The sequence below is a fragment of the Cricetulus griseus genome, chromosome 5 (genome assembly GCF_003668045.3).
Source record: "Cricetulus griseus strain 17A/GY chromosome 5, alternate assembly CriGri-PICRH-1.0, whole genome shotgun sequence".
Taxonomy (NCBI): Eukaryota; Metazoa; Chordata; class Mammalia; order Rodentia; family Cricetidae; genus Cricetulus; species Cricetulus griseus.
In genome coordinates, this window is record NC_048598.1 from 98048578 (window position 1) to 98120666 (window position 72089).

At 41.3% G+C, this 72089-nt stretch overlaps 2 protein-coding genes across 2 annotated transcripts; one reads left to right on the forward strand and one right to left on the reverse strand.

Annotated features, from left to right (window-relative positions):
* Positions 1 to 3908: 3908 nt before the first annotated feature.
* Positions 3909 to 4859, reverse strand: LOC100772655 (olfactory receptor 63). The gene has a single exon (XM_027416928.1). It carries the CDS (start codon positions 4857 to 4859, stop codon positions 3909 to 3911), a length of 951 nt encoding a protein of 316 aa, XP_027272729.1.
* Positions 4860 to 26384: 21525 nt separating this feature from the next.
* On the forward strand, positions 26385 to 44647 carry LOC100772364 (zinc finger protein OZF). Its single transcript, XM_027416925.2, has 4 exons — positions 26385 to 26495; positions 42273 to 42399; positions 42584 to 42641; positions 43408 to 44647. The coding sequence occupies exons 1-4, from the start codon at positions 26385 to 26387 to the stop codon at positions 44645 to 44647; spliced, it is 1536 nt and encodes a 511-aa protein (XP_027272726.1).
* The last annotated feature ends 27442 nt before the right edge of the window (positions 44648 to 72089 follow it).

A 72089-nucleotide genomic window follows, 5' to 3' on the forward strand; every position in this document is an offset into this window, starting at 1 on the left:
AGCATGGAAAGGGGAATTGATGGGGAGTAAATAGATTCAGTGGGTCACTGGGGACCAGGACAGGCCCTCATAACTAGGAACCAGGTCCCTGTATCAGTAGACGACCCACTGTGCACTCTTTCACCTTACTTTTCTGACCCAGAATTCAAAGCTGTTATGTGCTCTATTTTAATCTGTCTTCTACTGTCCAGTCCACACAGCACTTGACCTATCTATCCTGGAAAGGAAGGGCTCTGCTTACCTTAGTGGAGAAATTTGGGGAGGGTCTATAGTGCAGCCCGCAGAGCCCGGTGTACCATTAGAGCTGTAATGGGAGGGTTAGGAGTTTTATCTCTGCAGGTGCCTTCCCCAGTGACAGGTTCCCAGATGCCTTTCCACTGAACCTGATTGGGGATGAGGGATTCGTGGTCCTGTATGTCCAGGTAGGGTGGCTAGGGACCCAGAAATGCACCTCAATGGATCCTATCTATCTATCTATCTATCTATCTATCTATCTATCTATCTATCTATCTATCTATCTTCTATCTACCTACTAATATCTATCATCTATTGATATTTATTATTTTCCTTTGTTCTTGCTTTCTGTATACCTCCCTCCTTCTCTCTTTTCCTTTCTTTGTCTCCTTTTTCCTTCTCTTCTCTCTCCTTCTTTCACTTGGGACACCTCTTCCTCCATGCTCCCTCTAATCTTTCTCTCTCTGTTTTTCCTTTAGCGTGCAACTTAGATTTCCCTCCCCCCCAAAAAAATAATTCTCAGCAGGGGCCTAGGGATATGACTCAGTGGATAAGAGTGCTGCTCTGTAATTACAAGGACCTGAGTTCAAATCCCCAGCACCCACATAAAAATATGGACTTAGTTGCGCATACCTATAGCCCCAGGATTGTCAGGCCAGAAACATGAGTATAGAGGGAGCATACAGGTCAGAAGCATAACACCATGTTCAGTGAAACAATCCTTTTGAGCCAGGGTATTTAATGGAACCTGGCTTATTCAATAAGGGATTAGATAAAATACTCAATGTCCTCTTCTAAAGCATCCACACAAATACATCTACACCATGAGTGCATGTACTCACACCCCCATGCATATATGCATGCATTCATACGTTCATGCATGAATTCATGCACTCATGCATTCACACAGAAAAAAGAAAACTACTATCAACATCCCTTTATCCCACCCCATCAATATTGAGTATCCAGGCATGGTTAGGCTTCTCACTACCTAGAATTTTGAGAAAACTGAATCAGAAGTCTAGATAATGTTTTTCAAAATGCTTTTTACTCTTAATTATGCATCAACAAATGAGTCTGGAGTTGTACAAAAAGTTTTAGAATAGGCCCCTTTTGGTTTGTTGGTCAGGCTCTTCTACAAGACTCCTAAAACATAAGATATTGTTATTGTCCTTGGTTGTATCACACAGGCAGAAGATACACCTCAAATGCTGAATACACCATGTCTTTGGTCACAAGATCTGGAGGATCTAAGCTGGCTGTGAAAGCCTCCTCCCTGAAGACTAAAACAGCCAGCACTGTACAATATCCCTAAGGGTGAAATCATGGCACACATACTTTGCCAGTAACCATCACCTCTCTAATTGGACTTAGGGCCCACTCAGCAAGAGAGAAATTACATCTGATACAAAAGCCATATGAAAACCTACTGGTGTAGAAGCTTCCATAAATATATTCTAGTGATGACATCATTCCAATCTGCCTTTATGGAATTCTGTTAAGGTTTATTTTTATCTCTTATTTCGTGTGTGTGTGTGTGTGTGTGTGTGTGTGTGTGTGTGTGTGTTTACTGATGAGTCTGTGTGAGTTATGTCATATGTGTGAAGGTGCCTGAGGAAGTCAGAAGAGGACATCAGATACTCTGGAGCTGGAGTTACAAGTAGTTGTGAGACTAATGTGAGTGCCAGAATCAGACCAGGTCCTCTGCAAGAGCAGCACATACTCTTAACCACTGAGCCATCTCTGCAGCCTTTTAGCAAGTTCTTGACAATGACAGAAGTTTTATGGGTAGTTGTGGAAGAAGTTGTACACAGCTTCTTTCATGGATATTTTGTGGTATCTCTTCTATAATCTTTTTCAGGAAAATTGTTTGCTATATTGTAATTGTCCATTTCTATGGAGTATAGTGTGCTGTTTTAGAGTTTTTAGAATCTTCTCTTATATTTTTGTGTGTTTGTGTATGTGTGTTTGTGTATGTGCATGCGTATGTGTTAGCACATGTGCCACACAGCCCACAAGAATCAGGAATCAGGGGTCAACTCTTTTTTTTCACCATGTGTTACCTACTCAGGCATCTTAGCAGCCCTAATGTGATGTTTTGGTACATGTAGTCTTTGGGCAGTGTTGAAATCAACATATTATTTTTTAGATGCCTAATTATGTAATCCAATAGGTTCAAATGCACAATCCCCTCAGCCTCCTTTGGAATGACTGATACACCTGCAAAAAATGTAGTCTTTTGGTCATGCAAATGTTATTTACAAAACATCACCAATGGGATGAGACAGCCACTGCAGCAACACTGGGCTTGTACAAAGTTAGCATGGCGAACAATCCATTATGAATTTGCGAGGAACTCATGGAATCCTTTCCTTCCTGATGAGTTATCTGCTACTGATATATTCTGGGTGAAGAGGAATCAGTTGTGTACTCACTAATAACCCACCAAGCTCTAGTGTATATTTCCAGACCTATGGTCACAGAGATAGCCTTGGTTAAACTCAGGGGGTCACAAAACAAAGACATAAATGTGGGAAAGGATTTGTAGGGAGGAAGTGAAATTTACAGAGGTTGGAAGTATGAGTCATTAAAACACATTTTACACATAGATGAAAATAAAATGTTAAAAAACAAATTTAACTAATAAAATTAATGAATTATTGGGAGGTGGTCTGGTGAGGGGTATCAGCGGGAAAAGTTGCTTGCTGCACAAGCCTGCTGACTTTAATATGTCCCCAGGATTTCATGCAATGTGGAAGGAAAAACGTATCTGACCTCTGTAAAGGTACTATGGCATATGCACCCCCTACATCATGTACACACACATAAATGAATTTTAACAAACAAAAGAAATGAAACTAAGACTATTTACCCGTTTTTTAAAAGGGAGGACACAACTAGAAGGCACTGGGTATAAGTCAAAAAGGTAGTTTTCATTGCACATTTAATCTGCTGTTTGCATAGCCCTGGATTTCCTAACTTTCTGAACTATATGAAGCAAATGGGGTCTATAAGCCACCTACTTAAATGTATTGCTGTTATAAGAACTGGAAAGAGCTAATACAGTAGCTTTAAGCACTTTCTTTTATTTTTTGCTATTGCTGTGTTAGAAGTGAGGTAGCCATTGATTATATTTACATTTTCTCATTTAATGTGAATCAAGCATGACCAACTGTGTGGCTATTATATTTCCTTGTCCCTATGAATTTATACATCGCAGGCTTAAGTGTCAGACACAAATTCCCATACAAGAACTGCTCTTTGTCAGTCATTGTCAATTTGTGAATCTGAAGGATGAAATAAAATGTTGTAGTAGAAAAGTTAAGAACTCGTGCTTACAAACAGGGACAACAGACAGAGAGGGGCAGATATATTGCATGTTGAGAATATCAGCTAAAAATTATAGAACTAAACAGAAGTGCACAATATACCAAAAAATGAAAATGTTTTGTGTTCATAAAATGTAGGAAACACCATGCATCCATGGCACTGTCATGGATGAAGATCGTGGGAGGGAGGTGGTGACACCAGATTGCAAGAGTGCACAGCTTCTTGAGACTAAGGCAGAAGTGTGGAAACAAACCACTGGTGTACATCAAACACAGACTTAGACAAATCATTTCAAGAGTTTTAGGGAAACCTGCACCCTTCTCAATTTAAAACAGAACTGACCCTTAGGAACTTCGTTGACAGAAATTCCTGTGGAAGCTTTTGTTTATAGCATTCTTCAGCTCCTTATTCCTGAGGCTGAAAATAATTGGACTAAGGAAGGGGGTGAAGACCGTATAGGTGGTGGACATGAGAGTGTCGGTGTATAGTGAATGTGGTCCCCTGGACTTGAGGTAGATGATGGAGGCAAAGCCATAGTGCACAACCACCACCGTGAGATGGGATGCACATGTGGAGAATGTCTTGTGCCGGCCCTCAGTAGAGGAGATTCTCAGTATGGCAGCCACAATGAAGATATAGGAGAGGACAATAAGGACTAGGCATCCTATGAGGGGTGTGACACACACCAGGATCACAACAATGGTGACAGAAGTTGCCCTTTCCCCACAGGCCAACTTTAAGAGGGAAAACACATGACAGAGAAAGTGATGGATCACATTAGATTCACAGAAGGTGAGATGGAAAATTATTAATGTCACTGTCATCCCAATGAGTGAGCCCCCAACCCAAGACCAGGCCACAAGACGAGCACAGCCTTGGAGGTTCATGAGCACATGGTAATGCAGGGGGCGGCAGATGGCCACATAGCGGTCATAACCCATGACCATGAGCAAGAAGGAATGAGTGTAGCCAAATGTGAAGGAAAAAAATAATTGGTTAGCACAAGCTATAAATGTGATGGATCGATGAGTGGACATCAGGTCGGCCAGCATGCGGGGAGTAATGACCACAGTGAAGAGGATCTCGGAGATGGAGAGGGCACACAGGAAGAGGTACATGGGTGTGTGGAGTCTGTGTTCTGTCCAGACAGCAGCCATGATGAGCAGGTTCCCCAGGAGTGTGAACAGATACATCAGCAGATACAGCAGGAAGAGGGCGGGTAGCATCTGCTGCGGGAAGGCTGAGAAGCCAAAGAGGATGAATTCGGAAATGGAGCTGTAGTTCTCACCGGGCATGGCTTCTGAGGCTGATGAGATCAGAAACACATTGATAAAAACCCTGCTCTGGCACAGAGAAACAGCAGTTTAAAAGGTCTGTGTTTGAAAAACTTATTGAACATTTCTGGGTCTCATTCTCCCTAAAGTGGTGACCCCGGTGAGTTTAAAAATGAGTCCGACTGATATTTGAAAAATCAGTCACTTAGTATTACTCAAAAATATAGAAAAGATGAGAAAACTTCTTAGATAACTTCAGCATGTTAATTCAATCTTCATCCAAAGCCAGGTAAGGATATTCATGGGCTTATGGTTGTGGTGGTGCACGCCTTTATTCCTGGGACTCTGGAGACAGAGGCAGGTGGATCTCTGAATTTGAGGCCAGCCTGTCTACAGAGTGAGTTCCAGGACAGCCAAGGGACACATATGAACCCTGTCTCAAAAGAACAAACCAACAAACAAACAGACAAGAATGTTCATGCATTGGAGCTGCTTTTGTAGAGAACCAGAGTTCAGTTCTGAACACCTACATTGGGCAGCTCACAACTGCAGCTCCAGGGGATCTGACACCTCTCTGGCCACTGTGGGTAGCTGCACTCATATACACATCCACACAAATACACACACACACACACACACACACACACACACACACACACACACAATTAAAATAATGAAATGACTGTAAGCAAAGAAAAAGAGAAGTATGTGTTCATTTCACCAGGCATGCCAATTTTAAATTCCACAGTAAAATATTACTTAGTTAATGAAAAGGGCATACTTAAAGTTTTTGTGGTCAAGTGGTTTGGTTTGTCTCCTAAATAACAAGGATAATTCAGTGTCAAAATCATGTCTTGGCACTCATCACATTGACCAATTAAACAAAAATATCATGTGATTATTTCAATCCTGATATAAATGCATTTTCTAAAATATATTGGGATATTCCTCTCTTGAATCTCCTCCTACTCTGGGGAATTCATTCTCACTTTTTACACTCAATAAAAACTAAAGCCCTAAAGAGGCTTCTAAGTTGGTTTAACAATAACTTTTTATCAGATTAGGAGTTAAAATGCGGTCTGGGAGGCTGGAGAGATGGCTCAGTGGTTAAGAGCACTGACTGCTCTTCCAAAGGTCCTGAGTTCAATTCCCAGCAACCACTTGGTGGCTCACAACCTTCCATAACGAGATCTGGTGTCTGCCTCTGGTCTGCAGAGATACATGTAGGCAGAACATTGTATATATAATAAATAAAAAGATCCTCTAAAAAAGATGTTAAAATGGAGTATGTTTTAAATTATTTAATGTTTTTACAAATATATAAAATGTTTGGGTTACATGCAACATCTATATGCTTCTGTCTGCTTTTATTCTATCTTGGAAATACATTGATTAATTGGGAAAAAAAAAACCTCCTCTTGTGTCACTAGAAAGAGCTCATGCAGACACTGAAATGTTGTCAAAGATATTCAGTAGACATCCTATGATATTTTAAAACCTCTTCTATACAATATAGACAGGTTTACAAAAATACATAGTGTTTACCAAAAGGAAAAATTTCAGTGTTAATGAAAGTGTAAAAGGTAATATAAATGCCCAAGTCTACAGTCACGGGTTGATGACCTTATATGACATCACCTTTGCAAGTCACCTCCACAGTGAAATTTTGTTTGAAAGTTCAGTGAATCAGGTGTAAATATTATTTTAAAAGGTCTCTCAAAATTCCTCAAGGAAAAAGAAAGTGTAATACTAAACGAATCTTCTTATATTTTTGGTTGTGAGCCTAGCCTTTAATGGCTGAGCCATCTCTCCAGTCCCTAACCTAATCTTCTACAAAAAGAAAAGGACCAGAGCTGTCCTCTCCCAGTTTCAGGGACAATTAAACAGTGTTTTTCCCTTTTGTTAACAATAGATTTTTTCTCCTGCCATAATGTCCTTATCACATAGTAATTTCTAAAATACAATATTTGTATTAAATCTTTGAGAATTTTATATATATATACATGTATATATTATTATTATTATTATTATTATTATTATTATTATTATTATTATTATATTCCACTCTCACCTCTTCCTCTAACTCCTCCTTGATCCACTCCTTACCTCCTTGCCACCCAAATCCATGTGTAAGGATTCAGGCATTATGCTGGCCTGCCCCTGCCACCTGGCAGAATGCACTCAGGCAGTACCCTGGTCAGCCCAGGGTTCCATGATTGAGTAGTCTTCACGCAGGTGCAAAGGACCCTTTAAAAGAAAGAACCCCCTCCCACTTAAGCTCTCTTTCTGTCTCTCTTCCCTGAAGTTCCCCTGTGCAGACAGGACTTTTCCTGACTCCCTCTTGTCTTCGGCGCCCCCCACCCCTCAGTCACCCTCACCTGCCATGGAATCCACCAAGGTCTCCCACGCAAGAGTCCCCTCAAGCTTTATCATAACACCATGTCCTTATTTTTTTTTTATAACCCACCAATTTCAGGTTGTGCTCCCCACATACTCATGGGTTGGGGCCATCCACTGAATGTTGTTGGTCAACCAGGGGCCTCATTCACAAAACCCCCTCGCTAGCAACACTCACTAACTTTTTATCTAGGGGTTAGGGCCCTTGAGCCTTTCCTATACCATGCCATAGTCATTATTATTATTATTATTATTATTATTATTATTATTATTATTATTATGGTTTTTTGAGACGGTTTCTCTGCCTTTGGAGGCTGTCTTGTCGACCAGGCTGGTCTTGAACTCACAGATATCCACCTGCCTCTGCCTCCTGAGTGCTGGGATTAAAGGCGTGCTCCACCAACGCCCAGCTTAAATGGCTGAGAAACATCTTTTATTTTTTTAATGTGCAATGGTGTTTTGCCTGCATGTATGTCTGTGTGAGATTGTCAGATCTTGGAGTTACAGACAGTTGTGAGCTGTTATGTGGGTGCTGGGATTTGAACCTGGGTCCTCTAAGAACAGCAGTAGTGCTCTTAACTACTGAGTCATCTCTCTAGCCCCTGCCACAGTCATTTTTTAAAGTGCAATATTGAAACAACCTGGAGACATATTAAACTTATTAGAAGACTCAAAAGTACTGAATTATTCAAAATCAAACATAAGACTAACACCCTCCCCCCAAATCCTGGCAATACATATCAAGAGAAAGAGAGTGTTTACTCGTATGTGGTAAGAAAATGCCTTCAATGAAACTACAATTCTTATTTGCTTCTAATTTCACTTTAAGTTGGAATCCAGACAGATTGAAGGTATGAAAAATAAACACCAAGCTATAGAGAATAAAGTGTAGGAGAATACATTTGCTGTCTTGGACTAAGCTAGAGTAAATATGTAAAATACCAACATCAGACAACCATCAAGTTATAGGCCTCTCTGGTCAACAAGATAGCTCAGGTAATGTTAGCAAGCAGATGGAAAACTGGTAGAAGACAATTACATTGTCTAAAACTGACCAGAAAATATAACTACAACAAAGGAGAAACAGGTTAAACCAATGAGTATTAATTTTGATGCAAAAGATTGGGAAGGATATGAACAGAAAGGGGTTACTAAGACACTAGAGGAATAATCAGAAGAAAGGGACTATAGGAAGGAAACAAAAAGGAAGGAAATGAAGCCAGCTGCTGAATTCACTGTTTTTAGTAAAAGTCCTTAAAGCAGAAAGTGTTTGCTGGGCTGGGAGGTGTAAGGGACCCTCAGCAATGCTGCTAGGAGTGTAGAAAGTGGAAATTAAGGATTTATAGGCTCAGCCCTCAGGGGTAAAGTCACTTTCAACAAAGCCTGATAGCCCGAGTTTGATCTCTGGGACCCACATGGTAGAGTGGGAATCCTTTGACCACCGGATACACCCCCATGGCTTGCACTGCCCCTGACCCTGCATACACAAAATAAACAAGCACTTAGGTGGAAAGCTAAAATAATTTTTTTTAATGTACTCAGGCTCATGATATACAGTCTAGTAAACTTCCTCCCCGGTGTCTACAACAGTTTTCAAACCTGTTTGTGAGCCATCATGTATCAGAATGTTTCCTGTAGCATTAATTTTAGTTAGGGGGCTTGTTTTTGTGTCTGCTACAGAGAAGGGAGGCAAGATGGAGTAGAAGGAGACAACGAACCCATTGCTAGGAATTAGAAATACACACAACAATGTAAGTGGTTCTTGCAAATAATACTGAATGAATAAAGCAAAACCATGGTGAACTCTAGAACATCGTTGTACTTGGTAACACTGGAATCATTTGTATGATCCAGTGTTGATGAAGCAGGGCACAATTGCGGAAGCCAGATACCTGTAGCAGGGATCCTCAGCCTCAGCATTAGGGTATCAGCAAAGGCTGGTACTTTCTTGTAGTGGATGTTGTCTTATGCACCGTAGGAGGTATAACAGCATCTTGGCTTTCACCCACAGTATGCCAATAAATCCTAGTCTGTCTGTTTCTGTCTCTCCCTCCCTCTCTCTGTTTCTATCTGTCTCTGTCTCTCCCTCCCTCTCGTGGATCAGTATCAGCACTTATCAAAGGCCTTTATCATAGTACTGGAAGTGGGCGTCTGGGATGCTAAAAGACAAGGCATTCCGCATAAACACCCCAGGCAGCTGTAAGACTCTCTTGTTTCTAGCCCTACATCCCTACACCAGGCTAAGCCAGTCTACAAGTTACTGCTGTTGTGTCTTTTTAATCCTCTGCCTCCTGGATCCTTGTTACCTGGGCTGGTGCCTCTGTGAGGTGCCCAGAGTATGACAGTAGAGTTGCTTCTCCTGCCTGGAACTTGAATGTGAACCCCACAGGATGGTTTAGGGGCAAGCACACAGAGTGTTTTGAAGTGATTCTTTGTCCCTTATCTATACCATGCCCTCCTACCAGCCATTCCCATGGGCCTCTTCAGAAACCCAGCCCAGAAAAGTTTCACTCAGCCTATGGGAATATAAAAGGACCTCAATGGGCCTTCAGAGACCAGAAGTCTTGACTCTTTCCAACACATAACAAACACTCCCTGCCACCTCTCCCTCCCCAGAGAATCTTCAGTCTCTGCCAAGGATGAATCACTCCCAATCTGAAGAGAGACAAACTGGAGAGAGCTGTCTTTGGTCCTTCCAGGTCAAGATAGTGTCACAGGGAAGACAGGAGCTGGGGGAGACCAGAGTGGAAGGCAGGACTATATTCTACGGTAAAGGCAGTTTGCAGGCATCTGCAGTTCAGAGCCTTGTGTGGGAGCATGCCTGCCTTTTCTTGGGCGCTGTATGCATTCACTTGGTCACACTGGACAGCCTGACCTCTCTGATTTGTCACTTTCACTCCATTTTCTTAGTGATAAAGTCAGTCTGACACAAGGGATGTGCCTCTACAATATAATAAATAATTAAAAATAAATAGAGTAGTACCCATGTTGGTTGAAGAGAGTATCTTTTAATATTCAGGTCAAACGTTTGAAAAACCATGTATACTATGTCCTGACAAATTTTAATTTATAAATGTAGCAAATAAGATTAACAATATTTAATTTAAAAAACCAGAACAATTTACCATATGCTATAATAACAGCCCTCTAAACATGGTCTCACTCTCTATATACCACATCACTCATTTTTCTTATTTTAATGATTTTTATTAATTTATTTTTGCATTTTAAAAATTAAAATATAATTACATCTTCTACCCCATCCCTCCATTTAAACATTCCCATATCCCCCTCTATCTCTCTCTCAAACTTATAACCTCTAATTATTATTGCATATATAGTGTGCATAAATATATAAATAAAACTTGCTGAGTTCATTCAGTGTTTTTTTGGGGGGGTTGTTTTGTTTGTTTTTCTTTTTTCTTTCTTTCTTTTTGGTTTTTTGAGACAGGGTTTCGCTGTATTGCTTTGGAGGCTATCCTGGAATTGTCTCTGTAGACCAGGCTGGCCTTGAACTCACAGAGATCCACCTGCCTCTGCCTCCCAAGTGCTGGGATTAAAGGCATGTGCCGCCACCACCGGATCCGACTCAGTGTTGTTTGTATGTATGGGATTTCAGGACTGACCAATTGGTATTTGATACTGTCTATGGAATTCATTCCTGGGGAACTCTCTCTCTCTCTCTCTCTCTCTCTCTCTCTCTCTCTCTCTCTGAAGTCATTAGTTGCCTACAGTTCTTTGTCTATGGTGGAATCACTTGAAATATCCTCCTTTCATGTTAGCATGTGTCTTGGTATTGCAATTATTCAGATTTTATTTAGATAGCCATATTATTGGCATGTCATAAATGTAGCTTCTTGTCATTTCTAGTAGATACAATCCCACAGCCAACTTCCTGATTTTCTGTTATATTATTTCCATGCCTCTTCTAAGGTGCTGATTTTCTGTTATATTATTTCCAGGCCTCTTCTGTGGTGCTCTTGAGCCTTAGGTGTTTAGGAAATGTTGTAGATGTTTCAGAATATCCTGTAATCCATTGATCTCTGTAGTTTGAACAGCTGTTGCTTTCTGAAATTGTCTCCATCTCTCTGTAGAGAGACTTCCTTGATGAGGGGTGAGAGCTATGCTTATCTGTATAAGGCATAAGTATAAGTATTTAGAATAAAATTATAAATTATGCTCATTTATACAGTACTCCTCTAAGATCCATGACGTCAATGACCCTGGATAGTTGGCTAGCTTTCCATTGCCATGCCTGATTTTTCTCCTGTTGGGCACACAAGTCCAAGTATTGAGACGTTGGTTACTGCCAAGATATAAGCACCACTATTGCATCTGTAGGCATATCTTGCCATGGTAGTCATCATTGTGATTTGTCGGCATCACATTTGGGTAGGACCATTGATTGCTTCCCTTTTGGGCAGCTTGAATAATACCTTCCAATACTATGAAAGCCAGGCCTCATGGAGGTTTTCAGGTCAGATGTAGCTTAAATCCCCCAAGTCCTGTGTCTGAAGTGTTTGGTGTCCCCAACAGTAGGGACTTACCTTCTACTTCTAGGAGACATCCAGGTGCAACAGCTAGACCAGGCTGGCCTTGAACTCACAGAATCCGCCTGCCTCTGCCTCCTGAGTGCTGGGATTAAAGGCGTGTGCCACCACCGCCTGGCTGGGGAGTCTTTTAAACTCTCCCGAAAAGTAACTAGAAAGAGGGGGGTCTATGCCTGGTGCTGGAGTTTCTTGCAGATAGTCTATGGCTCTTATAGGGAGTATTGTTTACCTACTTGTCAGTTGTTGGTCTTAATTCCTGGTGAAATGGAGTCTGATTTGGAAAATACTTTCCTAAATCTAAATCCAGTGGAGGACCGCCTACATTTTCTTCTAGCACTTTAAACATTTCAGGTTTCATACTGAACTTTCATTGATCCATTTGGAGATAACTTTCCTGCACAGTGATAGATGGGTCTAATTTCATTCTTCTACATCTCAACACCCAGTTTCCCAAGCACTATTGGTTGAGCATGCTCTTTTTTTTCTGGTATTTTTGTTTCTTTGTCAAATATCAGATGGCTATAGTTATGTGTAATCTATGTGTCTTCTATAGTTATGTGTAATCTATGTGTCTTCTGTTTTACTCCCTTGCTCTACATGTCTCTTTCTTGCCAGCGATTAACACATAGTTTTTATTACTATAACTATGGAATTTATCTTAAAATCTGGAATTAATACCCACATCTCTATTTTTTTCTGTCGGGATAGCTTTCTCTATCTGGGTTCTTTTATGGTCCCATATAAGTTCTAGGATTTTTTCCTATTTCTGTGAAAAATGTTGTGGGTATTTTGATTTGGATTACATTAAATCTGTAAATGGCATTTGGTACAATGGTCATTTTGATAGTATTAATTAAAGTAATCCATTAGAATGGAAGATCTTTCCACTTTCTAGTGTCTTCTTCAACCTGTTTATTGAGATAATAAAAGTTGTATTATAGAGGTCTTTCACCTCCTTCCTAAGGTTTATTCCTAGGTATTTTGAGGCTATTATGAATGAGAGTGCATCCATGATTTCTTTCTCAGCATGTTTGTTGTTGGTGTATTTAAAGGCTTTTTGTAAGTTCATTTAATATCATACTACATTGCTGAATTTGTTCATCCTTTCTAGACGATTCCCATATAATTTTTTCAGGATCTTTTATGTATAATATCATTATCTACATATAGGGATATGTCGAGGGCCAAAAGGGGCCTCATACTGAGTCAAGAGTTAATCATTGTTAGATGTCCTGACCAGATCCGCTGCGACTACAAGATGTTCTTCCGGATAAGCTGCACAATACATGTTGCAAAATGTTCTCCCTTTTCTCAGAAATAGCTGCGGTTCGCTAACCATGGGACCATGGGCTAAGATTTACCTTGCCTCTATTTCCTCTTGAAAATTTTCCATTCCTCCTGCTCCCTTACCCCACCCTGAGCAAAAATCCCCTGCATGTAAGCAAGCTTTACCTTTCAATAAACGAGACCTTGACATTGCACAGACGGACTCTTGTCCTTTCTTGCCGCTTGGTCTCCTTTCTCTCTCGCCCCCATTGACCCCCTAGGGGATACCCCCTCGAGACCCACAAATAACCTGGCCTGCTGGACGGGTCAGGGATAGTTTGAATTCTTTTCCTATTTGTGTCCCTTTAATTTCCTTCTCTTGCCGTATTGCTCTAGCAAGTGTTTTGAGCACCATACTGAAAAAAGGGTGGGGATAGAGCAACCCTTGTGTTGTTCCTGATTCTAATGGGATTCATTCTAGGTTTTCTCTATTTTGGATGGTGGTGACAGCATGTTTGTTGTATATAGTCTTCATTGTGCTATGTTTCCTTGTATCTTACTTCCTCTAGAACTTTTTAAAAAGGATTTATTTATTTATGTATTCGAGTACTCTGTCTGCATAGATGCCTACACACCAGGAGAGGACATCAGGTCTCATTACAGATGGTTGTGAGACACCATGCAGTTGCTGGGACTTGCACTCAGGACTTCTGGAAGAGCAGTGGGAACTTTTAACAACTGAGCCATCTCTCTAGCCCCCTAGAACTTTTCATCAAGGAGGCATGTTAGCCTTTTTCTCCCTCTATTGAGATGATGATGAATTTTTGTCTTTAAGCCCATTTATATGATCTATTACATTTAGTAACTATAGAGGACCCTGAATGAAGATGGCATAATAAATGCCATCTTATGCCTTCTTTTACTATTTTAGGACTAACACCCAGTTAAGTTTCTGGTTCCTCACATCTGCTTATCTTCTTGTAAAGCACATGTCCATGTCTGCAGTCGAGAGAACCCCAGCCTCAGACTTCATCTCCTTGCAACACATCCTGCCTGGAGGGACAAGAGCCTCCCCCGCCTCCTGACCTTTCACCCTACTTAAGCCCTACTGATGTGTCTAATAAATGAGACTTGATCAGAATACTCTCTCGTCTCTTGCCCCTTTATTCTCCCTCCCTCCCTCAGGGTCCCGGTTGACTGACCCCACAGGCCGGGGCAAGTAACTTGTGTATATTGAACCATCCCTGAATCTTGAGCACAAATCCAACTTGATCATCGTGGATAATCTTTTGACATACGCATACATTGGGATCCATCAAATAACTTATTGAAGATATTTGACTGTATGTTCAATGGGGATATTGGCCCATAGTTTTCTCTCTTTATTTTGTCATTATCTGGTTTTGGTATTAGAACAAGACTGTCTTCATGGAGGGTATTTGAAAGTGTTTCTTGTGTTTCAATATTTTAAAAAAATGATTAAAAAGTATTGGTTGCATGATCCCCCATGGAAGGTCTCAGCCTCCCTGGGAAGTGGATGGGGGTGGATGGCGAGGCTGCTGGGGGACATGAGAGGATGGAAGGGAGAGGGAACTGGGATTGATATGTAAAATAAGATTGTTTCTAATTTAAATAAAAAGTTTTAAAAAGTATTAGTTGCAAGTCTTCTTTGAAAGTGTGGTAATCTTCTACGAATCAATCTTTCCCTGTTTTCATTTGTTTGCTTTTGTTTTTGACTGAAAAACTGATAACGGAAGCTAGCAACTGAATGACTCCTGATAACACACAGCTCTAGTGAGTGCCTCCTCCACCTTCATCAGAGAAACATCTTCTTGTAATAGATGAGAAATTACACAGAGACCCACAACTAGACAGTATGCAGAGACTTTGGCGCATTCAGTGCTGAATGGAATGCTTTCTTCAACCCTTGTCCCATAAGGCCCAGGCATCTACGGAGAAGATGAGTCAGAAAGATTGTAAGAGGCAGAGGGTGATGCCAAGGAAACTGTTTTTCAGACTCCACAGGACTGATACATGTATAAGCTCACAGAGATTATGGCAGCAAATACAAGACCTGGACAAGTTCAGCGCAGATGCGAACCTGGCACTAAGAGGGGGAAATAGACACTGGTTCCCACCTCTAACCAAGAAGCTGTCTGCAACTGGTACCCATTTGCAAAGGAGAAATCAGTTTTTTCCAATGTGTTATAACCCGTCTTTGTGGAGGAGTGTGGCTTGTGAAAGGGCAGGTAAAGATACTAAGGAAAAGACCGAGACACAGAATAGAATCAGGAAGGCAATCCAGTGAATACTGAATGCCCCAAGTTTATTCTTCAAACCAAAAGGGGAGTAATGGCAAAAGACTTCTTTATCATGATACAAAGAACAAAAAGACTTTCTTCCCCCACAATTCCGCAAACATTTACTAACTACACCTTAGACTAAACCTCTTGTTATCTGGCTTTGAAGATTAAGAGTAACCACACCTTAGACCAAGTCTGTTGTTATTTAGATAAGACATCTACACCTAAAACCAAACATCCTACAGTAACCATGCCTTAGACCTTTAGATTTTATGACTTTAATCTTGGAAGAGTAAGGATAGATGTGAACACTCTGACCTTAAGCCAAGATGAAGCAAAGCCATTTTTATGGATCCTGACACCAATGGAGTCTCACTGGGTATATCAAGCAGACTTCAGGGAAGGTCCCATGCCCAGGAGTAGATAGCAAACACAAAATGAATTAATGTACTTTTGTTCCATTTTGTTTTGTTTTGTCTTTTTTTTCTTATTGGTCTTTCTCTTGTTTCTTTTGATTGTCATTGTGTGTGTGTGTGGGGGGGGTTGTTTCTTAGTTTTGTTTTTATTGAAAGAGAGAGTACATAAAGTTGAGTTGTGGGGGGAGTGAGGAGGATCTGGAAGGAATTGAAGAGAGGGAAAAATGATCAGAAGTTATTGTATGAAAAGTATATTTTCAATAAAAAATAAAAAGAAACTGGGAAAGGATGAGGAGAAAAAGGAACATTCCTCCATTGCTGGTGGGAGTGCAAACTTGTAAGACCACTTTGGAAATCACTATCTCGGTTGCTCAGAAAAATTGGAATCAGTCTACCTCAAGATCCAGCAATTCCCCTCTTAGGCATATACCCAAAGGATGCACGTTCATACAACAAGGACATATGTTCAGCCATGTTCATAGAAGCATTGTTTGTAATAACCAGAACCTGGAAGCAACCTAGATGCCCCTCAACTGAAGAACGGATAGAGAAAATGTGATACATTTATACGATGGAGTACTAGTCAGCAGAAAAAAGCAATGGAATCTTGAAGTTCGCAGGCAAATGGATGGAACTAGAAGAAACCATCCTGAGTGAGGTAACCCAGTCACAAAAAGACAAACATGGTATGTACTCACTCATATATGAATTTTAGACATAGAGCAAAGTATTACCAGCCTATAATCCTCTTCATCAAACTAGGAAACAAGAAGGACTCTAAGGGAAAAATGCATGGTCCCCAGGAATGGGAAGGGGCAGGAACTCCTGAGCTAATTGGGAGCATGAGGGTAGCAGAGAGGGAGCTGCCAGAATGAGAGGAGGAGAAGAGGGGAGAGGAGGAAATGGAGGAGCAGAAATGTTGAGTTGGGGGAAGAATAGAGGAGAGCAGAGATACCATATCAAAGGGAGCCATTATAGGTCCAAGGAGAGATCTGGCACTAGGGAGATTTCCAGAGATCTACACGAACTGACAATCTAGGCAATGGTGGAGAAGATACCCTAAATGCCCTTCCCCTATAATGAGACTGATGACTACTTTATATGCCATTGTAGAGCCCTCATCCAGTGACTGATGGAAGCAGAGACAGACACCCACAGATATACACTGAACTGAATTCTGGAACCCAGTTGCAGAGAGGAGGAATGAAGATCAAAGGGTACCAGGCTGGTGAAATCCACAGAAACAGTTGGCATGAACTAGGGGGAGCACATCGACCCCAGACCGCTGTGGCCAGCACAGGACTGATCCAGACCCCTCAACATGGATGAAAATGAGGAGGCTCCGCACTCAATGAGGACCTTGGTAGTGAGTGGATCGGTATTTTTCCCTGGTGTAGGGACTTTGAGAGCCCATCCCACGTGAAGAGATGCTCTCTCGGCCTGGACACATGGGGGAGGGCCTAGGCCGGGCCCAGCATGATGTGGTGGACTTTGGGGAACCCCCCATCGAGGGCCCTACCCTGCTTGGGGAGTGGAGGGGGGATGGGATGGGGAGCAGCTGAGGGATTGGGGGGAGGGCTGGGGGGGACGGGAGAGAGAGGGAGAAGGGATTGACATGTGAAGCAAGCTTGTTCCTAATTTGAACTAATAAAAACAATAAAAAATAAAAAATGAAGAAAAAAGAAACTAGGAAAAACAGAAATCAGTGTAATGAGAAATAAAGCTCAACCCACAACTTACAGTCTTTTGTAGACATGATAATGATGATAGTTATACTTATGCACACAGAATCAGCATGTGAGGAAAATCAGTGAAAGAAAGACAACAAACCCTCTTAAAATGTTTGTGTACTTGCTCTCATCTATAGAACGGATATAATCAAAAATATGGTTGAAACTTTGTGATCTTGAGGTATATGTACCTTCATATGTTACATTCTGTATAAATCATGTATCTGGAAATTGTATTGTATAAGAGAAATATCTTAATCTTTCCTAGTAAGAACAAACTTTTCTACCTTGTAAATTCATTTACTTTCTTTTATTATTTTATAACATATTAATCATTCTTGACAGATCACTATTCTCTTATATGTAGCAGACAAGCCAGAGAGTAAAAGCTGATGTAACTGTAAATATATTTTCTTCAGGCCTAGTGTTACTGCAGCACAATCTGCACACACACACACACACACACACACACACACACACACACACACACACACACACACACACACACACACACACACACACACACACACACACACACAATAGTGCCTGAGCTGACATAAATAGCAGAGGAAGGGGAATTACAGAGAGTCTCATCTGTTGTGAAGTAAAGAAGTCTCTGTCCAGCACCCAAGGTTCTTGAGTCTGTTAGGTCAAGTGAGACAACTGTGAATCTTATTTGGATTGACAAATGGTATCTGTCTTAGTCACCATTCTATTGCTGTAAAGAGACATCATGACCATGACCATGGCACCTCTTATAAAAGAAGGCATTTAATTGGTGCTTACTGACAGTTTCAGCCGTTTGGTACATTATCGTCATGGTGAGGAGCATGGAGGCACATAGGCAGACATGGTGCTGGGGAAGTAGCTCAGAGTTCTACATCCAGATCCATAGGCAACAGGGAAAGCCCCACACTATGTGTGACTTGGATTTGTGAAACCTCAAAGCCCATTCCCAGTGGCACACTTCATCCAATACGGTCACATCACACCTATTCCAACAAAGCCACAACTCCTCATCCTTTCCAAGTATTGCTGCTCTGTGATGACTAAGAATTCAAATATATGAGGCTATGCAGGCCATTCTTATTCAAACCATCACAAATAGCGTTCCACATAAAAATTTCATCTAATGGTCAACTTGTGGGTTTCTCTGGCCATGTTTTCTATGCCTTTTTCAAGCAAAATCTGTCAAGATGTCCTTACTAAGTGGCTTTTCATATCTGAGCACTTTCTTCCCTCACTCTTCTTGGCCTGTTAATTCAGTTGGTATAATTCAGTTATAACAAATGATTAGCAAAAGCACAGCAGTGCCACCTTCAATGAATCCACCACATTTCTGTGTTTTCTTCAGCAATTTTCATCCATTGATCCAAGCACAGATCTTGCTTCTCCATGTTGTGTTCAGAATTGAGTACAAGGTATTATTCCATCACACAACCTTGTTACATGGGTTCTGTATAGGTATGGGAATGTCTGCATGAAATTAAAAAAAACATTCTTTTATAAAGAAATAAACATGATTATTTTTCTTTAGCTTGACCACGGAAACTGAAGCAGATTATGTCATATTGTCTCTTAATCTTGCAGACTTGAAAGTGGCTAATAACAGCTCTCAGCAGACACCATTGCAGCCCATATGTGTGTGAATGCCATAATGACTCATGAGGAAACATGGCGGAAACATGCAGAAAACATTGAAAATGCTTATATTGTCTGAGAATCAAACCCTGAAGCAGACAGATATTTATATGCAATTATCTGAAACAAGTAAAGGCTTTACCGTAACAGAAGACATCTAAATTCTAATTCTGACATTCCTGATCCAAAATAAGTGTCAGGTGACACAGACAATACTTGCCACGTTAGAATCTGAGGAGGGATTCTGAAGTCACTGCTTTCAATGGCATCATCTCTTGTCACGAAAGCACAGCCTAACATCAAGAATTCCCTGAAGGGCTTTGCCAGCCTCGTATAATAAACTTTCTGCTGTAGAGCTAGCATGGAATGTATTCAGGTGTTGAGGAATACATGGCAGAGAAAGGTGGATAAAATGTAAACATCAAAGACAAGAGCAGAAAAAGAAAATTCTGTTTCCATTTGAGAGAAGAAATTGAGTCAACCAGAAGATAAAATTAGAGAGAGAGAGAGAGAGAGAGAGAGAGAGAGAGAGAGAGAGAGAGATCTGAGAAGGGAGGAAAAGGAATTCCTAATAGAAAACAAAGGGGCCAAATATGGTTGAATCCATGCTGACCTGAGACCATGTGGATCCTAAATACTGATAAGGAATAAATGTGAAAAGTCACTTACTTCAGTTGAGGTTTTAAATTAGAGGGTGGTATTCTCAGATGAATAAAACAAGTAAATCTAGTAATCAATGGATTCCCATCACAGTGTAATGATATTCTTGATTATACAGAAAGAGCTGTCAGAGGTGCAGACAAGAGTTGCAGTCTGCACACTGAGATCAACAATTAATAAATGGGCCCTCCTGAAACTGAGAAGCTTCTGTAAGGCAAAGGAGACAGTCAGCAAGACAAAACGCAGCCCACAGACTGGGAAAAGATATTCACCAACCCCACATCTGACAGAGGGCTGATTTCCAAAATATACAAAGAACTCAAGATGCTAGTCTCCAAAACACCAAACAATCCAATTAAAAAGTGGGGTACAGAACTAAATAGATAATTCTCAATAGAGGAATCTAAAATGGCGGAAAGACACATAAGAAAGTGTTCAACATGCTTAGCCATCAGGGAAATGCAAATCAAAACAACTCTGGGATACCATCTTACTCCTGTCAGAATGGCTAAAATCAAAAACACCAATGACAGTTTATGCTAGAGAGGTTGTGGAGAAAGAGGAACACTCCTTCACTGCTGGTGGGAGTGCCAACTTGTACAGCCACTTTGGAAATCAGTATGGCGACTCCTCAAGAAAATGGGAATCAGTCTACCACAAGACCCAGCAATTCCACTCCTAGGCATACACCCAAAAGAAGCACATTCATACAACAAGGACATCTGTTCAACAATGTTCATAGCAGCACTATTTGTAATAGCCAGAAACTTGAAGCAGCCTAGATGCCCCTCAACCGAAGAATGGATAGAAAAAATGTGGTACATTTACACAATAGAGTACTACTCAGCAGAAAAAAAAAATGGCATCTTGAAATTTGCAGAAAAATGGATGGATCTAGAAGAAACCATTCTGAGCGAGGTAACCCAATCACAAAAAGACAGACATGATATGTACTCACTCATATGTGGTAAAATCCATAGACATAGAGTAAAAGATTACCAGCCTACAATCCATACTGCCAGAGAAGCTAGTAAACAAGGAGGACCCTAAAAGAGACAAACATTGTCCCCTGGAGAAGGGGAAAGGGTCTTGATCCCCTGAGCAAATTGAGAGCATGGGAAGAGGGGGAGGGAGCTGTGAGAATGAGAAGGGAAGAAGAGGAAGGATGCAGAGGTCATGAGGGAGCAGAAAGGTTGAGGCAGGTATAGATTAGAAGAAAGGATATGCGATAGGGTTTTAGTTGGGGGGTGGTAGGGGAGGAAAGGAGGGAGAAGGGAACTGGGATTGTCATGTAATTCAATCTTGTTTCTAATTCAAATAAAAAAATGATAAAAAAAAAGTTGGAGTCTGCAGAAAGCTGGAGATAAGATTCCAAGAGAAGAGTATATTAACAAGTGTATGCCATGTGCTGTAAGTCTTAGGGAGATGGAACCGCAGTGTTAAATGTCTACCCATATATAAACAACTCATGTGTCTTGTGTATGTGTGTTTATCATATTGTTATTGACTGAAGTGGTCGTTCTATTCACCCTGAGAACTTCCTGATGAGCTTCTCCTCTCCCCTGGAGAAATCTGGATCATTTTCTCTCTGTAGGGTAAAAAGTCCGAGTTTACCTCCTGGTTGGAGAAAGCAACAAAACCCACCTGGTGTAGAATATTTCTTTACACTATGTGAATATATGTCACTGTGCTTGGTTTAATAAGGAAGCTGACTGGCCAGTAGCTGGACAAGTAGAGGTTAGTTGGGACTTGCACCCAAAAAGAGAGCATAAAGAGGAAGAAGGGGGGAGTCTCGAAGTTAAGAGAAGCAAGATGAACTTTCCATGTTGAAAAAAGGTACCGCCATGTGACAGTGTTTAAGAAATACGGGTTAATTTCAAATGTAAGAGCTAGTTAGCAACAAGCCTGGGCTATCAACTGAGCATTTATAATTAATACAAGTCTCTGTTTGATTATTTGGGAACTGACTGGAGGGACAGAAAAGTCTGCCTACAACCAGTTCTTGAGCCCCCAAATTTACCAATCTCTGATCTTGAAAATCCACTAATCCCTAAACTCAAAATCCCACTAAGCCCCCGGCTTGCCCCAAGCTCAGGACATGAAATCCCCCCAATGCCTATCCTGGAAATCTCCACCCTGGAAAACTCCTCCCCTAAGAAACCCCATACAAGCCTGTTTCTTCTTCAGTTCCCTGTTGCTTCTTGCTGGAGCAGAGGCAACTGTCCTCTTGTGCCTTTCCCAATAAATCTCCTGTGTGAGGTTTTGTTGTGCAGTGTTACTTTGGGGCATTCTTTGGCTCCTGACTATCAGGATACTGTTCCCTTTAGAGCTGTAACACTTCCATTGGGAAAATCTTTTCCGTCAGAGCTATAACACTACAGGCTCTACAAAATAAATGCTACAGAATATATTTGCATATTTCCTTCTCCTGACAGTCACAGTGATTTCATTCAAGAAAGTAAAACCCCAGGGGTAGTCTTCCCTTGGGTAAATTTGGCCACCAGTGTTTATCAGGAAGCAGTTCATGTCAAAGTCACTAAGGATGGGCAAACATGTTATATCAGATGATGCATTGCTAGGTGAGGTGAAAGAGACAGAAAGACTCAGAATGAGTGAAAAAATTCCAATCTTTCTTTCTTTCGTTCTTTCTTTCTTTCTTTCTTTCTTTCTTTCTTTGTTCCCTTCTTTCTATGAGAAGTTTTATTAGAAAGGGAAGGGGGAAGGAAAGAAAATAGAGGTAAAGAAACACAGAGACACAGAGGGAGGACAGAAGAGAAGAGGGAGACAGGGGCAGAAAGAGAGGAGAGCAGAGAGAGACAAGAGCCAGAAAGAGAGCAGAAAGAGAGCAAGAGCCCAACATTTCTTATGTTTAAATCTACAGCTAAACACTGAGCCGAACTGCAATCCAGTTGTAGAGAGGGAGGAGTGTTGAGCAGAGGGGTCAAGACCATCCTGGGGAAACCCACAGAAACAGCTGACCTGAGCAAGTGGCAGCTCAGAGACCCCAGTCTGACAGCTGGGGAAATAGCATAGGACCGAGCCAGGCCTCCTGAATGTGGGTGCCAGTTGGGGTGCTTGAGCAGTCTATGGGGCCTCTGGCAGTGGAACCAGTATTTTCCCCTAGTATATGGACTTTGGGAGCCCATTCCCAATGGAGGGATACTCTCTCAGCCTAGGTACATGGAGGAGGGCCTAGGCCCTGCCCCAAATGATGTGACAGACTTTGACATCACCCTCCCTGGGGAGTGGATGGGGGAGTTGGTGGGAGACATGGGAGGGAGAGGAAACTGGAATTGGTATGTAAAATAATATTTTTTTAAATTTAAATAAAAATGAATAAATAAAAAATAAATCCCTTTCCACATCTTCTGATTCAGTTTCCCTTCATGTTTGCCTCTGGAGTGCGTATCTGAGGGTGAGTGGGCAATGGTCTCTTATACAAATGATCTCTTACACAATGATCTCTTATACAAACTGCTTTCACACACTGCTACTGCAGGAGACATGTCTTCATTAACAATGCCTTATAGACTGTCTTGCTGGGCTTCTGCACACTGATTACCGTGTTCATATTCACAGTCTCTCTTAATTATCAAGTTCTACAAAAAAATTGAGAAGATCATTACAGCACTTTGGTGATTAGGGTGTAGAATTAGAGACTTGTTGGGGGTCAGTGTAGTGACTCTGGAATGTTACAGTATTCCAAAGGCAGTGCCAGGAGGCTGTACTTGAGGCTGTCAACTTGACTGCATAGAAAGACATGGACCCAAGGGAAAATACAGAAATTGTTGACCTTTGTTCTTTAAGAATTTGTGAACAGTAAGTAAAGCAGTGACTATTCATCTAGAGGTCTCAAGGACAACATACAAAATCATAAGTTTCTGCAACACTGTTGCTTTTAGGCTTTTGAAAAACATTGTCTGTGCCACAATGAACAAAACTGAACATCAGATGTTGTAGAATTTGAAATAGTTGAATATCTTTAATGTAATTTATTGAAGACTGAGTTCAAGTTTTGTAGAAAAGTAGTAGAGCCAAAAGGTGACTTGATAAAATAATCCAAATATACTGCATGAAAATAATTTTCAATAAAATACTTTAAATAATTTTGTGCATAAAGGAAAGTTTATGCATAATGAATTACTGTAAAAAGGTCTCTTATAGCTGAATATTTCATCAATTTTGAATTACAGAGCTGAGATCCTTCAATTTTGAATGCCCAAGCTTCCTGTCTTCCTTTCTCATCTTCCTAGACACTGTTATTATGGTAATACACAATCATACTTAGACTAATTATTCACTATGGTAGGGTATGTTAGCCAATTTATTTTAAAATGTCAGTTGTCCTTTTCATTGTCATGTACAAACCCTCCTGAACAATGCATTCCCTTGAGAGGTTTTTCACACATCATATTACAGACTTTGATACTCAATTTTTTTTTCCTTCTGTAAGTAGCATGTCAGCAACTATTTAGGTTTGAAACACTTTCAAAAGTTTGTTCTCTTAATCATGCACAGGAAACCTTAAAAATTGTGATTATAATTTCTTCTTTTCCTTGACTTTCTGGAGTAATTCAGAAAACTTGCTTTCAGGATTTGATATTCTGTCCTTTCCTTGGTGTGGTACATGAGTGGCATATTTTAAGATTGCTGTCGTGTGTGTGTGTGTGTGTGTGTGTGTGTGTTTAGACACCTTGAGTGTCTAAATATTGGGACAATTTGTAGGACACAGTTCTCTCTTTTGTTTCTGATGAGCTGTGTACTCCAGGCTATATGGTACCACATACCTATAACACAGTCTCTTGGGATTTGAGACGGTTTTCACAAGTTTGAAAACAGTCTGGTCCACATACCAAATTCAAGTCTAGGTATGGTGCACACACAGTAGTACCTTGTCTCACAAATAAAATATTAAAAATCTAATTAGCAAATTATTAGACCATATTTTTAAACATATTAATGGCTTTCCTTGTGACTTATCATGAATTGATCATATGTGACCTCTCAACAACTATTCTTCCCTCTCTCATGCCTAGCCTCCTATATCCTCCTGTCTTTCCCTAATAGTCCCTCTACTGTAGTAGCTTTTGGGGGTTTAAATATTAGCATGAATGGGGATTACATTGTTCTTATGAATACTAAGGTGTTGAAGAAAGATTTCATAATGGAGGAATTGAGACATGTCCTGGTGAGCTCCCAGAGTTAACCTGTTAGAACAAGGTCTCTCAGTCATCAGTAGTGAATGACCACTCTGGTAATCTCTGTCACCAGCTCATGCGGTGCGGGGTCTTGGGAATGTTTGCACTTGTGAATGCAGGCTTTTATATGAATCTGCACATAGAAACCTCTCCTTTTGAAGACTTTTAAGGGTTCCCTTACATACCTCTTGAATCCTTTATATACTATTGCTACAATGTAACTACAGAGAGACACACTCACATACTTCAGTTGAGTAATTGTATCCTTCTTGGTGTGTTTTAATTTTCTTGCCTGCAAATGGCTGGATTGAAAGACAAGGTGTGAGAAAGCCTTGGGCACCAGCCTGTCAACCCAAAAGCAATATTCATTTCAAAGGGAATTTGTTTACTCTGAGGCTAAATATAAGTGGCCGCAGCACAGAAACACAGAATTTAGATTACCCTACTTTTTATATTCCAATATGAATATGAAGTTTTATGGCAATAGAATAAAGAAATCATAAAAATCAAGACACTTTTAAAAATTCACCTCTGGAAACATTAGGTAGACAGGTTAGACAGCAAAGGGGGGAAACCTCTGGAGTAGACTTCAGATGTTGTCTGATCTTGTGTTCTGGCCTTTTGGTTGAATAGAAAATTAGTGCTCTGTACATTCCAAAGGAGAGTGCTGTTCTATTGTACATTCCAAACGATTGACATAATAGTCAGAACGTTGTTAGGTTAGGTACACAAGGTGACCACAGATGGCTGTTCGGAGGGCTAAGAAGGGCCCAAGGTAATGGGCTGTGACACTCCAAACTCTCTCCCATGCCTGATGCTCTGATCCGTGAATCGGCCTTACAGAAGGTTCAGCTGTAGCTCACATGCATCATCCCGGAGCCTGCAAACCAGGCCGTTCTTCCCGACACTGTGTCTAGACTGAGCTAGGGACCTCTCCTCGCCTGACATCTTGCCTTGTGTTCCTAAGGTACTGAGTGTGGTTGCTGCCCCATCAAACTCGTGGCACTATGTCTAAGTGGAAGAACCCATCGTGGCCCACTAAATACACCCGGGAAGCGGCTCTAAAAACCCGAACATGTTTTCCTTAAATGCAAGGTTACCCCAGGTTGGACCAGGTTTATTCCAGGAGGGAAACAGAGGTAAAAAGAGGTCACTGGGGAAACCTGTGGTTACAGCTGTAACCCTGCAGGGAAGGCTAATTTCCAGTTTATAAAATGCTTCCCACCCACAACCTACAATCTCCCAACCCTCCCAAATTCCCATCGTCCCCACCCCATCCCCTTCACCTTGTTTGTCATTCCCCAACCAGGGACGATGCTGTTATGACTTCGCGTTAACTGTCCAATGAGAAGCACGGATATTCGGGAGGTGTGGCCGTTAACGCCATGTTTGAGTCCCGGAAGCCGTTGAAAGGTCCCCCGACCTTGGTGACCATGCCTCCTGCTGATGGTAGGCCCTTTGCCGGAGACACCTGGTTGCATCAGAAGCAGGAAATGGTGAGTGCGCCCCGGGCCCCTGGAGTCGTTAGCGGCGGGGTTGTGGCACTGCTGCGGCTTTGGTGTAACATGTCACCGCCGCCCTGACGCTGTGCAGCTGAGTTTGCGTTGAAGGAGCTGCACCGTCTCACCTCCTGCTCTTAAAGTGTGAGCAGAGCAAGAGGCAGGGAGGCTGCTATCCTGCCTGTTCTTGTGAAGCTGCTTCACTCCAGTCCAGGTCCGGTCGGGATGCTTCGGGGTCTTGAATTTCAGCCTCCGCAGACATTGCCGCCGGCGGGTTAGTGCTGCTCAGACGCCAGGCTGTGCTGTGAAGGGCGTGGATGCTGAGCGCTGCTTTTCTCTTGCAATCCTGCTTTAGCTTACCCCTATGATCCCTCTGGGTTCTTTTAATTTTTTTCTGTGTATTGTTGGAATTTTTATGCACATATACAATGAAATATCATATCCACCCCTATTCCTCCTTCCAGCAACTCTTCTATACTCGAGCACACCCTTCCAAATTTATGCTACTAATAATAATGTTATTATATAATTCAGCAGTTAGTTCTGCCAGTATGTGCATGCGTGTTTGGAAAGAGAATCCTATCAGTGGCTATTTCCTCAAAACAGAATGATTCTCCAGAAAACTGTTAATTGCCAATAACTACTCAGTAAGTGGTGTGCCTGTACAGTACTTCCCCATCTATGCCAGATATTGTGCAGGCGACCGGAGCTGGTCCAAGATCATGGGTACAATAATTCTGTCATGTCTGGAAGACAGCATTCCCCGTCCTCTGACTCTTATATTTCTTCTGCCCCCTCTTCTGAGATGTTCCTTGAATAGTGGTGGAGGGGGCTGGGGGAAGGTATAGGTACCCCATTTAGGATGGAGCACTTGGCCTTTTACTGTCATCTCTTTGTTGATTGCTGCCTGAATGAAAAAAAGAGATAAAAAGGAAAGGACACGAGTGTCCCTGTGGTGGAGGAGAAAGCTTATTGTAGATAAAAAGGAAAGCATAGCCAGGGTCAGAGACATCTGAGAGAGTCCAAAGTGGATATAACCATGTGCCCTGGTAGGAGAGGGGAACCAGTTGCAGCAGCCAGGAGACAAAAGTACAAAAAGGTTAGGGAGCCATAATGGTTAGATCTTATAGGGAAGAGCAGCCTCCCCTCCTCAAACCCCCCCCCCCCCAGAGTTCAGGGTAGGGATTGGCTGTGTGCTAGCCCAGAGGACCTTGTTACAGGTAGGGGCTGAGGAATGCAGGAAGACCCTGCCTGCAAGGTTTGCTTTGATATGTTAAATAGGCCCCTCCAACATTTGTCCCAGGGTTTGAGACAGCACTACAGAAAAAAGCTTCTTTAACTGGGGTTGAGGGCCAGCGGCCAGGTCTGCAAGTTTAAACATAAATATTTATAAGGCACTTGGACAGCATGACCATTTCACAAAATAACAAAATCAGGTTCTACCCTAGGGCCCATGACCTCCTCAACATGAGCTTTTAACAGTTATTGCAGTACCAGGCATGACATTTCATCCTGTGGAGTGGGCCTCAAATACGGTTTGAAAGTAGTTAGTTACCCTTGTAACTCTTGTGGTACTATTGCTCCAGTGGGCATGTCTTGTGTGGCAGGTTGGTATTGCCACATGAGGGCCCAGTATTAGAAGTAAAACTATTGATGTCTTTTCTCACCCAGCACCCTTAATAGCACCTTCTGAATCTTGAAAGCTAGATAGCAGCAAGATTTCTATTACTTTCTTTTTTTTAATTTTTATTCAAATCAGTAACAATCTTATTTTATATATCAATCCCAATTCCCTCTCCCTCGCATCCTCCCATGCCCTTCACTGACCCCACCCCATCCCTCTTCTGTTCCATAGAAAGGCTGAGGCCTTCCATGGTGATCTTCAAAGTCTGTCACATCATTTGGGGCAGGGCCTACACCCTCCCCTGTGTGTCTAGGCTGAGTTTCCCTCTGTGGGTCATAGGTTCCCAATGTCCATTCATACACTAGGGATAAATACTGTTCCACTACCAGAGGCCCCATAGACTGCTCAGGCCTCATAACTGACACCCACATGCAGGGGGCCTGGTTCTGTTCTATGCTGGTTTCCGAGCCTGTCAGTCTGGGGTCCAGGAGCTCCCGTTGTTCAGGTCAGCTGTTTCTGTGGGTTTCCCCAGCCTGGTCTTGACCCCTTTGGTCATCACTCCTTCCTCTCTACAACTGGATTCCAGGAATTCGGCTCAGTGCTTAGCTGTGAATCTCTGCTTCTGCTTCCATCAGCTGCTGGATGAAGGCTCTAGGATGGCATGTAAAGTAGTCATCAATCTCATTATAGGGGAAGGGCATTTAAGGTAACCTCTGCACTATTGCTTAGAGTCTTAGTTGGGGTCATCCTGTATATATCTGGATATTTCCCTAGTGCCAAATTTCTCTTTAAACCTATGATGGCTCCCTCTATTAAGGTATCTGTTTTCTTATTCTCCCCTATTCTTCTCCTGACTCAATCTTCCTGCTCCCTCATGTCTTCCTCCCCGCCTCCTCTTCTCCCCTTCTCTTTCTCCTAACTCCCTCACCTCAACCCCAGCTATCAATTTGCTCAGGAGATCTTATCCCTTTCCCCTTCTCCGGGGGACCATATATGTCTCTCTTAGGGTTCTCCTTGTTTCCTAGCTTCTCTGGAGGTGTGGATTGTAGGCTGGTAATGTAGACTCTATGTCTAATTTCCATATATGAGTGAGTACATACTGTTGGCTTTTGCTTAGTTAGAAGTAAAGAAGAGGCCCAGAATGAGACATGAGACTAAGAGAATACATTAACCAGTTTATTATATCACGGAGAGTGAGTTAGAGCCTGAACGTTTCACATACCATGTTTGTATTTTTGTGACTGGGTTACCTCACTCAGGATGGTTTCTTCCAGTTCCATCCATTTGCCTGTGAATTTCAAGATTCCATTGTTTTTCTTGGCTGAGTAACCTTCCATTGTGTGAATTTACCACATTTTCTTTGTCCATTCTTCATTTGAGGGGCATCTAGGTTGCTTCCAGGTTCTGGCTATTACAAATAATGCTGCTATAAACGTAGTTGAACAGATGTCCTTGTTGTATGAATGTGCATCTTTTGGGTATATGCCTAAGAGTGGAGTTGCTGAATCCTGAAGTAGACTGATTCCCATTTTCCTGAGGAACTGATTTCCAAAGTAGCTGTACAAGTAGCAGCAAGATTTCTTATGTCCTGTAGCCAAAGTGTGGTTTGTTTAGCACTGTTGTTTTACAGCATAGTTGTGATTGGTAACCAAAAGCAATGGTAGTAGTCTGTTACTTTGGAAAGCCCTGGGTCTTTCTGACCCTAATTCCTGAGGAGGTATCTCTGCAATTTTCATTTAATAAACTCCTGTTTTCTAGAAACAACATTGTCCACCCACACTGGGTAATTGTGTTTGAACTTTTTTTTTATTTTTTAAGTTGTGGTTTGAATTTAGTTTTCTAAATGTTTACACAGACTCTAAATATGCTTTTCATATCCTCCTGTCCCATGCAGCTATTTGGAAGGAACGTGAGCTACTTGCTACAAGAGGAGGATCCATAATATAACTCAGGTTATATTATGGCCATGCTAAAGGCCTCTCGCCTCCCCAAAGCTATAGGAATTATTCACTGCCGGTCACATCAGACTGACAGCTCTTTTATCTCCAGGGGCAACAACCGGGCTGATGAAGCAGCTAGGGCTGCAGCCCTCCAAGGCCCAGATCTACCTCACCTACCACAGGGAATCCATACACTACAACCCACATCCTCACAGCCACCTCCTGACATTAGACAAATTCTGTCCTACTTACACCAGCTCTTCCACCCTAACAGTAAGGCTTTCTCTGTCAAGGCTCACCTCCAACCTACCTCTGAGGACTTAAATTTCTTAAAAACTATCACTGCCTCTTGTAAAACCTGTCAGATGTCAAACCCTGACTCCAGATATCATAACTCCCCTTTTCCCACCCACCAGGCTAGGGGCCTCTCTCCCAGGGACTGACTGGCAACTTGACTTTACCCACATGCCCACAGTTAGGCGAGTTAAATACCGCCTGGTACTAGTAGATACTTTCTCAGGGTGGGTAGAGGCGTTTCCTACTACTAACAAGAAAGCTCAGACAGTCTCTGACATTTTTCTCAGGGAAATTATTTCCCAGTTTGAGATTCCAGCCTCTCTTCAGTCAGACAATGGTCCTGAGTTTGCCTCCCAGATCTCTCAAACCCTATCCCAAGTTCTCAATATTCCTTGGCATTTTCATATTCCATATCACCCCCAGTCCTCAGGGAAGGTAGAGGGAACTAACCGTTCTTTAAAGACTGTTCTTGTTAAAATGTCACAGGAACTTCACCTTGACTGGGTAAAGCTTCTGCCTCTGGCCCTTTTTCAGGCCTAGGGCTCTCCCTAAACAACCGCTTTTCATTTCACCCTTTGAACTCATGTATGGGTTCATGAGTTCTCTAACACCTGGCCTCTTACCTAAACTCTCACCTCTCCCTGACCACCTGCTTACACCTTTACTTCATCATCTCCGTTCCCTCCTATGGGAATTTGCTGACCACGCTCTACCTTGACCATGTGTTACCCCCTGTACCTCCCCAATTAATATCAGGGATCAAGTACTTCTTTCTCCTCCAGACCAGAGCCCCTCCCCCCCTAAATGGAAGGGCCCCTTCAAAGTGATGCTTGTTACTCCAACAGCAGCTAAGCTTAAGGGCCTTCTCCACTGGATTCACTTATCCTACCTCAAGCCCTTTACTTCTCCACCTGAGACTCACCCTTCATACACAGCTTCTACAACAGGACCCTGTTCCCTTAAGTTTCAGAGGACACTGAAATCATCTACTTTGTCTCCCATTTCAGAAGAATAAGGCTCCATTTCTACAAGGCTGATTTAAACTCTCTCTGCTTCTGCTTCGCACTCTCTTCTCCCATGTACGCGCTTTCTCTGCCTCTCTATGGTGACCAGCCATGGCAGTCGGCTGTTTACCCTGTTTCTCTTCTCCTTTATTCTCCCTACTCTGGGAGACTAGGGCCTTATAATAAACTAGTCAATATGTCTCATCTTGCAGCTCTTTTTTCTTTTACTTTATATCTAATTGAAACAAAAACATAACAAGTTTACTAGCTAGTGGGTTACCAAAAGTGGGTTCGTGCATTCTCAGTTTGGGTTCGCATACTGACTGCTCCCTCCTTTTCATCCCCTCACCAGATCACCACTTAACCCTTTAGTTATCAGTACGCCCACACTCATGCACACACACTTCTGCATGTATTCTGTTATCCTTCACTTAGTTTTTAAAGTTAGGCTTCCCTATGGGTTAGCCCTCATCTCTATTCCTGGATTCTCCCATATTCCATGCCCTTAAGTTCCTAAGCCTTTTCACCACCGTATCCCTCCATGACTTTCATTTTACTTACTATACTTGCCCCTTCAGCTTACCCCTCCCAAATAAAAGGGCCTCTTTCTAGTTTCCTGCCTTTTACTTGTTCTCTAAGTAAAACAAAAGACTTGGAGTTAGGATCTGCATAAAAGAGAGAACATAGAGTATTTTTCTTTTTTTTTTTTTCGAGACAGGGTTTCTCTTGTGTAGCTTTGGAGGTTGTCCTGGCACTCGCTCTGGAGACCAGGCTGGCCTCGAACTCACAGAGATCCGCCTGCGGCTGCCTCCCAAGTGCTGGGATTAAAGGCGTGCGCCACCAACGCCAGGCTGAGTATTTTTCTTGCTAACATCACATCATCACTCACTATAATTTTGTCCCAGTTCAGTTTACCTGCAGATGCCATTTTTTCTTTATATCTGAATTCATTTATCTACTGATGGACATCTGGGCTGATTCCATTTTCTAGCTATTGTTAATAGAGCTGCAATGAACATGGATGTTCACACATCTTCATATTAGGATATATGCTGAGTATAAGCCCAGGAGTGGCTATAGCTGGATCATGTGGCAGTTCCATCTGTAATTATTTTGAGAAACCATCTGATTGATTGCCGAAGTGACTGCATTAGTTTACACCCCCATGAACAATATGGGTTCCCCCTCTGTCACATCCACACCAGCACTTACTGATGTTTGTAGTCCTGATAGTGTTAGACCCCCGAAAACTCAAGTATCCGGGGTCCCAGGCCACGTTCGAGGTCACCCCAATCACCAGGCGGATTCGAGAGCTTGATGCAAACTGCACGAGGCTTTATTGTAATTTAACGAGCTAACCCCATGTTAGCTCAGGTCTTTCACCCACCCGCCATGGCAGATGGCTAGCAAAAGACGGCTCCTAGGGTCTCCCAAGAGATCTTATAGGACAGTGTAAGGGGAGTGTCTAGGGGTACGCACAGACTCAGGATTGGTGTGTCTCCAGGCTTGGAGGGCTTGCCCTGTGTTGATTGGTCAACTGGTTGTGATGGCCCATAGGCCCTCCCAGTGTGGTTGCTATGCTTTGTGCGTCATTGCTGTGCGCTTGTCCATAAAGCACACCCAGGGTCGTAAAGCATAGCGCCACCAGCTAACTTCTGATTGGTTCCCCGTCACGAGGCAGGCATCCGACCTTCTAGTGTCTAGGACAAGGTCATAGAAGCACGTGTTCGGCCGTTATGGCTGCCAAAAGGGAAGCTGGTCCCTTCAATAGTGTGGCCTGTCTGACTGAGGCGAAGCAGCTATAATCTCCATGTCCCTGATGCCTAAGATGTTGAGCGCCCTTTAAAGTACTTTGTAGCCATGTGTCTCTTCTTTTGAGAATTTTGAGAATTTGCAGTTGGAGTCTATTTTTTTGATTGGGATTTTCTTTTTCCAAAGTGTTTTGTTTTAATTGGGTGGCTGGGTGTGGGGTTATGGGTCAGATGCCCACGGGGGTCCAAGGTTTGTATCCTCCTGGAGCTGAGTTACAGGTGCTTAGTCAATTGCCCAACTGGGAAGAGACCTCGGGTCCTCTGGGAGATGGGAAGGTGCTCTTGTAACTGCTCAGTCATCTTTCCAGCCTTTTGGTTCATCTTATTAAGGAAGCAAGAGGACAGGACGTCCACAGAATGTTAGAACACCTTTTCCAGCTCCCATCTGTCAGGATTACTGTCTGTGACTTCTTTAAGTACTTGGGATTGAAACCTGGATCTCCTCATAAAGAACCTTTACCTTTGAGCTCATGGCCATTACTCAAACCTTAAATTTCTCCTGCTGAGAGAAATTTAGATTTCCTTCATAGTTGTGTGAGCCCATGTTTTTGTGGGCATACAGTTAAGAGAAAGACAGAGAGATGGGATAGAGTCAGGAAGGCAATTTGGTGAACACTGAATGACCCTGGTTTATTCTTCAACATTCTTAACCAGAAGGACTTCTATTATCATGTAATAAGGAGCAAACAGACGTAACTTCCTTTAATCCTCCAGGTATTTGGTAGCCACACCTGTTACCCGACCTTCAGGGTCAAGAGTGAACACACCTGATCCCACGTCTGTTGTTATTTAGATAAGACATGAGCTACCAAGGCCTAAACATCCTGTAGTAGCCAAGCTGTAGACTTTATTCCTTTTGACTTTCTAAGAACAGTTTTGAACTCTCTGACCTTGAGGCAAGATGGAGAACAGCCATCTTTATGGGCCCTGACACATAGTTTATTTATTTTTTGGTTCTGTCTGTTCAGTTTATTATTTCTGAGGGAAAACTGGAATATTTGGAAAGCTTTTCCAGCCTTGCTTAGTGTGAAAAAGGCTGTGGGTTGAGGAAGGGTGATGATGTAATTGGATGGACTTTTATTAATTGTTTTATTCCTTGCTGTTCCTTGAAACAGAAGAGACTATGAGCCGGGTTTTTATTATTACTATTATTATAGTAATAAGTAAACATTACTATTACTGCTTCCGTCTGTTGCTTATTGTGCATGTGTTTAAGTTGATTGTATTCTTTTTATTTAATTCTGGCAGGTTTTAACCATTTTTCTACATTTTCCAGGGTTTTTTGCTAGGTTTTCAAGCAAACTTCCTGTTTGCCTGTACTTCACTGGAATTTGTTACAATTTCCTCTACTTCATTCCTCCTTTTATTAAATTGTGTCTCTTTGTTTGCCTGGGGTTTGCTAGTCTTATTTTTGTTTTCTTGGTTTTCTTTTTTAACTTCATTGTATAAACAAGCAATCCTTCGATTGACAAGGTGTATCATCCTCTGTATCCCCATCTATTATTTTCTTCCATGATCTTTGAGTTTTGAAATAGGCTTGTTTTTGTTTTTCTAAGATACTGTGTTTGTATCATTAGGATATATATTTAAAATCTCTCTTAAATTATTTCAAAATTTTATCGATGCAAGAGCGTCTGTGTGTGTGTGTGTGTGTGTGTGTGTGTGTGTGTGTGTGTGAGTGAGTGTATGTGTGTGGTATGATGAGCATATACATGCCACAGTGTGAGGTGGGGGTGAAAGGACAAGTTGGTGGAGTCTGTTCACTCCTCACTTTTCATGGCTTCTGGGAATAGAAACTGGACATCAGATTTGCAAAGGTACTGAGTTCCAGGTTAGCCAGAACTATATAGTAGTCAGATCCTATCTCCAAACAGAGAAACAAGAAAAGAAGAATGGATTCTTTTTTCTATTGAGTAGTGTTGAAAGATCCTCTGACCCCTAAGGGCCTCAGGATCCCGAGGAGCCCCCGAGACTCAAAAACCAAACCAAGAGCTGCAAAAGCAAGAGAGAGTGTATTGAACGAATGCGCATTCGGGTGTCAGCAATATCGGGAAAGCTGCACACCCAGCAAAGGTTATAGGCTCTTTTTATAGGGAAAAACCGCAAATCATCATGCATGCTTGGGGTACAAAGCATTTGATTGCGAAGTGATTGATTACAAAGTATGATTTCATAATAACGAGGTCACCTAGGTATGACCTGGTTTTCTATAAAGGAAAAAACCACAGAATGTACTCTGGAAAGTCCTTGATTGTTTGCTGGCCAGCCAGGTGTGACCCAAAGAGAGTTGCCTTGGCTATTGCCCCCGTCTAAACCATAGAATGTGCCCAGGGTTGGGGCCAATTTCCTTGTAATGGGCCAAGGCCTGTGGGAAACTTTTTCTTTTGTGAACTAAAATCTTAAAACTTTTTCTCTCAGCAAACTAAAATCTTTCAGTATAAGTCCATTTTATCTATGTTATGGTTTAACTCTCAAGTTTTTGTAATGTTAATTTAGAACTAGAACTGAATGTGGAATGTTATGTTATGGATAGAGATGTATCTTGACATTTCATGCCCATTACTGTTTCATAAATGAAATTGAGAGCTTCCGAATTTGCTGCATAGATATGTATACTTAATACATTTTGGTTAGATTCTTTCTTTTTTTATGTAATGTTTTCTAATTAATTTTGGTTTGGTGATAGACCAGACGATTTTAACTTCCTTGTGTTTTTATTAGCTAATTTTGGTTCTAATTTTAGTCTGGTGACAGGACAAACTTGTGTGCAGTAGTTACTTTGGAATATTTGTTCTCCACCTAGGCCAGAGATTTCACCCTCTTATTCAGAAAGAACTAGTTTTAGTTTGTCTTATATAACACAACACACACACACACACACACACACACACACACACACACACACACACAAAAAACCCACCACCAATCCTCTCATCTCCCCCCCCCCAAAAAAAAAAACCTCCAGGTTTCACCTCAAAAGGAGTAAGAGATGATTTTATTCTAGAGCAAAACATGAGTAATCAAAACCTGGAAACAGGTTTTCAGCAGAACAAAAGTCATCAGTCACAGTTTTTTTTAATATTTTATTTATTGATTATGTATACAACATTCTGCTTCCATGTATGGATGCACATGAGAAGAGGGCACCAGATCTCATAATGGATGGTTGTGAACCACCATGTGGTTGTTGGGAATCGAACTCAGGACCTCTGGAGGAACAGTCAGTGCTCTTAACCTCTGAGCCATCTCTCCAGCCCCTGAGTCACAGCTTTTTAAAATACTTAGATGGATACATTTGAGAGGTGGCTTTAGCAAAATAGGAAATCTCTCATGTAGGCCTCAGATGCTGCCTGATGATATTCTTAGTTTGGGGACTGGAAGAAGCTAGTGATTTGCTAAGTTAATAAATTCCAAAAGGTTGTTATCTATTAGTCACAGGATGTTAGTTCTGATATAGAGATGGATGAGGAATGGCCATTTCCAAGGTATGGTATAGACTCTGGCTCTCCGAATCATTTTAGTTCTAATCAATCAATCAATCAATCAGTCTTTGTAGACTGAGCTTCTTTGTAGGAATTCTCAGTCATACCTAAATGGTCCTTTACTGAGTTGCAGTGTTTTAGATGTTGTTGTGTTTGTATATCCATCTGTCTAGATTTGCTATCCAGCTCCATTATGTCTTTACTTTTTATCTTCTTTTGTCCAGTGGATTTCCAGGATTATTGATTTTTAATCTCCATCCAGGTATGCTTTTTTCTACTTAGTTCTATCTTTGAATGATACTTTATCCTGCTTTTGATTCATTGACTTTTTCATTTCTAATGTTCTACTCCCTCCCCTTTTTTCCCTAACAATCTCAGTTTCCTTTGACTTTCCCTTCAATGTCATTGACATTTTTATTTATTTGTCTTGATGGTTTTGTTGTCTATTTTGGTCAGCTGTTTCTTGAAAGGCATTCTGGGTATCACCTTGTTTGTATGCTTTTTGAAGTCCTTGATCTTTTTGGTTTTTCGAGACAGGTTTTCTCTGGCTTTGGAGGCTGTCCTGGAACTAGCTCTTGTAGACCAGGCTGGTCTCGAACTCACAGAGATCCCCCTGCCTCTGCCTCCAGAGCGCGGGGATTAAAGGCATGCTCCACCACCGCCTGGCTATTCTTGATCATTTCTTTTTTTTCTTTTTTTTCTTTTATTTTATTATGAATACAGTGTTCTGCCTGAATGTATCCCTGCAGGCCAGAAGAGGGCACCAGATCTCATTACAGATGGCCGTGAACCACCATGTGGTTTCTGGGAATTGAACTTAGGACCTCTGGAAGAGTAGTCAGTGCTCCTGACCTCTGAGCCATCTCTCCAGCCCCTCCTTGATCGTTTCCACTAGTAACGTTGACTTCTTCTTCTTCTTCTTCTTCTTCTTCTTCTTCTTCTTCTTCTTCTTCTTCTTCTTCTTCTTCCTCCTCCTCCTCCTCCTCCTCCTCCTCCTCCTCCTCCTCCTCCTCCTCCTTCTTCTTGATACCTTAGAATTAGAATTCAGTAGCTGAGTAATTTTGATTGTAGCAGCAGCTGGGGCAAGAAAAACACCACAAATGTAGGGTGATGGAAAGAAGGGTAGAGAACTGAAACTGAAGATGCTTCAAGATTTTATGACACACCACAGGGGGTAGATAAAAAACAAAACAAAAACCTTAAAGCTACATACAGTTGGAGGAAGAGGTCCAGAGAGGAAGCAAGTGTTTAGGTCCTTGGGTTGAGGAATTCCAGCTTCCTGAACCCACAGTAGAACTTGAAAAGATGCCCAGCAAAAGTCCTGACACTCGAGTCCTGCCGCACTTGAGGGTGACGCCTGTGTTACTGCCACCTGACTACTGCCGCCACTCCTTGACACCAACCACCAGGGATGGAAGAATGCCAAAGACAAGTGGTTAAAGACCTTCTTGCCTGTTTATAATTCCTATTTAGTTGTAACAAAAAAAACCCACCCCATGGGATTATAATCAAAAGCATCCTATCTTCTTTTCTTTGGCATGACTCACATGTGCTAATGCCTGAGGTTATGATTAGTTTATCTCCCAATTTGAGTTAGTTGACATGTTGTTAGGACATTTTCAACATAACTCTAGAGATGTTTAAAAAAATAGTACTCATGATACTAAGTATAAACACAAAATACCTTCTCTGTTATTAGAGAAATGTGACGGGATATATATTGCATTAAGGTTTATTGAAAGGATCTGAATTGGCTCAAGACCAAGTTCTCAACACCAAGAAGATTTATTTGCCCCAGAGAGACAAAGGACAGGGAGTAAGAGACAAAGACAAGGTATAGAGAATGAGGGAGAAGGGAAAGAAACAAGGGAGAGGAGGCAGGGGTATTTGTCCCAGTGTTGTTGGTTGTTTTTATTTTTTACTCTTTGGTGGCCCCACCACCCAGCTCTCAAATACATGGTGGCTTATTCTTTCTTATAAATGCCCAGACTTAGCTTGGCTTACTTTAGCCTGCTTTTCTTAAATTTTCTTATGCCTCTGGGCTTTTACCTTTTTTCATTTCTGTATACCTTCTCTTACTTCTTACTCCATGGCTTGCTGTGTAGCTGGGTGGAAGGCCCCTGATGCCCTCCTCTCCTTTTCCTTTTTCTCTCTCCCCAATCTCTCTTCCCAGATTTCTCTTCCTGTTTATTCTCTCTGCCTGCCAAGCCCTACCAACCTTTCTCCTACCTTTCTATTGGCCATTCAGCTCTTTATTAGACCAATCAGGTGTTTTAGACAGGCAAAGTAACACAGCTTCACAGAATTAAACAAATGTAACATGTAACATATCTAGCTTCTCTGGGCTTGTGGACTGTAGGCTGGTTATCCTTTGCTCTATGTCTAATATCCACTTATGAGTGAGCATGGAAGATCCTAAGAGAGACATACATGGTCCCCCGAGAAGGGGAAAGGGACAAGAACTCCTGAGTAAATTGGGAGCATGGGGGGTGGGGAGAGAAGGAGGGAGGAGAACATGAGAGTTCAGGAAGGTTGAGTTAGGGGAAGAACAGAGGAGAGCAAGGAAAGAGAACCTTAATAGAAGGAACAGTTATGAGCTTAATGAGAAACCTGGCACTAGGGAAATCTCCAGGGATCCAAAGGATGACCCCAACTAAGAATCTAAGATTAGTAGAGTTTACCTTTAATGGCCTTCCCCTATAATGAGATTGATGACTACCTTACATGTCATCCTAGAGCCTTCATCCAGTAGCTGATAGAAGCGGAAACAGATTCACAGCTAAGTCTGGGGAAACCCACAGAAACAGCTGACCTGAGCAAGTGGGAGCTCACGGAACCCAGTCTGACAGCTGTGGGGAACTAGCATAAGACTGAACCAGGCTCCTGAATGTGGGTGTCAGTTGGGAGTTCCTGGCAGTCTATGGGCCCTCTGGCAGTAGAAGCAGTATTTATCCCTAGTGCATGAATGGACATTGGGAGCCCATTCCCTATGGAGGGAAATTCTCTCAGTCTAGATACATGAGGGAGGGCCTAAGCCCTGCCCCAAATGATGTGACAGATTTTTGATGATCCCCTATGGGAGGCCTCACTCTTCCTGAGGCATGGATGGGGTGTGGGGTGGGGGTTTGGTCAGGAGGAATGGGAGGGCAGGAGGGAGAGGGAACTGGGATTGGTATGTAAAATAAGATTATTTTTAATTTAAATGAAAATTTAAAAAAGAATGCAATACATCTTTGTGTCATTAAACAAATATTGTACAGCATGAATGAATGTAGTACATCTTTAACTAATATTCTTTACAATAGTCTCAGAGGACAAAGAACTGCCTCTCAATAGAGAGGAGACAGACATGGCCATAGGCAGATTGCAGTTTATAAAGCTAAATGGGAGATCCCATGTTAGGATGGGATGTTTAGTTTTGATTGGGCATATTAATTAGGTGAGCCAAAGGGGGCTTTTGATTGCTGAATGACAATACATTAATAGCTGGACCTTTGCAGTCAGACTCAGGAGGAGGAAGTGGGCAAATAAGGGAACAGAACTTGGTGGCTGGCTTCAGGAGTGTAACCAAATGGTTTTTAACCTGACAAAGGGAATGGGGCAGAAGAGCAAGGCCTTGCAGACCCATGTTTGCCGAGCTTTGGCTGGTTAGAATACACCTTCATTTCTAGCGTAGGAAATGGGAGTGGTATGAAATGGGTGATCCTTTGTTCACAATGAAACTATTGGTATTTGAGAACAATGGTTCTCAAAACTACACAGTGATTTGACAAATTCCTCACTCAAGGCTACGGTTCTTATTTCCTCTGTTTTGTTTTCAGTGGATATTTTAAGCCATGTGTTCACTTATTCATGTGTTTGCACATTACATGTACTGCAGATACTGTTGTATTATTGCCTTTCACTTGCCTTCCTTTTTGTGTATTGTATTTTCATACATTCTATAGAAATAACATTCCCCCCTCTTGCAAAAGGAAGTTCATTGTTTACATCCAAAGGTTGTAAGGTAACTTTCAAAGTGCTGAGGGGGTTGGGTTTTTTGTTTTTTTTTTTTCATCTTTTAAAAAGAATTTTTTTTTTTTAGACAAAGTCTAGCTATGAGACAAGGGTGGCATGAAGCTGGTTATACACAAAGTCTAGAATACATTTCATTGTCCTTTCTGTCTGTCAGCCTCACTATTTTGTAATTACCTTGAAACTACTGCATCCACCACAGGCTTCTATTTTCATCTTCCCCATTTCTTATGAAACTTGATTGTTGTCCATGGAATAGAGAAGATTATAGCACACGCTTCCAAGTAGATTCCAAGTTGTTACCACTGTATACAGCAAGCAGAGTCACTGCTGGTCAAGATCTCCTCTCTTGTTAGAGTTTTCTGTTTCTATTTCATGTTGCTAAAGTCTATGGTACTCTCCTCTGTTCTGTTCGTCTTGTCTTTATGGTGTAGTTCCCTTAGTAATGCATTTCCAAAGTCTATCTCAGATTCTTTTTTATTCTTGGTTTTGTTATCTAGTCTAGACAGGCTTTGAATTCAAGATCCTCCTTCCTCCTCCTTGTAAATCTGGTAATATAGGTATGTGCCTCCATGTCTCGGTCTTGCTATCATTTTCTTATTCCTAATACCTTTATGGTACCAAACATTTATTACTGCATACAGATTTTGGTAAGTAATTCTTGTTAATGTAAAAGTTTTGTGGGAATTACAGAATTTGATGAAGCCATACTAGCATATGTTTTGTGATATTAATTGCTTCCTAAGAACAGTACCATTGCTCCTATGGTGTCATTGTCCATTGACATTATTAAAAATAATATGTAGTGTTTATATTTGAGCACAGAGAATTGCCCTTTGTCTTATTTAGTGTTAAGTCAAGGTTGGTCTATGAGAAACTACCTGTTTTGAAATAAGAAACTTTGTGTTTCTTTTATAAGAAACTTTTCTAAAAGCAGTCTTCCCAATGATGCCACTCATAATGAGAACATCATGAATGGATGCTCTCAGTGACCTCTAGGTAAGAAAATTAGTCAGGATGTTTCCTATTACCTGTGAGACTAGTGAGAAGAAATTTTTTCATGTACACTTTCAGGTTTTGATTTTATAAATACTATGTTTCAGTATTTAAGAAATATGCTAAGAATGGCAATGATAATAACTTACAGAATACTATTTTATGTTGTCATAAACTGCTGAGCAGCAGTTAGCACCTCCTTATAGTTAAGCTTGTTACACCCATTTTGTGTGAAATCCCCTGGCTTTAGAAGTGGATGAATTATCTAACAGACATTTATAACTGTACATGCGCAGCTGAGCTGATGTTCACTGAGGGTTCTAAGTTGTTGAAACTTGTGGTGTATGGAACAAAGAGTAATTGAAAGAGCATCACAACAAAACACTGTCATCTATATTTCCTTTATTATATAGGCATACACTCCCCTTAGAACTGTGAGACAAGATGAGAGGTTAATTAATAAGTTTGTGCTAGCCATGATATAAAGTGAATATATTAAGAAAGCATGGAGGGAACTTACCAAGTAACTAATGTATCTCCAGTGTTTTTTTTTTTTAAATCTTTCTTCTAATAAATGCATTTTAATAATGCTGTGAATTATTTTAGGAGCCAGTGAGCTTTGATGATGTGGTTGTGAACTTCACCTCAGGAGAGTGGGCTTTGTTGGATTCCAGTCAGAAGAAGCTCTACAGAGATGTGATGAAGGAGACATTTATGAACCTGATCTCCATAGGTAACAACAACAAAACAGTATCATTTTTTTTTCCTTATTCAATTGGAGAAAAACTGTTATATGGCTTGAAATATTGAAAGGGAATATGCCAGTAAATATAGCATGCCTGGTCATACTATGTAAGAGAAAGAGCTGGAAAGTTAGGTTGAATAACATAATGATTTCTTGCTTTTTTAATTTTTAGGGAGAATAGTGGAAGAAAATATTGATGTGGACTATGACAAACTCCAGAGAAATCTGAGGTAATTTACACTTACAGAAAAGGGAATTTGCATCAGATATTTGAGAGAGAGAATCTGAGAAATAAGGAAGCCATCCTAATCTATCAAAATGTAAATTGATTTAATCTCAAATTTTCTGTAAAACTTCTCCAAGCTGCAGAATTCATAAATGGATGAATACTGTAATGTAGTACTCCTTGAGATTTTGAGGCCTACACTGCACTATTGAAGGAGCAGTAAAACCATGTGGTGTAGCCTTTAGCTAAGACATTTTCTAGTGGTTCCTTACGTAAAACTGCCTGTTGTCTTCAAAAATATTTGATGTATTTTTAGCAAGTTACTTTTGGACCTTACAGTGTTTGTGTGTGAACAAAAGGTGAGTTTGGGATTTAGGCTGAGACCCATTTTCGATTAATTGCCTGAAGGATATTCAGCTATTTAAAATTTGAGAATGTCTGATTCGCATTATATTGTATTATGAATATTCAGCTTTGGTAGCAGTGTCATAGACAATGTTTATCAAAACGGCACTACAGAACTTTTGTAGTTACATGCTGTCCTTGCTGAATGCTCAGTTCTTTTATGTTCATAAGTTCTAATGGAAATACACTCAGTACATTTGTTTCCTTCTCAGGACAGGGTCTTTCTCTGTGGCCTAGTTTGCCCTCAGCATGTTCACTTCCTGCCACTGCCTTCTGAATGCTGCACTAACAGGCAGAGACCACAAAATCCATCATTTAGTACTTACCTAGTTATAAAACAGGAATAATGCCCCCCTTTTTTTCAGAATTCAGGTCACTGAGCAATTCTGTGATTATGAATATGGTATTCAGTGTGGAAAACCCCACCAGGAGACGCCAGAGAATATTGTTAATGTGGACAGTTATTCTGCAAGTGCCGTTTATGGAAGCAGCAGGATGGATGTAAAAGATGTCAATGGTCACTTGTCCTCCGCTCTGCTCATTAGAAGTCAAACTGAGGAGAAACCAGATGGGTGTCAGGAACACATGGAGAAGGCTATTAAACGTGAAAAATATTGGAAAGATTTCACTTATTCTGAGTCCTTTCAGACACTTGAGAGCACTCCTGCTACAGAGAACGTCTTAGAATCCAAACAATGTAATGAATCTTACAGTAATCTCACTTACCAGAGAACTCGCCCTGGAGATGAACTGCGTGGATGTAAGCAATTTGAGAAAACCTTGAAGGAAGAAAGTTATGTTCAAATATGTGAAGGGATCCATACTAGAGAAAAGCCATTTGCGTGTAAGCAGTGTGGAGAAACCTTCATTAAGTCCAGTCACTTGGCCCACCATCAGAGAATTCACTCAAGAGAGAAAACTTACAAATGTAGACATTGCGGTGAAACTTTCATGTATTCCATGGCCCGTCAGAATCATGAAAAAACTCACAAAAGAGAGCGTAGTTACATATGCAAACATTGTGGGAAAGTATGTATTCATTCTTACCAACTTCTCCAGCATGAAAGACGTCACACTCGAGAGAAACGTTACACATGTAATCAATGTGGCAAAGCATTCAGGCGGTCCTCAAACCTTCACAAACATGAAAGGATTCACAGCGAAGAGAAACTTTATTCATGTAAGCAATGTGGAAAAGCCTTCATTAGTGCGGGCAACTGTTACAACCATGAAAGAATCCACACTGCAGAGAAGGCCTATGTTTGCAAGCAGTGTGGGAAAGCATTTACATTTTCCTCATACCTTCGAAAACATGCAAGAATTCACACTGGTGAGAAACCCTATGCATGCAAATATTGTGGAAAAGCCTTCACCCATTCTAGTGCTTATTGTAGGCATGAGAAAATTCACACTAGAGAGAAACCATATGTGTGTGTAGAGTGTGGCCAAGCATTCTCTTTCTCCAGATCCCTCCAAATACATGAAAAAACTCACACTGCTAGAGAGAAATTCCACAAGTGTAATCAGTGTGGGAAAGAATTTGCATATTTCTCATACCTTCAAAGACATGAAAAATCTCACAATGAAAAGAAACCCAGTGGGTAGATCTTATGCCTGTGTAAGCCATGTGTAATTGTAATCAACATGCTTTTGAAAATATTTATCATTTACTTAAATTTGTTTGTTTATCTATTTATTTATTTACATGGGGTGCCAGGCAAGAATACACCCATGCCCTAGTGTACATGTGGAGATCAGCAGACAACTTTCTGGAGTCAGTTCTCCCGTTGTGTGATTTTTCAGGGATGGACCTCAGGCCCTCAAGCTTGGTTACAGTTCCTTTCCCTTCCAGCCATTCCACCAGCCTTTGTCTTGCCTTTCTTTCTTTCTTTCTTTCTTTCTTTCTTTCTTTCTTTCTTTCTTTCTTTCTTTCTTTTTCTTTCTTTCTTCTCAAAAAAGTCCATGTTTAATGGATACAACACTCCTGAATGGCCTTCCAGTCCACCAGAGAGGAGATGGGAAAGGGAGTCTGTTTTCTGGGGGGCAGTTTAAACACCCTGCATGAGTGGTCTTGAGCATCTCTGGGGGAGGAGTCATCATTTGGCAGGCTTTCTGAGATGTAGCAGGGTTTGGAGAGAGATAGGGGAGGGGGTTTGGGTGGAACTTCCACCATAGCATCCCATTCTTTGGGTATATGGATACCAGTTCATGTCTGGCTTTTCCCTGCTGACAAGGTATGATGTGGGGAGGGGGAGAGTCAGGAGTTGTTGGGTTCACACTCAGCGGGAGGTGTGAGTAAAGAAGCATTCCATTAGCTGCCATCCTGTAGACCTCAGGCACCTGTTCCTTGAGGGGTAGAAGACAGGTTGCTAGGAGAGAAAATAGATTATCATTGGCCTTGTGAAGGGGGCTAGCCGTGGGAAGGGTGATAACTGCCACAGTAAGGGGAATGGAGAAGTGTCCTGGTTGTACAGAAGAGGAAGGGTGAGTGAGACAGGAGAGCAGATGGGTCCTTCACTGGGACATTTTGGAAAACCAGAGGGTGGAGGGTCCCAGCTGCTGGACAGACCAAGTATCCTGAAGAGGTGCCCACTTAAGACTTGAGAGGTGGTACATCATGGATGTCCCAGGAGCCGATGCAGGTGTTGGCATTATCTGGAGGACACTCTGTGGGTTGACGTTGGCCCAGGCAGGTGGAGTGAACCTGCAAGATATGCTTGAAAATGAGTGGGTCAAAATGGGCTCTGGAGACTGTTAGTTTTCACTAACAGTCCAGATTTCTTGATACAGAAGCAGGGTTTCTCCCAGGGAATTGCAGGTGTGAGTAAGACAGCTGGAACAGATTTACATCTTGGTGTCATAGCAAAAGGCTATGGCTTTAGGTTAAAAGGCATGAACATTTTTAGAGAACAACCAGAGGAAATTTCAAACTGGAAAGTTACATCTGAAATCTGTTAATCCCTGACTATGAAGCCTGTAAAAGAAGCATGCCTGTCTGTATTTTTAGCAGAAAACTTAACTAATGAGTTACAGGTAACCTAGTCATCAAAGATCTGAGGGTTAAGTAGATGAGCAGGAGACAGCTTTTTTCAGCTTAAGCTTTCCCAGGTTTTACTGAAATGGGAAGGAGGGGGTCCCATCCAGTTCCATGACAGGAACTGGAGAGGGAACTGTGAGACCCGAGTGAGAGGTCAAAACAGAGTAGGCAGGTCCCGTGACCACAAGAAAAGTAATGGACTTAACCGCTGCCTGCAGTGTTACCCTAGGTTGGGAAGCAATGGGAGTCACCAAGTCTGAGCTGCATCAGTCCTCCACAAAGCTGAGTCGATCGAAGGCTGCCACCGCCTCAGCTGCCAGTGTTGGTGAGGCTGGACCCCCGTGGCCTGGCATAGAGGACGAGCCTGCATGGGGGCATTCTGATTTCCAGTGTCCAGGCTGATGGCAGGCAAGGCAGAGCCTTGTGGTGGCTGAGAGTCCGGGCAGTACCTTGACCATCCTGCCCACATTTGTAGCAGGGTCCTGGTGCAGTTCACTTGTTGAGCTCCAGCAGGGTGGAGCCTCCTGGTGGTCAACTTCCCTTGCATCCATTGTGACCTCAGGGCAACTGCTAAGACTTAGAGGCTCAGAGCATGACCTTATCTGATGGGAGGACTGGGCTTCCTCCTTTTGGGCATTGAAAACTTTAAAAGACATTTTCACCAATTTCTGTGTGGGAGTTTGGGGACCCCTCCCCAACGTTTTTAATTGGTTTCTAATATCTGGAGCTGACTGAGAAATGAAGCAGGTGGCTAAGATGGTGGCTCCTGCTAGGGAAGCTAGGTCAAGTATAGGTCAGTGTGTAGAGGGGGACAAGGAGATGACGTGGAAGGCTAGGGAGGGGTAGTAGGGGGAAGGGGAAAAGAGGAAGGTGGGTAAGGAGGAGGAAGTTGTTACTTTTGACCTTTATCTTGGAGGGGAAGGAAGGGGAAGAGGTGGATGGGGGAGGAATGAGAGGAATGTGGGCCACTGAATGCAACTGGTGGCCCTGGAGGAGCCGGTTGGGGGCAGGGGAGGGGCCAGTGTCTCGGGCAGCAAGGTCAGGGCAGAATTTTCAGGGTCCCAGTTCCCAGATAGGTGGGAATCTGGAGGCGTCGTCATGATGCTGTGAGACACTGGCTACTGAGGGAAGGGTGGGAGCATAGCCTCCAGAAACTGTGGACATAAGGGGATTCTGTTCACTTGCCCCCACCCCAGGAAAAAATTTCAAGGTCACGGAGGATGAAAAGTTTAAAAGTTACCCCCAGTGGCCATCATGTCCCATTGCTGAGGGCATATTGAGACCAGGCCTCAGTGCACAGAGAAATCAGGCACTCAAGACATATGGTGTCAGATAGCCCCAATTTAAAAAGAATGTGTAAAAGGCAGCCCGAGAGTGTTTGGGGATCTGGCTTTGAATGGCAGGTGCCCATTTCACAAGTCTATGCTGGAACCCAAAGCCTGACGCAATGCATCCACTGTGCTAGGCCTTGGGTCAAAATGGAGAGTGTGGGAGAATCCCTTCAACAGAGCGTCTTGTGAAGAAGAGTTCCCACTGGACAAGGCAGGGCCTTGTCACAGTAACAGGTAGGGACCTGGCACGGCCACATCTTTGGCAGGATATCCTGGGAATCGCACGAGACCTCTAAGACAATGACTTAGAACAACTTACCCAGTCAAAAGCAGATCTTAGCCTAGCAGAGAGCAGGCGTGGGGGAGAAGGGTGTTTTCCCACCATGTGGCCTTGGGATAGTGAGGGAAAAATTCAGCCCCCTCAGTGGAACCTCCAGATAAAAAGTTTCTACACCCTAATAAGCTTCTCTGTCAATGCAGCAATCCAAATCAGACCAAATGAAACTGAATTAGAAAAAGCCCATGTTTAATGGATACAATGCTCCTGGATGGCCTTCCAGCCCCTCAGAGAGGAGTTGGGAAAGGGAGTGTAGGGAAAAGGGACCAGCTAAAGAAACACACTCTGAGCAGAGCCAAAGAAACACACTTTGGCCCTGCAACCCGAACCAAAGAAATGTAGCCTGACCCTGAAACTAGTACCAAAGATACACACTTTGTCCCTGGAATCAGTCAGTGAAAGAAATACACCCTGGCCCTAAAACTAGAGCCAAAAGGCTAAAAAGGACCAGTGAAAGAAACACACTTTGGCCCTGAAACCAGAGCCCAATCTGATCCTAAACTAGGCTATGCAGAAAACTAGCCAATCCCTGAACAGGAGATCTAGCCAGTCGGAGCCCAGGGATTGAAATCTGACCAGTCCCCGCCCCCCTCCTAGAAAAACTCTGCCCCCCCTAAGAATCCCTTTATAAACCCTGTGTCTGTTCAGCCGCCACTCTCCTGGATTCTTCCAATAAAACCCTTGAATGAGCTTTTGCGGTGGAAATGCAGAGAGGAACAGCGGCAGAACAAAGTGAGCAAAGTTGTAACACTTCAGTTAGGGGAAACATTCCTTTGACAGAGTAGAGTTGTTACATTCGGCTCTGCAGGGGGACTGGAGCTGAACTGTAGCAACTTCGTGGAGGAGGCCCTCTCCTGCTGGAGCAGGGGAAGCCTCCCCTTGAAACAGGGCTGTAAGCTGCTGCGCTCACTGTGAACTGTGGTCTTCCTTGGCTCCCGGATAACTTTCCAATTGAGCTGTTTAACACTCAGTATTCTGTGACTCCCGAGTTCCAGAATACCTGCCCCATCTGATTCACCGAAATACTTTCAAGGAGACAAGAAAATCCACCTTGTCTTGCTTTTCTCATGACTAGAGTTTCTTATGTACTTTTCTGTGGATACTTTCTCCAAAAATAAACGGAGAGTTTGGGCTTGAGAGATAGCTCAGTGATTAAGAGTACTTGCTGTGCTTTCAGAAGACCTGGGTTCAATCTACAACACCCACATTGTGGCTCCCAGCTATCTTAACTCCGGCTGCAGGTGACCCAATGCTTCTGACCTCTGAATGTTGCACACACATGGTGCACACACACACACATATATATTTAGGATACATACATGTACATATATATATGTATATATATGCATATACATATATATGCAAAATACAAACAGACCTTTAAATAAGATGGGGACAATATAAAATCTGCAAAAGTGTACTTGCAAAAATGTGCAAGTGTACATAGGATGAAAACCTACTCTTGCATCAGGCATCATAATGTATGCTCTTTATTCAAACACTGGGGCTAATAGAGTCTAGAAAATTGCAACATTGAATACAGGGTGTACAAATACAATTTGAAACTTAAGAAAAACAAGTTTCAACCAAATTAAGTTGTCATTTAGGAGAGATCCAGGTGTGGTGGCACACATCTTCAATCCCAACACTTGGGAGGCAGAGGCAGAGGCAGAGGCAGAGGCAGGCAGATGTGTCTGAGATTCAAGGTCAGCCTGGGCTACACAAAACTCAGAAAAGAAAAAGAACGTGATTTTTTTAAAAAAAGATTGTACACAACATTCTGCCTGAATGTATTCTTGCAGGCCAGAAGAGGGCACCAGATCTCATTATGGATGGTTGTGAATCACAGTGTGGTTGCTTGGAATTGAACTCAGGACCTCTGGAAGAGCAGTCAGTGCTCTTAACCTGTGAGCCATCTCTCCAGCCCAGTGATTTTCTTATGTAATTGAATCTTATAAGAGTTTGAAATGTGAATATCTTGAGGCAATTAAATATGTAAATAAAATATTCCTGAAAATAACCTGAAAGAAATTAAGTAAAAGTTATGCATGTTTACAATATTTGCCTATTCTTACTGAAGACTTCTTGACTTTACATTTCTTCTTTTTTCATTGAAAGAATAATTTAGTGAGTAATTCTTATACGATTGTACATGCCTGTCATCACTGCTGCTCAAAGAGCTGAATAAACTTGAGCTTACATTTGAAGACCATGAAGACAACAACTTAAGGAGCTTAAACTCTGAATTGTAGTGATGGAACTTTGCCAAATCAAATGCATTTATGTCAGCTAATGAGTATTTATGGGTATTGTTTTTAAAGCATGAGGTGACGCTTTGCCCTTTACTGTAGAGCTGCATTGGACTCATTGAACTGAAATACATTTATTATCTGGTAGACTATATTTGTAGATACTTTTTAAAAATGAAGTTATATGTTGTGCACATGTGTGTTTGGGCATGAGTGTTCCGGGTGTACATTTGGATGTCAGAGGACAACTCTCCTTACTACATGGGTCTAGAAGATGGAACTCATATTGTCAGGCTTAAGAGGCATGCTGTTGAATCATCTTACCAACCCTTTTACTAGGTTTTTATTGTATTTGATGTGAAATTGAAACTGTATCAGTGTTAATTAGTATTTTCTGACCATCGTTACATAGTAGGTTCTTCAAAACAAAACAAAACGAAAAAACTGTTCTTTGCCCGGTAGTGGTGGTTCATGCCTTTAATCCCATAACTGGGGAGGCAGAGGCAGGAGGATCTCTGTGAGTTCGAGACCAGCCTGGTCCACAAAAGCTAGTTCCAGGACAGCCACCAAAGCCACACCTGTCTTGAAAAACAAACAAACAACAACAACAACAACAACAAAGCTGTTCTTCTCATTGTTAATTCCTTGACAGTTTCCATATGATTGAATGGGCACTCCAGGTCTGTCTCCAAATAAGAATTTTCTTGTGTGTCTTGTTATTTGTTTGTTTGTGTGTGTGTGTGTGTGTGTGTGAGAGAGAGAGAGAGAGAGAGAGAGAGAGAGAGAGAGAGAGACAGAGAGAGAGAGAGACAGAAAGAGAGAGAGAGAGAGAGAGAGGTGTTTATTGCAGATGTACAGAAGTGGAGGTCAGAAGACAGCCTTCAAGAGTTAGTACTTTGACAGGCTACAGTGTCAAGACATTTACCTCCTGAGCCCTGTACCAACCTAAATAAGACTTTTTAATGTTTTTATGTGCTGTAACTAATTATAACTATAATTAAGCACTGTAATTATTTCTAGTACTAAGGAATGTTGCACACTGAGATGGTGCAGCTGTTAAAAGCGCATGCATTGATGTTCAATAGGATCTGAGTTTAGTCCTCAGGACCCATGTCCAGCAGCTAACAGCCCTCTGTAACTCCTGCTCTGCTAAATCCAATACATCTGACTCCAAGCACACCTGCACTCACAGGCACACACCCACAAAACATACACTTAAATTGATTGTAATTCAGTGCAGTTTGGTTTTGTTATTGTTGAACAGTATTTTGATACTGTGTATTTAACTGAAGGGTTGAATAAAATTCCCCTTTTAAGTAATTTTCTCACTTGGCTGTAGTAGTGTAGTAGGGGATGTGATTCATGTGTACAAATTAATCTCATTTAAAGACACCAATCTCAGGATGTGGTGTCCCAGCACTCAGCAGGTCTCTGAGCTCACATCCTGCCTAGTTTACATAAGAAGCTCCAGAAGATTGGCTTTTTAGGAGCACAGTCGCAGTTGTGTGGACTTGCTTGTCTTCTTTACCCAGTGTTTCATAAAATATATTGGACTCTGTTCTCCAGCATTATCAATAGCTCTTTGCGCCACAAGACTCACAAATAAATCATAGTAAAGGAAAACTGTGAATAAGATATGTGTTTAATACAGCCAAACCAGTGAACATTAACTCCTCGCTTGCGCTGTTAAAATGCTTCAATCACTTATTGTAAACTTGGTTAAAAAGTGTTGATTTTAAATAAACTCTTCTTTGTGTGTCATCTGTATAGTACTACTTTTGTGCATGGGAACACACAATTGTCACACAACACAGATCTCTATTGCTACCCATACTCATCAGAAAGTACAATTTAGTAGATTGATACCCAGCAACAACAACAACAAAATCCAGCTTTCAAAGACCCAGCCTTCCTTGTCTTTTTATCCCCTTTTACCTCCTTTTATTAAAAATAGATTCTTTCCTCAAATAATATCCTGACTGCAGTTTCTCCTCCCTCTCCCCCCAGTTCCTTCCCACCTCTGCTCCCCTCAAGATCCACTACCTTCTCAGTAGAAAAGAATAGTTGTCTAAGAGATACCAATCAAATATGACAAAATCATCCCATGGATGTGGAGCATGGCAATCCAACAGAAGCAGTGCCCTGAGAGCAAGCACAAACATCAGAGGCCCATCCCACTCTTTCACACACACTCGAGAGTCCCATAGAAACACTAAGCTATTATATATATACAAAGGTGCTGAATGGTGTAGGCTGTGTCCCTGCTACTTCAGCCTCTGAGTTCAGATGAGCTTTGCTCAATTGATTTAGACACCCTTGTTCTGGTGAGCTCTGCCCCCTCTGGCTCTGACACACTGTGATTTCTCTTCCTTGAGGTTCTCTCCTCAGCTCTGAGGGAAGGGATTTGATGGAGACATCTCTGTGTGTAATGTCTGGCTGTGGGTTTCTGTTTTTTGTTTTTAAAGACAGCTTCTCACTATGTAGTCTTGGCTGGCCTGGACCTTTTTGTCTAGACCAGACTGTCCTTGATCTCACAGATCTGCCTGCGCCTGCATCTCTGGTACTGGTGCAAAAGGTGTGGGTGACCACACTCATCCTTTCTTTGTACTTTTGTTTTTCTTTCTTTTTTTTAAAAGGTTTATTTATTATGTATACAGTGTTCTGCCTGCAGGCCAGAAGAGGACAACAGATCTCATTACAGGTGGTTGTGAGCCACCATGTGGTTGCTGGGAACTCAGGACCTCTTGAAGAGCAGTCAGTGCTCTTAACCTCTGAGCTATCACTCCAGCCCTGTACTTTTGTTTTTCAACTATCATCAAAATACACAAACAAGCCATGTCAGACCCTGGCAAGTCATTTTTCTTAGGTCAGTAGAAATGCATACATCTATTTACATAACATACAATCTTGGTCTCCTTTATTACTAAACAAAAAAGTTGAGTTCTCTTGGTTTAAGCAGAGTGATGGCCAGAGACAGCACCACTTGCATTAGATACTTGTTTTCAACCATCTCTCATATAGTTTGTGAAGCATTTGATTAATACTTCTTTAAAGATCTAGAACTCAGAATGAGTAAGAGTCTGTCCTATCCCCACCCTTGGAAGTTTTGATGTTAGAATCTTTTTTTAAAATTATTTATTTATTATGTGTACAGTGTTCAGCAACAAATTTCATTACAGGTGGTTGTGAGCCACCATGTGGTTGCTGGGAATTGAACTCAGGACCTTTGGAAGAGCAGGCAGTGTTCTTAACCGCTGAGCCATCTCTCCAGCCCGATGTTAGAATCTTAGTGTCATTGATTTTTATAGATGTGTTTCAGTTGTTTATCTTTCAGCTTAATTTGGTAGATTATATGCATCTAGAAATTAACAGATTCCTTTAAGAGTTTCCAATTCAGTAGAATATACATACATCTTTAAAGGTATGTCACAATGATTTTTTGAATTTTGTTGGTATCTGTCCTTTTTTCTTTTTACCTATATAGAATTTGGGTGTTCTTTCTATTTTGGTTAATTTGGCTAAGTGTTTGTTAATCTGGTTTAAGTCTTGACAACCGCAACTCTGCTGTACCAATACTTGGTGTCTAGCTAATTTGTTCCCTCCCTTAATCTTTTCTTTTAAAAACAATTATTTTATATCTCTCCCTCATCCTCTCTCCCCCACTGCGTGTGTGTGTGTGTGTGTGTGTGTGTGTGTGTGTGTGTGTGTGTGTAACCACACACCATAGGGCTGGAAGTCTGTTATTTGAACTATAAAATGCTTTATATGGGTTTTTTATCCCCCAAGGCATTTTCTGAATTCTTGGATTATTCTTTCAAGATTTCATCTAATTCATTCTGTTAATCCCTCTGAGTGAAAGTAAAGACCATTACTAAGTTAGGGTCAATGAAGCAAGCTTTATTTTACTGTACAGAACTGACTCTCCAAGCAGGATTTGGAAGATCCATGTGGATAAACTTTTCAGATCTCCGTATGGAGGAGAAAAAGGTTCAGATGAGGGATTTCCAGAGGAGTTTGGTAATGTATGGACTTGACAAGTGAATTACAAAAGCAAACAGCAGATAAAATTATTTGGCAGAACATCTTGGAAGAATATCTCAAGATTGTTTGGCAGAATACCTTATCTTATTAGAGCAGAGTTCAGGGTCCAGTCAAATACCATACAATGTAGATCATGTCCAATTCCAGGAATAGGTTAAAGACCTAAGTTTTGTAGTAAATAAAAATGAATGTAGTTTGACCTTGTAACAAGATGGCTTCTAATCTTGCAGTTGGAAGGTTGGTCCATCAATTCTCATTGTGATTATTTACTTTGGATTTGATACTTCACAAAGTGGTCATTATTCTGCCTCATATTTTCATGTTTCTTTTATTTATTCATTGGGGCTTCCACATGTCAGGTTATTTTGTTGGTTGGATTTTTCTTTTCACACCTTGTATTCTTTCAGTTAAGATATTTGGAATATTCAAAGGGAGATAGTCTGTAGAAAGTTTTAGGTTATGTTCTTTCTCAGTGGACAGAGAAAATATTAATTGCAGAAATGACACAGTAGCTAACTATAATAGTTAAAAGCAATGTTTTCTCCAACTTGTAATATTCATTGAGGTATCAGCTAAGTAGTATATGATGTTATGAGATAAGAGTTCCTAAGTTAATCTACTACACATACCAAGAGGTGAGTGATGAGCCTCCCGTCTGGACCAAACAGCCTCTAGGCTCTAGGCCCCCTTCCCCATCCATCCCAGCCACACTAGCTGGTCAGCAGAAAAGGCTCCTGCAGGCAGGCTGCACCAACACTCCCCTGCATCACACCCTGTATTCTATAAGTCTAAATACCCCCTCCAAAATCACACAACCTCTTAGATAGCAGAGGCGCCCTTAGGCACAGGCAGTGACTGCACAGAGCCAATGTGGCTTCCTGAAACACAGTGACCACACTGATTAGTCCAAGATAGGATCTCTGAGACACAGACAATGACTGCAAGGATCAGATCAAGTGGCAAAGACACCACCTGCACCAGCTGGAGGAAGAGATGGGTAGGCTCCAGTGCAAGAATCTATTTAACAACCTAAAGAGAACATAGTGGTTCTATGTTGCTGTAGTTTTCTTTGCCCACCAGGTCCCACCACCCTTCTCAGTCCCCAATAAGCACACAGATGCTGTATTGATTATAAAACTGCTGATCTGGGGCTGGAGAGATGGCTCAGAGGTTAAGAGCACTGACTGCTCTTCCAGAAGTCCTGAGTTCAATTCCCAGCAACCACATGGTGGCTTACAACCATCCATTATGAGATCTAGTGCCCTCTTCTGGTGTGCAGATATACATGGAAGCAGAATGTTGTATACATAATAAATAAATAAAATCTTAAAAAAAAACTGTTGAGCAATGGCTAGAGCCTCTTACTGGCTAACTCTGTCTTAATTAACCCATAATTACTAATTTATGTATTTCTACGTGGCCTTATCTTAACAGAGAAAACCTGGCATATCCTATTCTCCTGGTCTCCACATGGCATCTCTAGCAGTCTCTCTCTGCCTACTTTTCCAAGAATTCTCATCTCCTAGTCCTGCCTATCTTCCTGCCTCTATTGTCCAAACAGTGTTTTATTCATCAACCAAAAAGAGAAACATATAAAGAAGGACATCCCCCATCAGTCCTATAATAGGAAGATCTGAACATCCTAATGCAGAAGAAGTAGAAGGAAATGACCTTAAAAATAACTTTATGATGATGATAGAGATCCCTAAAGAGGAAATGAAATCTTTCCTTAAAGAAATTGAGGTTTTTCAAGACAGGGTTTCTCTGTGGCTTTGGAGCCTATCCTAGAACTCGCTCTAGAGACCAGGCTGGCCTTGAACTCACAGAGATCCGCCTGCCTCTGCCTCCATAGTGCTGGGATTAAAGGCATGGGCCACCAACGCCCAGCTTTAATTGGTTTCTAATATCTGGTAGCAAAACACAAGCACGCCACCACCAAAAATAACAGGAATCATCGATCACTGGTTATTAATATCTCTTAATATCAATGAACTCAACTCACTTATAAAAAGACACAGGCCTACACAATGGATATGAAAACAGGATCCAGCTGGGCAGTGGCGGCACATGCCTTTAATTCCAGCACTTGGGAGGTAGAGGCAGGCAGATCTTAGTGAGTTTGAAGGTAGCCTCGTCTACAAAGCAATTTCCAGGACAGGTTCCAAAGCTACACAGAGAAACCCTATCTCCAAAAAACAAACCAATAAATAAATAAATAAATAAATAAATAAATAAATAAAACAGGATCCATCCTTCTTTTTTTGTTTTTTTGTTTGGGGGGGGGGGGGATTGAGACTGTGTTTCTCTGTGGCTTTGGAGGCTGTCCTGGAACTAGCTCTTGTAGACCAGGCTGGTCTCGAACTCACAGTCGATTTGCAGGATCCATCCTTCTGCTGCATACAGGAAACCCAACTCAACTTCAAAAACAGATAGTATCTTAGAGTAAAAGGTTGGGACAGACATCTATAGAACATTTCACCCAAACACAAAAGAATATATCATCTTCTCAACACCTCATAGAAGCTTCTCTAAAATCGACCACATACTCAGTCACAAAGCAAATCTCAACAGACACAAAAAAGTTGGACTAAACCCCCATATCTCATCGGATAGCCATGACTTACAGTTAGAGTTTAACAAGAACACAAATTCTAGAAAGCCTACAAACTCATGGAAATTGAATAATGCTCAACTGAGTCACAACTGGGTCAGAGAATAAAAAAGAAAGAAACTGAAGACTGCCTAGAATTCAATGGAAATAAAGGCACAACATACCCAAACTTATAGGACACAATGAAAGCAGTGCTAAGAGGAAAGTTCATAGTACTAAATGCCTACATAAAAAAGTTGGAGGAACCCTACACTATCTAATTAACAGAATACCTGAAAGCTCTATAACAACAACAAAGCAAACTCACTCAGGAGTAGTAGATGCCAGGAAATAATCAAATTGAGGGCTAAAATCCATAAACTATAAACAAAGAGGACAATACAAACAGCCAATGAAACAAAGAGACAAACCTTTATCCAAATTAACCAAAAGGCAGAGAAAGAATATCCAAATTTTAAAAATCAGAAATGAAAAGGGGGATATAACAACAAACACTGAGGAAATCCAAAAAATCATCAGGTCATACTTCAAACACCCATACTCCACAAAAGTGGAAAATGTAAAAGAAATGAACAATTTTCTAGATAGGTACCACATACCAAAATTAAATCAAGGCCAGATAAATGACTTAAATAGAACTATTACTCCCAAGGAAATAGAAGCAATCAAAAAAGCCCAGGACAAGATGGTTTCAGCACAGAATTCTACCAGAATTTAAAAAAGAGCTAACTCCAACACTCCTCAAATTGTTGCACACAATAGAAACAGAAGGAATAATGTCAAACTCCTTTTATGAGGCTACAGTAACCCTAATACCCAACCACACAAAGATGAATCAAAGAAAAATAACCACAGACCAATCTCCCTCATGAGGTAATGAAAAAATACTCAATAAAATAATGGCAAACTTAATCCAAGAACTCAACAAAAAAAATCATCCACCATAACCAATTAGGCTTCATTCCAGTGATGCAGGGTTGGTTCAACATATGGAAATCTGTCAATGCAGTCCACCATGTAAACAAACTGACAGAAAAAACCACATGATCATTTCATTAGATGCTGAACAAGCCTTAAATAAATCCAACACTCCTTCATGATAAAGGCCTTGGAGAGATCAGGGATATAAAAAACATAATAAAAGCAATTTACAGCAAGCCAACAGCCAACTTCAAATTAAATGGAGAGCAACTCAAAGCAATTCCACTAAAATTAGGAACAAGAGAAGGCTGTCCACTTTCTCCATATCTATTCAATATTGATAGGAGATACAAACTGGAAAGGAAGAAGTCAAACTATCAGTATTCATAGACAATATGATAGTTTACATAAGTGACCCCCAAAACTCTACCTTGGAATTCCTACAGCTGATAAACACCTTCAGTAATGTGTCCAGATACAAAAAAAATGTATCTAAAAAAATCTGTAGCCCTTCTATATACAAATAATAAATGGGCTGAGAAAGAAATAAGAGAAACATCACCCCTCACAATAGACACAAACAACAAAAAATATCAGGGTAACTCTAACCAAGCAAGTGAAAGACCTGAATGACAAGTATAGTTTAAGTCCCCAAAGAAAGAAATTGAAGAAGACAGCAGAAAAAGGAAAAACTTCCCATGCTTTTGTATAGGTGGAATCAACATAGGAAGAATGGCAATCTTAGCAAAAACAATCTACAGATTCAATGCAATCCCTATTAAAGCCCCAACACAATTCTTCAAAGACCCGCAAAGAACAACACACAACTTCATATGGTAAAACAAAACAAAACAAAATACCAGAATAGCTAAAACAATCCTGTCCAATAAAGGAACTTGAGGAGGCATCACCATCCCTGACTTCAAACTCTACTATAGAGCTATAGTAATAAAAACAGCTTGGTATTGGCATAAAATACCAAGGTGGATCCGTGGAATTAAATCAAAGATGCTGACATTAATCCATACACCAACAAACACCTGATTTTTGACAAAGAATCCAAAAATGGTACAATGGGGGAAAAAAAGCATCTTTAAGAAATGGTACTGGCATAACTGGATGTCAACATGTAGAAGACTGCAAATAGATCCACATCTATCAACATGCACAAAATTCAAATGGATCAAGGACCTCAACATAAATCCAGCTACAGTGAACCTGATACAGGAGAAAATGGGAAGTAGCATTGCACAGGAGACCACTTTGTAAATATAACACCAGTAGCTCAGACACTGAGAGTAACAATCAATAAATGTACCTCCTGAAACTGAGAAGCTTCTGTAAAGTAAAGGACATCATCAATAAGACAAAATGAAAGCCTATAAAATAGGAAAAGATCTTTACCACCCCACATCTGACAGAGGGCTGGTCTGCAAAATATACAAAGAACTCAAGAAACTAGACATCAAATTACAAAATAAAACAATTGAAAAATGGGTTATGGGGCTAAATGGAAAATTCTCACCAGAAGAATCTCAAATGGCTGAAAGACATTTAAGGAATTTCTCAACATCCTTAGTTATCAGGGAAATGCAAATCAAAATGACTCCGAGATACCATCTTACCTTCCAGAATGGTTAAGATGAAAAATACTGAGAACAGCTTATGTTGGAGAAGATCTGAAGTCAGAGGAACACTCCTCTACTGCTGGTGGGAGTGCAATCTTGTACAGCCACTTGGAAATCAATATGTTTCTCAGAAAATTGGGAATCAGTCTACCACAAGACCCAGCAATACCCACTCTTGGGCATATACCCAAAGTATACTCAATCACACTACAAGAACACTTGCTCAACAATTTTCATAGCAGCATTATTTGTAATAGCCAGAACCTGGAAACAATATAGATGCCCTTCAACTGAAGAATGGATAAAGAAAATGTGGTACATTTACACAATGGAGTATTACTCAGCAGTAAAAAACAATGACAGCTTTAAATGACATCCTGAGTAAGGTAACCCAGATCAGAAAAGACAAACACAGTGTGTACTCACTCTTAAGTGGATATTAGATGTAAAGCAAAGGATAACCAGGCTACAATCAACTACCCTAGAGAAGCTAGGTAAAAAGGAGGACCCTAAGAGGGACACACATGGAGGGCCCCAGGAAAGGGAAATAGTTAAGATCTCCCAGCTAAACTGGGAAGGGAGAGGATGGGGGATGGGAATATGATGGCTCCAGATGACAGAGGGATGTAGATGGGGATCAATGAAAGAGATATCTTGATAGAAGTACTCATTAGGAGGTTAGGGAGAAACCAGATGCTAGGGAAACTCCCACAAATCCACAAGGATGACCCTAGCTAAGACTCCTAGCAATAGTGGAGAGGGTGACTGAACTGGCCTTTCCCTTTAATGTGATTAGTGACTATCCTAATTGTTAGCATAAAACCTACATCCACTAACTGATGGAAGCAGATGCAGTGATCCACAGTCAAGCATTGGACTGAGCTTCTGGAGCTTAGTTGAAGAGAGGGAGGAGGGATCATTTGAGCAATGGGTGGGGTCAAGATCATGATTGAGAAAACCACAGAAACAGCTGACCCGAGCTAGTGGTAGCTCATGTACTCTGGCCTGACAGCTGGAGATCCTTTATGGGACCAAACTAAGTCCTCTGAATATGGGTGACAGTTGTGTGGCTTCATATGTTGGGGGGAGGCCCTGGCAGTGGGACCAGGACCTTATCCAGGAGCATGAACTGGCTTTTTGGAGCCCATTCCCTATGGTGGGATACCTTGCTCAGCTTGGAACAGGGGATTGGAGCAAGGTCCTGCCTCAACTTGGTATACCAGACTTTGTTGGCTCCCAAGGGAGGCCCTTTGAGGACTGGATGGGGGTGGGCTGAGGTGAGGTAGGGGCAGAGAGAAGAGAAGGGAGGGGGAATGGGGCTAGTATGTAAAATGAAAAAATAAATTAAATAAAATAAACTAAAAGGAAAAGAAAAAGTCTGTTTTCCTGTCTACAAGTACTATATCCTTATATTTCTGTTTTAGCAAATGTTTTGAGGAAGGAACAGAGTATAACTTTTAAAAGATTTTAAAATTACATTCATTTATGTAGTAATAAGTATCGTTAATCATAGATCCAGTTCCCAGTGCTGTTGGATGATAGGCAAATACTGTTGTGCCCAAGTCTTGAAGACCCCCAGAGACCACCAAGGAGACAGACTCACCAAACTGCAAACACAAGGCTTTATTGTCTAATCCTACCGGTAGGGACCTCATCCAGCCAGCTGATGCAGCAACTACCAGGAGGAAGTCCCTTGTCTATTGCCAGAATTTTAAGGAAGAAAAAATCACAGAATTACATCAGTAGGTATGAGTCAGATCCTGATTGGTTGACATTTGGGGAACAATTAGGGGAATTTCTCAGTCAGGGCAACTGGTTGGTTAGTATTTTGATTAGTCGGCTACAGATGGGAGCACTGGTGGTTTCTATGGCTTTGTCTGTCTCTTGGGGGTAAAGTTTGTTGCTAAACACAACATCCAGGTGCTTACTGAGTCTAAGAGGAAGGATGTCTTGGAGTTTTGTTTACAACACAAGAACTAGAGGCTACGGGATTGGATTTGTTTTGAAGGCTCTTTCTTTTCTTTTCTTTTCTTTTTTTTTTTTTTGTTTGTTTGTTTGTTTTTGGTTTTGGTTTTTTGAGACAGGGTCTGTAAGCCTTTTGGGCGGCTCGGATGGGACAGGTATCCTGGAACTCGGGAGCCACAGAATACTGAGTGTTACACAGCTCAGTTGGAAAGGTATCCTTGAGCTTGGGAGCCAAGGAAGACCACAAGTCACAGTAAGTGCAGCAGCTTATAGCCCTGTTTCAAGGGGAGCTTCCCCAGTGTATCAGCTCTGCTTAGGCAGAAAAGGGCTTCTCCTGCGAAGTTGTTAAAATCCAGCTCCAGTCCCCCAGAGAGCGAGGATGGAGTGTATCAACTCTGCTCTGTCAAGGGAATGTTTCCCCTGACAGAAGTGTTACAACCTTGCTTGCTTTGTTCTATCGCTCCATTCTGCCATTGCCGCTCTGCTTCTCCTCTCTGCTGCCCCAACACAAAAGTAGGTCTTCACCCAAAACTCATTCAGGGATTTTTATTCTTAACTGTATTCCGTGTGTACACAGGGTTTATATAATTTTTCCAGGGGGTGGGGATTGGTCAAATGTGAATCCCTGAACTCTGATTGGCTAGCTTTCTGTTCAGGGATTGGTTAGTTTTCTGCATAGGTTTAGAGTCAGATTGGGCTCTAGTTTCAGGTCCAAAGTGTGTTTCTTTTACTGGTCTTGTTGGCTTTTTGGCTCTAGTTTTAGGGCCAGGGTGTATTTCTTTCACTGGCTGTGATTCTAGGGACAAAGTGTGTTTCTTTGGCACTGGTTTCATGGTCAGGGTACATTTCTTTGGTTCTGGTTGCTGGATGTTTTTCTTTGGCTCTGCTCAGGGTGTGTTTCTTTGGCTAGATCCTTTTTCCTACAGGGTTTCTTTGTGGCTTTGGAGGCTGTCCTGGAACTCCCTCTTGTAGACCAGGCTGGTGTGAAACTCACAGAGATCCACCTGCCTCTGCCTCCCTAGTGCTGGTATTAAAGTTGCTTGACACCACTGACTGGCTTTTAAAGTTTTATTTATTTTTTAACAACCTTTACATTTATATGGTTTCTCTCCAGTATGAATAATAAGAGTTGAATGGGAACTTAAGGCTTTGTCACATATATACAATTTCTCCCCAGTGTGGTTTATTAGAAGTGAAGCCTTTGAGTTTAGTTTACCTCTTTAAATACTATTGCAACCCATCAGGTCATAGATAGAAGTAAAAACCCTAATGTGAAAAACTAACTAGCATTTTCTGGGAAGAGTATTCTGTGTACTCAACCTCCATACTGAGAGCCAGACCTCAAGTCACAAAAGTCATAGGGATAAATGAATCCATTCCCTTGTCTAGAGTTATGTTAAATGTCTTGGAGGAGCAGATCTATGAGAACACTATGGTAGGAACTTTTTTTTAGTTTAATTTTTATTACTTGAAAATTCGTACATGTATATAATGTGTCTTGAACATATCCAGCCTTCACATCTCTCTCCAACTCAGTCCCCCTGGGCCCTCATCACATTTCCATACTTCAAGCCATCCTTCATGTTTATTTTTACTTATTCAGTTACAGTCCACTTTTTTTTTTTTTTTGGTTTTTTTGTTTCTGTTCTGACGGGCCTCTCACTGGATCAGAGCTCAAGAAACAGGCTAAGATGGCTGGGCAGAATCCTATCTGTCTCCAGCTCTATGATATTGGGATTTTAATATTGTGTCACTATGACTAACCTTTTCTTTTTTGCCTAAGTTCTGCAGATGGGACCCAGGTCTTCCTCAAAATACTTTGCTGACTCAGTTCTTTCTTTTGTGTATCTGTATCGTATTTTTATTTTTTCTACTTTTTAATTTAAATTAAAATCGAGATTGTTTTACATGTCAATCCCAGGTCCCTCTCCCTCCCCTTCTCCCTGCCCCCCACTAGCTCCCTATCCCATACTCTTTCTGCTCCCCAGGGAGGGTGAGGCCTTCCTGGGGATCTTCAGAGTCTGTCAGATCCTTTGGAGCAGAGCCTAGGCCCTCCCCCGTGGGTCTAGGCTGAGAGAGTATCCCTCTATGTGGAATGGACTCCCAAAGTCCATTCATATGCTGGGGATAAATACTGATCTACTACCAGAGGCCCCATAGATTTCAAAGACCTCCTCACTGACACCCAAGTTATCAGTCTGGTGTCCATGAGCTCCCCTTGTTGAGCTCAGTTGTTTCTGTGGGTTTCACCAGCCTGGTCTTGACCCCTTTGCTCATCACTACTCCCTCTCTGCAACTGGATTCCAATTCAGTTGTGTTTAGCTGTAGGTGTCTGCTTCTACCTCCATCAGCTGCTAGATGAAGGCTCTAGGATGGCATATAAGGTAATCACCAATCTCATTCTAGGGGAAGGGCATTTAAGGTAGCCTCTCCACTAGATTGCTAGTTAGTGTCATCCTTGTAGATCTTTGGACATTTCCCTAGTGCCAGATTTCTCTTTAAAACTATAATGGTTCCCTCTATTATGATATCTCTTATCTTTCTCTCCTCTTATCTTTTCTCTCCTGACTCAACCTTCCTGCTCCCTCATGTCCTCCTCTACCCTCCTCTTCTCCCCTTCTCATTCTCCTAGCTCCATCTCTCCTCCCCCCATCCTCAGGAGATCGTGTCCCTTTCCCTTTCTTCGGGGGACCATGTATATCTCTTTTAGGGTTCTCCTTGTATCTTAGCTTCTCTGGCAGTATGGATTGTAGGATGGTAATCCTTTGCTCTATGCTTAAAATCCATATATGAGTGAGTACATACCATGTTTGTCTTTTTATGACTGGGTTACCTTGCTCAGGATGGTTTCTTTGTGTGGCTTGGGCACCAAGGTAATGGTATCCATGTAAAAAGTTTGGCAATGAACCTTCTGTTTCTATTGTGTGGAAAAATTTGAGGAGTATTGGTATTAGTTCTTTAAATTTCTGGTAGAATTCTGCAGTGAGCCATTTGGCCCTGAGCTTTTTTTTTTTTTTTTTTTTTTTTTTTTTTTTTTTTTTTTTTTTTTTGCTTGGGAAACTTTTGATAACTGCTTCTATTTCATTAGGGGTTATAGGTTTGTTTAAGTTACTTATCTGTTCTTGATTCAATTTTGGTATGTGATACCTATTGAGAAAATTGTCCATTTCCTTTAAATTTTCCAATTTTGTTGAGTACAGGTTTTCAAAGTATGACACGAAGTTTTTCTGGATTTCCTCAGTGTCTGTTGTTATGTCCCCTTTTCATTTCTGATTTTGTTAATTTGCATGTTCTCTCTCTGCATTTTGGTTAGTTTGGATAAAGGTTTGTCTATCTTGTTGATTTTCTCAAAGAACCAACTCTTGGTTACATTGATTCTTTGTATTGGATTTTTTGTTTCAAGTTTATTGATTTCTGCTCTCAGTTTATTTCCTGGCATCTACTCCTCTGGGTGAGTTTGCTTCTATTTGCTCTAGAGCTTTCAGTTGTGCTGTTAATTCTCTAGTGTGACTGTTCTCCAGTTTCTTCATGTGAACACTTAGTGCTATGAACTTTCCTCTTAGTACTGCTTTCAAAGTGTCCCATGAGTTTGTGTACCTTGTGTCTTCATTTTCATTGAATTCTAGGAAATCCTTAATTTATTTCTTCCTTGACCCAGGATTGGTTCAATTGCATGTTGTTCAATTTCCATGAATTTGTAGGTTTTCTGCAATTTGTGTTGTTGTTGAATTCTAACTTTAAACCATGGCTGTCTGACGAGAGCCATACAGGGGGTTATTCCAATTTTTTTGGTACCTATTGAGGTTTACTATGTTGCCGAGTATTTGGTCGATTTTAGAGAAGGTCCCATGTGGTACTGAGAAGAAGGTATATTCTTTTGTGTTTGGATGGAATGTTCTATAGATGTCTGTTAATCTCAACTGGGTCATAACTTCTGTTAGTTTCCTTGTCTCTTTAAGTTTCTGTCTGGTGGTCCTGTCTAGTGTTGAGAATGGGGTGAAGTCTCCCACTATAACTGTGTGAGGTCTTATGTGTTGTTGAGTTTTAGTAATGTTGCTTTTATGAACGTGGTTCACTTTGTATTTGGAGATAGATGTTCAGAATTGAGATTTCATCTTGATGGATTTTTCCTGTGGTTAATATAAAATGGTTTAATTTTGGTTAGTGGTATTTATCCAGAAACCTGTCCATTTCCTTTAGATTTTTGAATTTTGTGGAGTACAGGTTTTCAAAGTATGACCTGAAGATTCTCTGGATTTCCTCAGTGTCCGTTGTTATATCCCCCTTTCCGTTTCTGATTTTGCTAATTAGCATGCTCTCTCTCTTTCTTTTGGTTAGTTTGGCTAGAGGTTTGTCTATCTTGTTGATCTTCTCAAAGAACCAACTCTTTGTTTCATTGATTCTATGTAATGTTTTCCTAGTTTCTACTTTATTGATTTCAGCTCTCAGGTTGGTTATTTCCTGGCGTCTACTCCTCCTTGGTGAGTTTGCTTCCTTTTGCTCTAATGCTTTCAGTTGTTTTGTCAATTCTCTAATGTGACTTTTCTCCAGTTTCTTCATGTGGGCACTTAGTGCTATGAACTTCCCTCTTAGCACTGCTTTCAGAGTGTCCCATAAGTTTGGGTATATTGTGCCTGTATTCTCAGTAGATTCTAGGAAGTCTTTGTTTTTTTTGTTTTTATTTCTTCCTCAACCCAGGAATGGTGCAATTGGGTATTATTCATTTTCCAAGAGCGTGCAGGTTTTCTGCCATTTGTATTGTTGCTGAATTCTAGCTTTAATGCATGGTGATCTGATAAGATGCAGGGGGTTATTTCAATTGTTTTGTAACTATGGAGGTTTGCTTTGTTGCCTACTATGTGGTCAATTTTAGAGAAGGTGCCATGTGGCACTGAGAAGAAGGTATATTCTTTTGAGTTTGGATGGAATGCTCTATAGATATCCGTTAACCCCAGTTGGGTCATAACTTCTTTCAGATCCTTTGTTTCTTTGTTAAGTTTCTGTCTGGTGGTCCTCTCTAGTGGCATAAGGGGGTGTTGAAGTCTCCTACTATAAGTGTGTGTGGTGTTTGAGCTTTAGTAATGTTTCTTTCACAAATGTGGGTGCCTTCGTATTTGGGGCATAGATCTTCAGGATTGAGGCTTCATCTTGATGGACTTTCCCTGTGATGAGTATGAAATGCCCTTCTTCATCTCTTTTGATTGATTTTAGTTTAAAGTCTAATTTGTTAGATATTAGGATTGCTACACCAGCTTGTTTCTTGAGCCCATTTGATTGGAAAGTTTTCCCATCCTTTTACTCTGAGGTATCACCTGTCTTTGAATTTGAGGTGTGCTTCTTGTAAACAGCAGAAGGATGGATTCTGTCTTCGTATCCATTCTGTTAGCCTATATCTTTTTATGGGTAAGTTAAGACCATTGACATTTGGGGATATTAATGTCCATTGTTTGTTGGTTCTTGTTTGTTTTGGATTTATTGTTGGTGATGTCATTGTGTGTGGATTTCGCCCTCCTACTTCTTTTTGTGTTTGGTAAAATTAGATTATCTATTGCCTATGTTTTTGTGAGTGTAGTTATGTTTGTTGGGTTGGAGTTTTCCTTCCAGAACCTTCTGTAGTGCTGGATTTGTGGATATGTATTGTTTAAATCTGTTTTTGTCATGGAATATCTTGTTTTCTCCATCTATAGTGATTGAAAGTTTTGCTGGGTACAGTAGTCTGGGTTGACATCCATGCTCTCTTAGTGCTTGCAGGATATCTATCCAAGACCTTCTGGCTTTCAGAGTTTCCATTGAGAAGTCAGGTGTGATTCTAATTGGTTTGCCTTTATATGTTCTTGGCCTTTTTCCTTTGCTGCTCTTAATATTTTCTCTTTATTCTGTAGATTTGGTGATTTGATTATTATGTGTCGGGGGGACTTTTTTTGTGGTCCAGTCTTTTTGGTGTCCTGTAAGCTTCTTGTACTTTCATAGGCATATCCTTCCGTAGGTTGAGGAAGTTTTCTTCTATGATTTTGTTGAATATGTTTTCTGTACTTTTGAGCAGTGTTTCTTCACCTTCTTCTATACCTATTATTCTTAGGTTTGGTCTTTTTATGGTGTCCCATATTTCCTGGATATTTTGTGTTAGGGATTTGTTGGACTTGAGATTTTCTTTGGTTGATGACTGTATATCTTCTAGTGAGTCTTCAACACCTGAGATTCTCTCTTCCATCTCTTGTGTCTAATTCAGCTTTCATGCTTTGAACTGTTTCAAGAGCTTCCTTCACTTGTTTGGTTGTTTTTTCTTGGGTTTCTTTAGATTCTTTAAGAGATTTTTTTATTTCTTGAAGTTTTTGGTTTGTCTTTTCCTCCATTTCATGTAATTTTTTTGTTTGCTTTTTTTTCTATTTCTTTAAGGGATTTTCTTGTTTCCTTTTTAAAGGTCTCTATCATCTTGCTGAGATAAATTTTGAGGTCCATCTCTTCTTCATGCATTGTGTTGGGCTTTTCAGATCTTGCTGGAGTGGAGTCCCTAGATTCTGGTGGTGTCATATTGGTCTTTCTGTTGTTGAGCGAGTTCTTATTCTGTCTTCTTCCCATATCTTTTTTCCAGTGAGTGCAGGTGGGGTCTCTCTATCTCCTCTTGTTACCCAGTATTGTGTGGGGGCCAGGAATTCAATGTCTGCAGCTCTGGATAGTCTTGCCTCTCCTGGTAGTCTCCTCACTCTGAAGTAGTTAGGCCTCCTTAGGGGTCAGGTGTGTGGGGGCGGGACAGGAAGTAAGAGTGGGGTGTTTCCAGGCTCTGGGAGTTCCTCACTGCCTGGGCAGGTCTACCCCAAGCAGAAACAGGCCCGGGGAGATCGGGGTGCATGGGGTTTTGGAAGGGAGTTGGGTAAGAGCAGTGGATCACTCACCTCGTTGGGGATCAGTTGGCGGAAAGGGGAGGAAGAGTAGCCTGTACCCAGATTCAGGGAGCTCCTCCCTGCCTGGGTGTGTCTACTCCAAGCATGCACAAGCCCGGGGAGATCTGGGTGAATGGCACTCGTTGTGATTAGTCGGCAGAAAGCTTCATCTTCTTCTATACTGATTATTCCTAGGTTTGGCCTTTTCACAGTGACCCATATTTCCTGGATATTTTGTATTAGGGATTTGTTGGACTTAAGAATTTCTTTGATGGATAGATCTTTTCTCCTAGGGTATCTTCAGTGCTTGACATGGTGGGGAGTCCCTGACTCAGTTCTTAGTTCTTGTGGTTGTGTTACTTTTTTTTCTCCTATAATTCCTTTAAAACCTATCTTCCACATTATTTCTTTTTGTTATGTTAAAAAAAATGAATAAAATTTTTCCTTGGTCCTGATGGTGGTATAGTGGAAAAGTCATGTTTATAGCTTTCAGGGCTGGATAAAGCTCCTGCTAGCTGTGGAATTAACTAGAAAGAACTATGGAATTTTAAAAACTGCTTTAGGATATCAAGTACATTGACATTGTACCCGCTTACCATCAAATGTCCTATCCTGCTGCTACCTCATCAACCAAGTTCTTCTGATCACTGTGAACTTCATGGCATTTGGAATATTTTCTGTAAAATGTGTCTGGGCATTTTAGTTCCTCACATGCTCATCAGTGGCTTACAATGTCATATTTAAAACTGTAGTGTTGCATATAACAAACTTTTCTTCCTTCTGTTTGATTATGTCCTTTCACCCAGACTAAGCTAGCTTGCATCTATCTTAAAATGTTTTAGCTGAAAAAAAAATAGGGTTGCTGAGATGACTCAGTGGGCAAAGGTGCCTTCCTTTAAAAAATATCCATTTTTTATAAGATAGTAGGTAAAACTTTGAAAATGAGGGCAGAAAGATGACTCAGTGACTAAAGGTTCTTACTTCTAAGTCTAAAATCTGAATTTGAATTTGATCTATAGAACAAACATAGTGGAAGGAGAAAAATCTGTTCCTTTGACTTCTACAAGCATGTCATGGTATGGATGCATGTACAACACAGACATGTAGTTGCCAGATGAAATGATTGCCTAATTTCTTCTAGTATAATAAAAACTCAGAGCCGGGCATTGGTGGCGCATGCCTTTAATCCCAGCACTCAGAAGGCAGAGGCAGGCGGATCTCTGTGAGTTTGAGGCCAGCCTGGTCTACAGAGCGAGTGCCAGGATAGGCTCCAAAGCTACACAGAGAAACCCTGTCTTGAAAAACAAACAAACAAAAAACAAAAAAAAATAAAAACTCAGCAGTCAGAAATTGAGATAAAGTCAGGCGGTGGTAGCTCACCCCTTTAATTCCAGCACTTGGGAGTCAGAGGCAGGTGGATCTCTAAGAGTTCCAGGCCAGTCTGGTCTACAGAGTGAGTTCCAGGATAGGCTTCAAAGCTACAGAGAAACCCTATCTTGAAAAAACAAAAAACAAACAAAAAAAGAAAATGAGATAAAACTTGAAGAATCCAAGGAAAGTAGAGCAATTGGCCAATGTTTACTTGACTCTCCAGCACTGGAAATCTACCACACTTAACTCCTCCATATTCACTTCTTGCCCTCTCTAGCCACCCTGCAAAGTCCTCTAAGAACTATATGGCTAATTCTAGTTAGCCTAGATTCAAGGTTGCATTATAAGCACAGTGGAATGGCTGTATGAATGATCCTCCTGTAACAGACACAGGCACACAGACACAGACACAGACACAGACACAGAGAGAGAGAGAGAGAGAGAGACAGAGGGAGAGAGAGAGAGAGAGAGAGAGAGAGAGAGAGAGAGAGAGAGTGGAATGGGATAAAATTTATAAGAAAAAGAAAGAGCACAGATAGGTAGTGGAGAAAGATGGCTCAGCTGCCATGTGGGTACTGGGAACCCACATGGTAGTTAATAGCCATCAGTTCCGGGGATCATCATGTCCTCTTCCAGATTCCAAATGCACTGGGCACACAAAACTCAGACACACATGAAGGCAAAGCACCCATATACATGAAATGGAATATTTCAAAAGATGGATAGATGGATGGATAGAGAAAACATATCCTAACAAGGCACTGAAAATGTGTAAAATGTCTTAGGAACCTGTACATCATATTTAGACCAGCTGTTCTCTACCATTTGGGGGGTCAAACTACCTTTTCACAGGGGTCACATATCAGATATCCTGTATGTCAGATATTTACATCACAATTTATAACAGTAACAAAATTACAGTTATGAAGTAGCAATAAAATGATTTTATGGTTGGAGGGGTCACCACAGTATGAGGAACTGTATTAATGGTTGCAGCATTAGGAAGGTTGGGAAACACTGATCTGAACTTTGGAAACTTCTGCTTCACAATATCTAGGAAATCAGGTCAAATCTTCAAAAAACTCAAGAATAGTTTTAAGTTTTAAATAGAGATTGGAGTTTTCATTCTCATAATAATATGAATTAATGTGGAAATCATATACAATTTCCCTTAAAATTGTAATTCACCTCGATCTTTAAAAACCTCCTTAAATAGCTTATGCATAAATGACAGCTATTATTATTTATTGCTTAAACTCAGGTTCTCATGACAGCATCTGGTAATGAAACTTACATAGAGCTAGACACATGGTTACATCATTACAGAAACAGGTGTGTACAAGATCTGAAACATGAAAAAAGAACCCAGGCTTGTGAAACAAGATAATCCCACAGTGCACTAATTCCATCTCTTCTGTCTGGTCAAGAATAAAGTGCCACTGTTCTTTCAGTATACACTGGAATTCCTGTTATATTGGCTCAGACCTATTAATGTCATTTTTTGTTGTTGTTGTTGTACTAAAAACTGTTTGTGGGGGCTGGGGAGATGCCTCAGCAGTTACGAGCAGTGGCTTCTTCCAGAGGTCCTGCGTTCAACTTCCAGCAACCACATGGTGGCTCATGACCATCTATAATGGGATTTGAGTCCTTCTGGCCTGGAGGTGGACATAGAAATAGGGTACCTATATACATGAAATACATAAAGAGTATCACATTTTAGAAACTTTAAGAAGGTAGTAAATAATTTAAAAAAATTTTTGTGTGAAAATTTTGTTTCTTTACACGGACAGTGGGTAAAGATTTCAAAACAGGGGACTGGAAGAATGGCTCAGCAGGTAAAGGTACTTGACTCCAAGCCTAATAATCTGAGTTCAGTTGTGAGACCCATATGGTGGAGTCAGTTAACTCCAGCAAGTTTTCCACTGGCTTCTACACATATCCTGGCATATGCACTCTCTCTCTCTCCCTCTCTGTCTATCTGTCTCTCTCTCTCTCTCTCTCTCACACACACACACACACAAATAAGTATAAGTATAAAAACAAAAGATCACAAAAAGTTGCCAGGCATAATGGTACACAGCCTTTATTCCTGTACTGGGGGGGGGGGCAGAGGCAAGCAGATCTCTGAGTTTGAGGCCAGCCTGGTCTGCATAGTTCCAGGACAGCCAGGCTAATTGCAGAAAGTTGGCAAGATAGGTTAGTATAACTTAAGACTACACAAAAACCTTTTCTTTTGTTGTTTGTTTTCTGAGAATGTCTTGCTGGGTATCCTGGCTGGCTCAGAATTTGCTATGTAGACCAGGCACGCACAAATCAGAGGCTTTCCTATGTCATAACCACATAGCAAGTCTGTAAAGGAAATCAGGAAAACAATCACATTTAGAACAGGCACATGAGAGTTCAGGGAGATGGCTCAGAGCATTTGCTGCTCTTACAAAGGGCCTAAGTTCTCAAACTCAGGGATCCACCTTTCTCTGCCAGATGGCAAACATAGGTCATTAACTATAGGCTCCATGCTGTCTGACCCCTCTGACCTCTACAAATACCTGCACTTCTGCACATAAGCCTACACTGAGACAGGTGTTTAAAACAATCATTATCATCTTCAACAACAAAACTCTGCTGGAATAAGCAAGGAAGTAAAGCTGAAAAATCCAAAGGCTGATGAAAAGTGT

What these genes read in the sequence shown, in the direction of transcription:
- LOC100772655 (XM_027416928.1), bottom strand. Translation starts at nt 4,859, where the DNA reads ATGCCCGGTGAGAACTACAGCTCCATTTCCGAATTCATCCTCTTTGGC.
- LOC100772364 (XM_027416925.2), top strand. Translation starts at nt 26,385, where the DNA reads ATGTTTGAGTCCCGGAAGCCGTTGAAAGGTCCCCCGACCTTGGTGACC. An exon ending in TGCATCAGAAGCAGGAAATG is followed by an intron (nt 26,496 to 42,272) that starts GTGAGTGCGCCC and finishes GAATTATTTTAG; the next exon opens with GAGCCAGTGAGCTTTGATGA. An exon ending in AAACTCCAGAGAAATCTGAG is followed by an intron (nt 42,642 to 43,407) that starts GTAATTTACACT and finishes CCTTTTTTTCAG; the next exon opens with AATTCAGGTCACTGAGCAAT.